A 59,621-nucleotide genomic window follows, 5' to 3' on the forward strand; every position below is an offset into this window, starting at 1 on the left:
GAGGATTTTTTTTTTTTCACTTGAAAGTTCAGGTGATAACTAATTCTCTGTTAGACATCACTGAGCATGAATAGCCTTTCTGAAGTTTACTAGGTGTGGGAGAGTAGATGAGATGTCTCTAACCCCAGACTGACAGCATATTCATCAACTCTGATTTAGTTCCTCTGTCTGAAAAATGGGGAAGTGCTATTAATGTTGAATTATTATTATATTGTAATGTTGAATGTTGATCTTCCAGGTCAGTTTCCTATTTGTGGTAAAGAAATCTGATGTGCTGGAGGCCAGTGTGTTGTTTGTGGAAATCATTCAGTTCCTCAAGCAGGAGCAGTATCACATCGTAACAGAGGCTACTCTCTTGCAGAAATCTCAGAGAACTGAACCTCTGGTCTGTCAAAGCCACAATTTTAGATATCTCCGTACAGATTACTCTACTTTCCTCCTTTAGGCCTGCATTTCTCAATGGGGGATCTACTAGTGCAGAGCTGTTCATGGAAAAAAATAAGCTATTGACAGGAAAACCTTGTGCCTGTATTGTCCTTTCTGAATACTAAAAAGATGTAAAGGGAACAGCAGAGCATTCTTGATCCATTTACAACAGTACAGGATTTTAGAAACAAGATTGTCTCACAAGTAAGGGAGCTCTTTGTGTTCACGTACACAGTGCATACATTTGCGCAGCAAGTGAGACCAGAAGCACGGTGCACATAGACTGTGGTCTCCGTGTGAGCAGACCAGTTGCTCTGCACATGCAGTAACGCTGAATTCAGATTTCCTGCACAGTGCCCCTCGGACCCTGCTGAAACTGAGAGCCTGAGCACCCATGTGCTGAAGCAGCATTTCTGCAGGAAAAATATAAAACGTAGAGCAAAAATAGAGTAATCCTTCCTGTTTATAGTCTTCCAGCTGTTGGTACCAGCAATCTAAAGATCACCCACACTGGAGGGTACATCTGAATCACTGTCCTCAGTAGCACTAGATGAACCTAATCTATGTACACTTTGTGAACAAGCGCTTCTTTCAGAAGGTATGTTTATAGTTCCACTGAGCACCACACGTGTCCTGGATTATGGGATAGGGGGAATAATTGTTTCTGATTCACTTACTCTGTTACAAAGGATAGGCTTTTGTATCCTTTCTCAGATGTGTCTTTTATAATGGAAGTCTTCCAATATAGTTAGTATTTCTTTGTAAATATTCCTTTCATAGGATTCCTTTTGTAAGAAATCTCTTCCAAAGGTGCTGGCAACCATTTCACTAAATCACAGAATCACAGTATGGTTGAGGTTGGAAGGGACCTCTGGAGATCCTCTAATTCAATCTCCCTGCTCAAGCAGGGGCACCTAGAGCATGTTAGACAGGGTTGCATCCAGATGGTCTTCCTTTTACTACTGATGTATTTGAAGAAGCTCTTCTTGTTGTCCTTGACATCCCTTGCCAGCTTTAATTCCAAATGGGCCTTAGCCTTCCTTATTGCATCCCTGAATACTCTGACAATGTTCTTATAATTCTCCCAAGTGGCCTGTCCCCTCTTCCACATTCTGTACTTTCTTCTGTCTGCATTTTGCTAGGAGCTCCTTGCTCATACATGCAAGTTTTCTGTTCCCTTTGCTTGATTTCTTACTCATAGAGATGCACCACTCTTGAGCTTGGAGGAAGTGATGCTTGAATATTCACCTGCTCTCCTGGGCCCCCCTTCTTTGTAGGGCCTTAACCCAAGGAATTCCATTTTCCATCTTCCATCATCTTTGACAACCTTTTCTCTTTCCTGTTATTTTTAAGATGAAGCAACCATGTGAACTGTATGCACTGCTCAGGAGGTACTTACTCAGTAGATTTTTTTCTTTTCTTCTCAGTTCTTCCTAAAATAATCTCCAATATTCTATCTGCTGCGTACTGCACTGTTTTTAGAAACATATCTACAGTGATTTCCAGATTTCTCTGACTAACTGTAGCAGCTTATTAGAATTCATCACTGATTATGTGTAATTGCAACCACAGAGAAACCACTGTGGTCTGCTTGCCTACATGTTTTCTTGTCCAGTATCATTCATGTATATTCCTCCTAACTGTGGTCTTGTTTAATATTTAAAACAATCTTCTTTAGATGGCTTAATGTACAGATTGCAATATCAGCCATACTTAATGCAATGGAATGGTCTTTGGACTGAATACATTTATTTTGTGCTAATAATATAGATAGGATCATCAGAGCATCTATACTCCTCCAGTATCCTTAGATAATTCCTCAGAAAAAGGAAGATAATTTTTCCAGCTATTGAAAAAATATCCACTTCATCTTGTCCACAAAACTAATATCTAGTGCCTCTGATACTCATTTGCAAATGAAGAAAAAAGTGGAACACAGTTATCAGGCTGGACTTTATAGCGAGAGTCCGCGTAGGCTGAATGCCTAGCTTTACATGACAGCTACGTATTCAACAACTCAGGCCATTAAAGGATATTTTAAACTGCTTCAATAGCCTTCTAGATGTAGTGCAGTTAATGTTTGGCATCTTTTTCTTTCTTTTTTTTAGAGAGTTTCAGTCTGGATGCTCATACCTCAGTGATCCTTAATTTTTACGTCATTAACATCTTCAAATGATATGGGCTTGTTTTTGGAGGAGGAGTTGTTTTGTTCATAGGACTAAGCTGGCACTTACTTTGGCTTTACCCTGAGCTCTCCTGTTTGCCTAGAGATAACAACTTTTTAGACTGAGAACTGAACATCGCTTTGAATACAGGCTGGCCTCTTGTCTTCAAATTTATGATAAAGTCTGAAACTTTAAACATAGTTTCTAAGGAATATACCTTGCAGGGAATTTTGGGCTGTGTAATCAAATGAAGAGCTCTCTGGTACATGCACAGGATTCACATAGGAAATTAAAGCTCTATTTTCAGGTTTTCTAATCTCAAATGTATCTTTCCTGAGTGACTGGAAGTTTTGGGGTATTGCATTCAACTTCTCACTGCATGTGAATCCCTCAGTTCTGTACAATTCAGTCCAGTGCATGAGCAAATACTGAACTGCAGCACTTGTGGCCCAAAAAGTTGACAAAAGAAATGTTGTCAGAAAGGGTTTGATATTGCCAGAGCTATAGTAGCAGGTACACATCTTAAGAGCTTATTTCACAGATTGCAGGTGAACAAATAAGCATCATGAACAAACATATCCCAAAATTTGTTGAACATAAATTCAAATAAGCCAAGGTTTCCTAACCTTTGGAAATAAAATACTCAGTCAATCACTCAGAAAAATAAAACCAGAGGACCATTTAATATTTGAACCCCCCTGTTCCTCCAAATCTATGACCATGATGTACAGTATTAGTGATCTCAACCTTATTTCCCTTCTTGTGTGTTTTTCTTTTTTCTTTTCTTTTTTCTTTTTTTTTTTTTTTTTATTTTTTTTTGTCTGGGAATATGAATATACATATTTATTTATTTGTTACATGTTTATAGTTATTCTTGGTCATCCTGTGCTAAAAACAGTAGGTTAAATAGCCAAAATAAATAAATGCTATCAAAGGGAAAAATCTACTACTAAGTTCCACTGTGGCTAGTAGCCAGCCAAATCTTTGTTTGCTGGTGTTTTATGAGTTGCAAACAAGGAGGCAGGCTGTTGCAAAGAATTTTTCTATTTTGAAAAATATGTATCCATAGTACACTATCTCACAGCAATAATTCAGGTGCCTGGATCTCGAAACTGCAACTGAAAAAAATTTCAACTGATTTTTTTTAAGTTAAGGGAAAACGGGTCATTCAGATGCCCAAGATGACTTCGCCCTTGTGCAAAAAGGAGTCAGAAATTTTTACAGTGGTCTCATGATATGTGCTCTTGATGCAAGCCTTGGAGGGAATACTAAACCGTCATTATTGCAAGTGTATCCACGCAATAAACACCAATGCTGCAGGTCTGTGACCCTCTGGATAAAAAGAGCAACAGGCACATCTGAAAAGCCTAGCTGCCTGTCCCCACACCTTTGGAAATCTTCAGCCCTTAACATCCAGCACTTGATCTGTGCATTTCAGTTCCCTATGTGTGTGACAAGGCTAACAACACATCCCTACCTCAGAAGAGGACCCATATAACGGCCTTTTCAGGCTTTAGACTAAATGAACAATTATGATGTTCATGATTGATCATGATCATGATGTTGCAATACAATATCATCTGTGATGTGCCTGAGTGCTGCAGGATTTACTCAAGGCCTGTTTCCTTTGCTGAGATCTGTGAACAATCACTGACATTTAATCGGAACTGAGATCATGAAGTTCTTCACAATATAAAATAAATAAAAAAACCCCAACATTTTATTTATTTTACATAAATATATCCACATCTGTGGACATAGCTAAGTACAATTACACTTATGAAAATGTTTTTTAACATAGAAACAAGAACTGTGCAGATTTTATGCTCCAGAAGCATGCACTATTCTTCTCACTAGATGGAGGTCCAGTGCCATGAAAACAGTAGTGTTCTTGATTCTTCATATTAGTGATGAAGCTGAAATCATTGCTACAGCAGTTTATTTAAAGCTCCATATTGTATCCATGTTCTCAATAGAGAACAAAGATAAATGCATATTTATAGAGCTGATAAATCCTATAATACCCACTAGTAATAAACATTTAGAAAAGAGAATGTAAAAAATGCCATAAAGATGTAGATATTTAGATGCAGATGAAGATGAAGATTTTAGAGAATTGTGCTGTCTCATCCACTTCAAAATCCTTCATTATTATACACAAAATTTCCAAAAGATTGATTAATGAGCATTTCTTTTCCTCTCTCCTCCTTTTCCCCCTGTAACATAGTTGGAGCACTCAATGGGAGAGATGGCCTTGAACTCCCTTGTTGGTCTTGGGGTATCTGAACACAAGGCTTTAAGGTTCTAGTCGAGTGTACAAACCTCTCAGTTGTTAAATAAAAGAAAAGAGCACGGACATGTCTTTCTTTAGAAAAGAGTTACTCTTTTCTCTCCACACAGGTGAAGGAAAGGGCTCTGGCTTTTTGAATCCAAGGCAGATATAAGCTCCACCAACATCACATCTGTAGGTCTTGATGAAAGGTGAAATCTAAGCCATAGGTGGATAGAAAAATCCCAATTCGTCTAACCTGACTTTCATTGTCTAGTCTGCAATTTTTTGTCTGAGCTATTGTTCAAGATTCTGCTAACAGTCAATAGAGAAAAGGTGGTTTTAGGGCAAAATTCTTCTATGACCTTTTTTTTTAGATGGTAAGGATAAATAATGTCTTCAAAGTACCTATCTCTCTCCATTACCTGAGATGCAGTTATCTGCATTTGGTAAATAAATTTCACCCATGCAGTCCTGAGAGATCCAGTTAACATGAATCCCCTTCTAAGTCATCAGCAGTGGGATTTAGATACCTAAACACAGGTATCTAGTGCCACTGGAGTTGTCCTTGGTTACCAAGTCATCAGCATGGAGCAGGTAGGCAGGTATGACTCAGTATCTTTGGAGACTTGAGTCTTCCTGGAGCAGCAGCAGGAGGCAAGACGGGGTACCTTGATGCATCTAAAATGGCACAGGGTGCCTGTGTTTGGGCACCTAAATTGCTCTTCTACTCATAATAAAGGAAATCCAGGACCAAAAGAAGTATTCTGCTTTCAGAAGTATTCATCTGAAGATTTATTGCCACCGTTCTCAATGTTTTTTTAGTTGCTTCCCTTGGTGGAGGCAGCTTTAGGAGTTACCTCATGTGTAAACTAGGAGCCTCCATACTTCACAGTGAGATGAAAATAAATAACTTGCCATTTATGAGGCGTTAAGCTACCACGGTAATATTGGCTAAGGAAATGGCATTAAAATAGCCTAGGTAGGCAGCTCCACATCCCTATTTCAGCCCACTGAATCCCACAGGGCTCGCAGCAGACTCAGAGCTCCTTGCAAGAGCAGGGCTCAAGTTATGAGCTGTGAAATGTTTGTTCATTTTGGAAATTACTGAACATTTCATGTTGCTAAATTTGGGATGGAATTAAAAAACATTTAATAATGAAAAGGAATATGGATGCTTCAATGTATAATTCATTTAGGTCTGGATTCCTTTTTTTTTTTTTAAAAAAAAAGATGATTATATAATTTTCCCATTGATCCCCCTGCCAAGTTCCTTCCCCCAGTTATTTTTGATGCTGCCTAATTTTAACCAGATTTGTAAAAGGGGTAGAGTATTCAAGGATATTTATGTTCCTACTGGTTTCACAGAAATAAGCAGCAGAATAAAGGAGAAATTTATGAGCCCTCTGAGGTAGGCATAGCTCAGTCATTATACGTTCTCTTTCATAGCAACCTCCTGGTTAATAAGCCAGCCACATAATAAGTTGGCCTATCCACACAGACTCAGCTTCAGATGAGTCATAGTCACTAATTTCTTTTTCCCAGTGGGTGTATTATAGGTGCATATGGACGAGCTGGGGTTACTGCTAGTGAAAAGCTGGACAAGGATTAGAGACATAATATAAATTCATATTTCCAGATCTCTTCTCTTTCTCTGCTCATTGAGCATTTTATTTTGTTAGTGCTTCAGCCAATTGCTCTTGTTTCCCTATAAATTTTCTGTTTTGCTGATTATTCGGAATTTACTTATAGACAGTGGATATTTCCCATGATTTAAAATATAAGCCTACTCTCAGAAATGCAGATCACTTAGGAGCTGTTTGACTACAAAGAGAGGTTTAGCCTTGTTCTAGGTAATAGCAAAGTTATTCTTAGTATTGTGTGATTATGTTTGGCAAAATGTACACCACATGTATATAAAAGAGAAAAGTTCTCAAATTTTTCAGAGATAGACAGGGTATCTCAGCTTTTACGATCTGTTTCTAGTTGCCAGCATTATACTTTTAAAAACTATCCCAAACCTATGATACCTTTTTCCAGATTTGTACTTTCTCCAATGAATATTATTAATTATAAAAAATTATCACCAATTATTAATTATAAAAGATTCACAATCTATGAAAAACAGAGTCTTTATTATTTTAGGCTCTGCTTAATAAATAACTTGTTTAAATATGAGAAATATGAAGTTGGGTTAGACCTTATTAGGATTAATATTAAAAGGATGACACTCAACAAAAGAGAAAAATACTTTGTTTTGCACAATGGAGCTGGTGACTCCAAACATCTAAGTTTTTCTTTTTAAATACGTATTTTCAAAATTCTTCTAAAATATACGTGTAGCCTGAGCTGCTAAAAAATGTTAGAAATGTTCCAAAACTATGACAAAATGCATGATAAAAATGGGGAATTATTTGCCACCTGAGACAAATACACCTACCTCCACAATATGTTCTCTATAAAAAGTGCTAATAACCTTAGAGGACTTTCTTGCACGTGAGAGAATCATTGCGAGTTATCCACATGGAGTGTACATCTGCAGCTTCTCCTTCTGAGAGCTGCAGTCCAGTACAAAAATGCAAAAACCCGCCTAGCTCCTATTACTGAAAAATTATCGGGGATTTCATTCTGGTTTACAGCACAGTTAGCACAGATGATGAGAGTATTATGAAGCTAGTGAGAATTTCCAGAAAACTGTGTGGGATTCGCTGCTGAAACCTATATGGCAATAACGGAGGCAGATTGTGATGTTTTTCTCGATTCAGTGCAATTTCTTGCCAGACTCTCTTTCGTATAACGAGAAAAGCTTGGGATCTGATCCCTAGTCCAAGGCAGTGTTGGAGTCACAAGTACTGGACTGTCCCTCAGCATCCTCTTTGCTAGTCTAGAAGATCCTGACCTCCTCAACATCATCTCATTGACCATATGCTCCAAGCCCCTGTCCATCTTAGCAAGCTCTCTGCTAAGCAGTCTTCAGTTTCTCAACATCCTCCTTGAACAGAGCAGGGAATAAACCTAGACTCTGCTCCAGGTATAACCTCATCAGTTTTGAGCAGGAAGAGAATCTTGAGTAACTTCTTCAACCTGAGGCTGTGGCACCTAAGACAGAAAACATGACATCTGCTTTCTGTAGATGAAAGAGGCCAAGACATACAAGACATTCTGTACTCTGTGCACTCAGAGCGGGACAATCAAGCAGTTGCTCATGTGGACAGGTCAGCCAACATGGTGGCTCTTTGGGACATGTATATGTAGCAGGAACACTTTAGGTCCCCAGGAAAGTATTGTCATGGGAACTCAAGCCCCTAGTGCCTACGAGATTCAACGTAGTATCTCAGAAATTGTAAGACAGCACTTCCTGACTTTTGTTCCCACTCTCATCATTAAATGCTGTACTTCTGAGTGTAGGAAAGAAAGAAAGGAGGAGAAATTATTAGGAAGTTAACATATAAAAATTGTTGTGTAATTGAAGTAGTACTCCATATCCTGTGCTCCTTCAGTCACCTTCTAGGGAAATGTTAGCGCCTCAAATGCTGGAAAACTAGAAAACACTGTCATACCCTTAAAATACTGTGAGAGTCACAGTAAATAACAACGGAACACCTAATTAAAAAAATAAGAAATTCTATGATTTAAATTCAAAGAATATTTTCATATTTCCTACTTTTCTTCAGTTCACTTTAGGCCAGAAAGTTTTAATTTTCTGTGTTGATATAGAAAGGGAGCTAGCCTGTCAATGAATGTGCAATGGGAATCTCCAGGGAAGGAAATGCATTACTTTGAGAAATACTGTTTTACTGTATTTTTAATAAATCTAAAGGTCTGTGATGGCACAGGACTGCAGTTTAGTTGCATAAAGATTGAGTATGAATGATAAAAGAAATAAAAAATACAGCTTTGGATGTGGATTGAGCCTCTATTTTTTGCCCAGTTGCTATAGTAATGTTTGACACCTTTGTTAGTTATTCCAGCAAGCTCTCTCATGCTGTGTTCCTGGGAGATATGTCAGTTCAGGAGGACTGAGAACAATGAACGTGCCTCAGATCTACAGACAGATCTCATTAGCTTGGAGAATTAGACACGATGCCTAGCACACACATGGGTGACCATCATACAGGCAAACAGTCTTTTGTGCAGAGGAATCCCAGGCTGCTTTTAATCAGACCACTCAGCCTGGGTATGGGATTGCTCCGCAGTGCTCCAACTGTAAAAGTAGGGGGTGACTGTAAAAGTAGGGGGTGACCCTACTGAAAGTGCAATCCTAATAAGAGCTGCTCATGCTTAAGCACAGACTAAACCAGTTCAAAGGTTTCTGCAGTTCTGGGGTGTTGCATAGTTACTCAGAGGACCACAAAAATATGTAACTCAAAGGTTACTTTTTGCCACCAAATCCAGTCTTTGGGCAATTTTGCTCTCAGAGTTGCACTTTTTATTGGAGTCAAACACATTTTCAGAAGCAGGTCTTTGCAGGTGTTGGTTTTTGCCTTTGTCTTTTCACTGTCAACCAGATCTGCAGTGGTTCTCTGGTAAGGTGACAAGAAGATCAGAGAGGAAAAACGGATTCTGAATGCTCTCCTGTCAGTGCTAACTGCAGTTCACCCCTTCTCCGCAAATCGTCCTGGTGTGAGAGAGAAAAATGTTCACTCTTGCTTAGCATCTTATGTGTGTATACATAGAACTGCCTGGAGTCCTAGTAAATCTCTTGAGAGTGCTGTATTTATGATAATTGCACCATAACTCTGAATTAATTAACACTGCACATGTGAAAAGATGAGAATTTGTGGATTCACAAATTACAATTGCTAATAGACCTTTTTGTTCTTGAGAAGCATGTGCTCAATCAGTGAGCAGGAAAGTTACAAGTCTGGTAAAACTTTGATTACTTTGGTTTTCTCCATGAAGGGCCTAATCAAGGATTTAGAGAACAGTATACTTGAGATCAGATATTTCAGGTAGGCTTATGTTCCTCCCCAAGTGCAGTTAAGGATGGCTCTGAGCTCAGGAAACTGTCTTTAAGTTCAATAACGATGAGATGATTATAAGTTTTGTCAGGAGCCTGACAATTCCTGAGATTACAGGAGTACAGAAGTGGTTTTAACTTGGATCTGTCCGCTTGGATCTCTCTCTTGAACTGTTTTATATTGTGCTGGCCTTTTTCTCATGCACATTTTCCTGAGGAGGGGTAGTCAAGGGATTAATGAAAGTATGAGCTTAAAAAGAAATTCTATTTTTTTCTCTTACCTTAATTTTCAGGTGGATAAGCTCTGTGATACAGCAGTGTGAAGATCAAGGAGTGTTGGTTCTGGTAAAAGGGAAAAACCCAGGAATGTGGGGTCATGCTGCTCGTGGAGCAGCTTAGACTTTAAAATGACTATGGGTGACTGCAACTGCAGACTCACACACATTTAAATAGATCTAGGTATATAGGAGACCACAAGGAAAATAACAAAGGAAGAAGGACTTTGAGGAAAGAATTATGTGGAAGAGGCCTTCTTCATTTGATGAGGATGATAAAGACATCACCTGAAAAATCAGTTATAAAATAGGCTATAAAATAAGGGTCTCTTACTAGCTCTGCTTGGAAGGAGGGTATATTGTCTGTGGGAGTTAGAGAAATGTTTTCTGAGGTAAAGTACTTGGGAGTGGAGTGGAACCGTTGCCACTCCAGATCAGCATTTCTTAACCTGGGAGTTGCTAGAAAAGGTTAGTGAGGTACCTCTTGTCATCCTAGGCAACATCTACAAATTAAGGTGGGAAAGGACTCTTAACCGACAGAAAGGAGACAACGGCCTGGAACATGTGGATCAAGTCCCAGGAAATGCTCAAAAAGACAGAGAAAAAGGTCAGTTGGTGTGACTCATTGCAGAGCTTCCAACAGCACAGAGATAGTGAGAACAAGTGGGACGCGGAGATGGCAACATAAGCCACTCATAAAACCGTGTCCTTCATGTCTTCTGTTATCTGTATGCAGCAATGAAATTTCTAACAGAAACTATTCATTATAATATTCTTCACCTCTTTCTATTCACAAATGGTGTAAAACAGTGTGGTGTAAACAAATATATACTCTACCTAGCTCTGTTAACTGTAGCTGGATCCACTAATATGAAGCAAAGAAAAAAAGAAGAGGGTTTGATACACATTCAGAAACAGAAAGACCTCCTACTGAAGAGCACTGTGGTTAAACAGATCTAAAAATCCGTGTTAAATCTTGACTAAACAATACTAATGTGTCTTGTAATTCAGGACATGGTACAGATTCAGTCCCTCTGACTCCATCCAAGCTGAGCGCAGAGTGTGTGCTATCTGACTCCAGTGCAAAGGTTGCTTTACCCTGAAAATCAAAGTGCGGGAGGGCAGGAAGAAGGATGATGCCCATGTCTGAATATCATCCTGACATGAGGCTGGGTGCGGATGTGACGAAGGTGCTCACCCATACTGAGAGGCTTAGGGTGCTGCCTGAATCTACTAATTTAAGTAGAACTGCTCAGGTCCAGTTTGGGGGAATCTGCTGGCAGAAGGTATTGCAAAAGGGGAGGGAGGTACCATCTGCCTAAATTTGGTACCTCACTTGTGCATACATTTTAGATGCCTCGCAGAGCAGTCCTCCTAGTGCATATGCAAAAGATCTCCATGGTATTGAGGGAGAGAGGGAAGGAGACCTCTTGGAAGTTCTCCAGAGCCCATCCCGGGACCTAAAAATAATATCTTTGACTGTAACCTTATACTACCAACAGGAATTTGCTGTGAATTAATGCAGTCTCAGATCCATTCTAGTTTATGCCAGTTTATGCTGTGAACCAATTTCAAATCCTACAATCACAAACATATTTATTCAGCTTGGGCTGAATAGTCTGCATGGCTGTTAGCTAGAGGTTACAATCTGAAATGCTGATAAGACTCTTCATAATATATGGCCAAATATCTAAGGAAAACAAAAACAAAACACAGTCCCATAAAAACACAGAAGCAAGCAGTTCTTACACTATTCTTTAGAAATACATGGATCTTCAAGAAAATTTCAGTACTCATATATGGGTATGTCCTTATATTACTCAGTCTGAAAGAACAAAAGTGTTAGTAATAAAAACTCCTTTGAGTGCCACTTAAACCCTTTTTTGAGGGTCTAAATGAGGCTTACACAATACCTAGATATTATGGACTTTCCTCAGAAGGGGGAACGTCAGCTAAAAAGACATTATGATCATTTAATAATTGTGACCTCTTTTTCACTCTTGCCCCCCTCCCCCATTTTGTTGAACTCATTTCTTTGGTTATAGTTTCCCTCTCTAAAAGTCCTTTTGCCCAGGACATGTCATTTTCTTTCTTGTAAAGGCCCACGCATGCTTTGGTGCAGATGTTGTTTTGCTTCTATCTGTAATTTACCATGTCCTCTGCATGTTGGGTCATGACCAGAAGTTATTTTTTCTGATGATATGGCCCCGGAGAAAATTAATATAACAGAAAAGAGTTCTCATTTCTTCTAGAATTTGTCTGTCAGGTTGGGTTTGCTATGATATATCTATATACCTGCTGAAAGTGAACTTGAAATTAGGAAAGGATAGACATGTTAAAATCACAGCTCCCATGGCGTGGTGACTTCTAAATAATATGCCTACAGGAAAACACACACGCCTGGCAGATGTCATGCACTGATTATTTATCTTCACTCAAAACAGGCTGGAATAATCACGTTTTTCAAAGGGAAAACAGAAATAGACGTTAATTTTACATTGTTATTCTCCACTTCAAGGTCTTCCTAAGGACAAAAACAAAGCTGAACTCGGGGGAGGTAGAAGAGCTCCATAATCGGACAAAGCTGCTAAGCGTCCAGTCATGCACAACACGGCTCTAAAGCCTGTGCACCAGCAAACACAGGGCTTTTACAAACTCTTTTGAAATGCAGTTTCTACTCATTGCACACCCAGTTTCAGAAAGGAATCCATTTTAGACAAGGTCTGAATGCTTCACATGCATTGAAATCAGTTAGTGCTGAAGTTTGTCAGCTCTGTCTGGAAGCTGGGTTGTATATGGCTCTGAGAGCGTTGCAAGAAGCTGCAGGAGAAATGGGGCATGGCAAGTTATGGAGAATTGCAGTGAAGCTTAATAACAACTGGGAGCAATTAGGCTGAGGCTGAAGGAAGATGTAGGAGGAAGGACAGAGGCATTGTGGATAATCAGAGCTGTCAAGGTTTTAGTCTGGATCTATTCAGCTGAATGTATTTAGTATAGCCTGCTGCATTTGGTATAACAGAACTGAATTCTCCTCTGGTTTCGTTGAACTTTTTAGCAGAACTGCATGATCTGGAAGAGTGTATATTTGTTCAGTAGAGGTGAATACAGTGCAGGATGGGTCATCTGACTGAAGTGACTGACTTCATATTCTGCTTAGATCTTTCTTGAGAGAGTTAGTGACAGCAAAAGCCTCTTTGAGTTGCCTGGACTAACAATGCAAGGGCGGAAATAAATGTGCAGGAATGATATTTATCTCATTCTCTAAAATTAGAATCCAATTAAAAAGCTGTGAAAACATTTACTGGCAGGAACCTATATTCAAAAAGACATGAAGAACTATTTCTTATACTATTTAAGTTCAGATATATTTAAAATTCAACATTTTTATTATTGCATTTTGTTTCACCTTTTATTAGGAGCCTTGTTACAGAACTTAAAGTAGTAAAGTAGTGCTAAAAGTAGTAGGAATGTCATTGTAGGTTAAAAGGTACTTTTCTTTGAATAAATGACTTGAGTTTGTTTTTCATTAGTTTTAATGTGAATGGAGCATCAATTGGCTCTTTAATACTTGCCTGAAGCTGGGTCATCTTTTCTTGCACTTTGTACATTAAACTTTTTTATTTTCACGCAACAGTCACCATTTTTCAATTTTGGTTATTTTCCTATTGTCACAATAACATACTTTTTTGTTTTGTTTTGCTGCATTCCAGAAGAGTCTTAATTATATCAGCCTTTGAAGGGGAAAAACATAGACCTTAGATTTTATGATAAATATACCACTGCATTTACAGCAGACATTTTTCATTTAATCTTTTTTATTTTCTTCCTAATTAGCCTGCCAGATCTTTAGAAGCCTCTGCTGCTACATACCAAACTGTGAGTCGGTCCCACTGGCTCTATAGAAAGCCTTTCCCACTATCTTAATAATAGACTGGCTGGCAGATTCTTGTTAGAGCAGGCTCTACTGGCCATTTTAGAGCCTTTTGCCTCTTCTTCCTAGACATCTGAGCTATTGGTTTAATGAGACACACACTGGACTTACTGTCCTAGTAATCATGAGATTGTAAGAGATTTTAAAAATTATTTTGGTGATGATGCAGTCCAGCCTCCTCTTTAGCAAGAGCTCATTGGCACTGAGAATTCATGTTTCCCATTCACTTTTTAAATATGCTATTTTATCTTAGGCTGTTAATGTACTTGTTAATGTTAGTTCCATCATCCTCCAAGCCTCAAATGTTTTTTTCTCTGCAGTTTTCCATGGGATATAGTGATGGCTCCAAGCTGTGATTTGAACAGTATGATCCAACCAGACAAAGGGATTTTTCTTTCAGTTTAGTAAATACATGGGGTTGTTTATCCAATACCACATGAAGTGCATCCAAGCAAAACCTAATTAGGTGCTTTGCCAGGAAAAAACTATGAGAAGAGAGGAATGGAGAACAGCTGGTTCTGTCAGCTGTTGTAATCTTCAGACCTACAAAGGTAAGAGAAGTGTGAGTGGCTCATTTCCACCAAAAGAGCAAATATGTGAACAGGCATGGATCTTTCACCCAGGGTATCTTATCTAATAAGACAGGAGGTATGACAAGCTTATTTAGTAGTAAGTCAACTTTAAGCTCACATGCTGTGTCTAAATCCTTTGCAATTTCCTTATGTCAACAGACTTCTGACTACAGAATTTCTCCTATGTCAAGGACTTTTTTTTTAATCCTCTTTAATATTCTTATTAAATAGGATTTTATGGTTTGGATTTTATTTTTTCTCGTTAAAGGCAACGAAGTTCTAAAAGTGTATTTTATTCTGGGAGTCCAAGCCTTGATTGCTTTATTTTACTGCATTTAGATCTCCATGGCTTTGTTCAAAAGAGCTGTTACTGCATGTTGCAAACCTCCCCTTCTCCTCCCTCAACAGTCTCACAGTGGCAGCTGCCACTTTGACTTGCTTTTTGCATGGATACATGTTGTTCCTGCCATCCACTGCCTGGAAAGCTGTCATTTGTTTCTTGGTATATGACACTTGATCAGGTTTGTGATTTTTGTGGAACTTGGCATACACTGGAGTATTACTGGGTGAGAGCCAGCTGCTCTTTGTCACGAAGAAAGCAGCCTGCAAAATACTCCAGCTTTCTGTCACATCCCAATTTACTATTATTTTGCACATCAATATTGTTTATTGGCCAGCTGAAAAGAAGGCATTGTATGCTGAGCCTAGTTTAGCCAGCTCTTCTAGCACAACAGAAGCAAAAGAACTTCACTGCTTTCTAGTTGTATTTTTTTTATTGCTTCAGAATTAACATTAAATTCAAGAGATCAGTAAGTGCTGTTCAATATACTATTGACATGCTGGGCTGGTGTAGCGGATCAGCCTTTGAGGCTGGCACAGCTGCAAAGCAAACACCTGTATTGACAGACTGCCTATCACTGAAATTACCCTGAGGATGATATCCAGGAATATTCAATGCAAATATACTACAGTGGTCTAAAATGAGTTTACTGTGTAGCTTTTCTATTCTTCAGTCAGCCGTCTTGTCCACTCATCCCAAGCTGGTTGTCACAGGTGGCCTGTTCTCTGAAGATTAAGCCTTTTGTCTCCCACATGTTTGTACAACTGAAACTCCCTGCGGTGAGGTTTTACGCAGTTCTGCAGCACAGCAGATATGTTAATGTATGTAGACAGGGCTGGCAGACATTTGCTGTGTCCATAATATCAGCAAGTACAGACTTCTTGCATGCTATGAAGGACTCTGATACAATATAGAGCCACAGCGCACTGGGTTTGCTCTGAGCAGACTGCCTGCCTACTGATCAAACTAGCAAGACCCAAAGAAGTGGTCGCTTTGCCTTCCTGTAGCAGAGATTTAAGAAGGTGTAATGCCATTAACTTCAATGTCACGTGATTAAAATTTCAAACGTGTGGAAGTGGAAAGTCCCTAAAAATGTGAGCCTTCACCTAACTATTATTTTGTACAGGCATTTAGGTAGTTTCAGAAAAGGATTATTAAGGAGGTAGAAATCAGATTTCTTTCAGCTTTTGTGGAAATATCTTCAGATAATATCCATTTTGGAGGCCAAATACTGTACTGGTACATATTGGAAGCATAACAGTTGATGAGAATTCCCATTTATAGCATTGTATTTTAAAATGCCAACTATAACTTATATCCTTGCATTTTGCACATTTAAGATAAAATTAAGTTGACACAGCTTTTGGGAAAGCCTCAGTCAAATTGTGTTCCTATGTTGGGGGAATAGCTCTTGAGGAGACAGAATGTTCCCAGAAGATGCAAATACAAACATGCAAACAGAACTCTAAATTAGGACCAAGGCAAGAGTTCAAGTAGTTTATTTTCTTTCTGAGACAGGCAGTTTAACTATTTGCTTCGAAGATACAGATCAAATAAATCTGGAAAGTTGTACTGCCTTGCTGAATCACTGTCTAAAAGCTTGTACTAAATATGCTGGAATACAAACCAAACAAGCCTGAGGTCCCATTAAGGGTAAACATTTAACTGCAGATAAAAGAGAAGGCTAAACCTTGTATATACCAGTAGGAATAAATCAGAAAAGTTTAAATAGGGAAGAAAAAAGTGGCATAGCTTAAGTCAGTGATATTGAGCAATTTTTTATTGTTCAACAATGCAAAGTATGGTTTTAGATGACATTGGCTGAGTTAACTTTGCAGCAGTAGTTCTTGAAATGCAATAACTCTACATCATACCTCCATAGGTATACAAGTATTTTGGGGAGGATGGACTGTAGGTTAAACTCAACACAGAATTAGTTTTAATGGTATAATCTAGAAGTTAAAGAAATATTCACAGGGTTAAACTTGCTGATATAAGTGTATGCCTGAAATGAAAGGCACCCAGCAAGCTTCACATGTATGTAGAAGCAAAAGGTTTAAAAAGTAGGGGAAGGTAATGCATCAGACTGTGAGGTCTAATGCCTCCTGTAAGAGAGGATCACATGACAGCTGATAGCATGTTCACACTTGCTGCACACAACCAAAAGCATATGCACAAGTGATTAGTTAGATCAGAGCCTGGCCGTCTGGCAGGAGCGGGAGTGCGGCTGGGCTGACCGCGCAGGAGCCACTGCTCGAGACCTGTGCTTTGCTCACAGCTTGGCGATGGTCGCGTCCTCCTTTCTTTCCCAATGCGACTCAGGAAAGCATCAATCCCAAACTGATTTAATTAAACATCTACCGTGAGAGGCTGCTACAGCTGAGACGTATTTGGAATGAGGAAATGATTGATCCTGTCTATAGGCAGAAAATTGTGTAGGATATTTGTCAAAGCTTTCCTGTGGTGACATGAGCTCAGGGGACACAGAAGATTTAACAGAAGAGGTTTGGAGAATATTGCTGTCTGAGTGAAAGACGACTATGACTGATGCTAGTGTCTCCTCCAGCAGAAACATCAGTGCTGCCAGATCATAGCACAGTCTCTTAAAACAAGTCTTCCTGTGCTGTGCAAGATGCGTTCACCTTAGCCAAGCGAGTGCAAGCAGAGAGAAGGACGCTCAAATGGAGGGCTAATAATGTCTTCAAACCTTGTCTGTTATAGCTCTAACACAGAATGTCTTTGTAGCGGATGAGACGCAGGCTGTATCTGAATCCCTTTGTTTGTTTGTTTGTTTACTTTGGAGTTGTTAAGCACATTCAATGCAGTAACTCAGACACCAATATTGTCCTAAAACTTGCTTAAAAATGCAAGAAAAAAAGAAAGATAAAAGCTTCCTCCCTTTCTCCACCTTCTCAACCCCCATCAGCTTTCAGGCTACACTAGTTTTGGTTCTCAAACATTTTACCTAATGAGGAGGGTTAGCTTACCTTTTTCTTTTCTTTTTTTTTTTTTTTAAATTGAGTTTCTGAAATTCTCAAAAAAGAATAGCATAAATCGAAGACCTGGAGCCTTAAGAAAAAGGAAGCTTTTGACACAGATTAGAAAGTATTAGCAGTATTATCATTTCAAAGGAAAATAAATCTTATTTATAAAGTGGGTTGATTCTGCCATGGGCATGATTTATGGTTACATATGAACAAATATATCCTTGCAAACTGCTATATATATCTGCTAGCACATCGGAAGTATCTGCTAAAGAGTTATGCTGCACAGTAGTGTAGGACCTAACGCCGAGCAAGGCAAGGAGAGCTCGTAAAAAGTAACTCATGCTCTAGATACGTGCTGAAGGAAGAAGGCTTGCTGTGGAGTTCTGTTTGTCCCAGTGTATAGCTTGGTGAATGCACCTTAGAGGATTGTTATGAAGTTTGTGCTTAGAAAATACTGTGGCATAACAGTGTCCAGTTTCGAAAGTTTCATGATTGACTGTAACTGAAAACTGTTGAATTGACTAGAGTCAGGAGGTTAAAAATAAGAACTATTTACATTAGTGTCATCAATATTATCTAGGAGAATATGACAGTTTTACCACTGGTAGAAGAAATTCAAACCTTCTGAGTCCTTTGGGTTGAGGTGTATCTCCTCTTACCCCTTTTTCCTGGAGACATAAAGTCCACATGAAGCCGTTAGTAGACTTGAACTCCTTTGCAGTTGCTATTGCTATAATGCTGTATTCTTTTCTGCACTTAGAGATGAATTAACTACTTGCACGTTTTAGGTTACTTCAGAATAGCCATGAAGCAATGTTGATACTGAATATATCACCATTATGTTTCATGTGGTTTTCCCTCAGCATCTGTGGTATGACATACACGAACACTTCTCTCAAACTGATCAGTCGCAGACTCAGACTCATGCAGGCTGGAAGGCACCTCCTCAGCTTGCCTAGTCAATGCCCTGCTCGCAGCAGAGCCTGTTAGATCAGGTTGCTTAGGGCCATGTCCAGCTGACGTCTGAACATCTCTAGGGATGGAGACTCCACAACCTCTCTGGGCAGCCTGTGCCAGTGTTTGACCATGGTGGAAAAAGGATCTCTTGCATCAAATTGGAATTTCCCTTTTGCTGCCACTGCTCTGTCACTGTGCTCTCTGAGAAGTCTGGCTCAGCCTTCTCTACACCCTCCATTTGGGTGGTTGTATACAGCCATAAGATCTCTTAGTTGCCTCAGTTCCCCCATGCTTTTCTCACAAGACAAGTGCTCCAGCTCATGACTTCTTTGGTGGACCTCTGCTGAACTCAGTCCAGGTTATTGATGTCTGTTTTGTATTGGGAAGCCCCAAACTGGACACATTGCTCTAGCTGTAGCCTCACAAGTGCTAATTAGAGAGCAAGCATTACATTCCTTGACCTGCTGGTAACACTCTTGCTAATGCAGTCCAGCTAAGGCAGCTGGCCTTCTTCACAGCAAGGGCTCATTCCTGATTTGTGTTCAGCTTTGGTACACCAGGACCTTTTGTGCAAAGCTGCTTTCCAGCTGGCTGTCCCCCAGCATGTCCTGGTGTGCGGTGTTATTCTGGCCCAGGGACAGGACCTTGCGTTTCCCTTCGAGTTTCATGCCGTTTCCCTCTCTCCAGCCTGTCTAGGACCCTCTGAATGGCAACTGAGCCCTGCAGCGTATTGACTGCTCACCCCAGCTCTGCGTTGTCTGCAGCTTGCTGGGGATACATTCTCTCTCGTTGCCCAGATAAAGTTAAGCAAGATGAGTTCTAATATATCTCCCAAAACATGTCCATGTGGTTAAGTGAACTGTATCCTTATGTTTTGTGTCAGTCCCTCTGTGCTCTAAAGGTTTTGTTTTTGTTGAGCTTTTTATACCTGTTGAGATTATGTGGAGGTTATGCCTACTGTTGAGGTTTTTACAAAGGTGAGACTCCTGTTTTGTTACAAGGTGAAGGACTGCAGCTATGTGCCCATTTCCCCTTCTCTCTGACTGCCTGTGACTCTATAAATACTTCAGCTATAATTTCTTTAGGTGCTATTCTCTGCCTTAAGAATGTGCTTTACGTTTCCAAAGCACTGTGAAAAAGTAAACGCTTTGCTGAAAAATTGCCAAACATCATTAAATATAGATTTATGCTTCTGGAGTTTAAAAGTCTAATGTCTCAGATATGGCGGGGGGGGGGGGGGAAGGAAAATCCCAGTTAAAGAATTAGGAACATAATTCAAATTCTGAATGCACCAATGTCAGAAAAGTCTCCATCTTCTCTCTGATGGTCGTCCTAATAAAGTATTTTCTTTCCCATCCTAGAACTATTTTTATTACAGATTCATCAGCACTTACTCCTGATGATCTTTAAAACCAAATCAACAAACCCAGGTGAGCTAGCCAATACTTACAGACCTAACACAGAAGTTCTCTTGGGCTTCAGTAATCCACATGACCTAGCCGTTAAGTCGGCAGCTTTTGAGGATGATACTAAACTGTATTTTTCTTTCACAGGAAGAACACACTAACAGAGCTGTTAGTGTGACTGTTAGTGTGCTGACAGAATATCAATAAGAGTTTGATCCTGAAGAAATGTACTTCCAGTCACTTTATTAGCAGCACCTTACTGCCCTATGGAGCAGAGGATCCTGACTCTCACCACCACTTCGTTCACTTCCCTGGGCCAGAACTGAATGGGAGGCAGAGGCCAGATCTGCTCCTCTCCCGGGAGGCCCAGGTCCTGCCTTGCAGCATGCCATTCAGTGCCTGAAGGCATTCCCAATCTGGTGTCTCTGCTGTGGGGGTCCCTTCTGATCCCTAAATCACTTAGAGAACCAGGGCAGACACAAGGAGACAGAAATAGCCCTGTTTCCCACCAACCGTTAGTGGAATGATAGAGAGCTAGTGGCACTGATCTCAGAGTTTTATGGACCAGCACCTAAGTCTCTGCTGTAGGTGGTATTTTCCTATTTTGATAGTTGACTTTTAGAATCCAAAAAGAGTCTCTCAGTGCTCACTAACCTAATCCCCTGTCATGTAACTAGCCCTGTCGTGAGATCTGAGACTCTTACTCCAAGTGCAAATACCTCACAGAGTTTAGAGGAATTTTGTTTTACTGACTGCTCAGGTTTCTTGTAGGAGATTACTGCTCAGACCCCAGTGATCATCTACAAGGAGATCACAGAAGTATCACCAGACTAACAAATGAAAATGCACCTGCTGATTTACTGCATGCAGTGACTTGATAAAGCAGAATTATGAATGACATAAACCACTCAAACTCAGAGCTGCGCACTAGTATGTTTCCCCTGATACTTATGTCCTTGTGCCTTTTTTTTTTTCCCCCATAAAGTAAGTGACTGTTTATTATCACACATTAAGGTGAACTTCTTAAAGAATGAATACTTTGAGAGAAAGGAAGAATTACAGAAAAAAAGATCAAAATAAAAAGGAAAAGAGGGCAAATATAGGAGTGCTGTGGCCGAATGCTTCTATGGGAACTTCCCATGGGCCCAGTTATATTAGCAGTCAACAATTCCTCGAGAGAGGGAAAGAGATTTTTGCTTTGTTTAAAAAGCTTCTTTGAAAATATAGGTAGTAGGTAAAAAATGACAGAGTGCTGATAGGAAGTTTTTTTTGATTATTTGTGTACCTCAAGCATTAACATACTCATCCCACACCTGATGTACCAGGACAAGCTGGGAATCAACTAAAAAGAAAACAGCTTTGCAGAAAAAGTCCTGGGAGTCTTGGTTGACAAGTTGAACATGAATCAGCAATGCGCCCTTGCTGTGAAGAAGGCCAGCCACATGCTGGGCTGCATTAGCAAGAGTGTTACCAGCAGGTCAAGGGATGTAATGCTTGTTCTGTTCAGCACTCATGAGACCGCGGCTAGAGTACTGTATTTCACAATTAGGTCAAAGCCTAATTGTGCAAACTGCTGAAGACGAATTACAGCTGTTGATCCCAAAGTTTTGATTCTTGCAGAGAACAAACAGGCTGGATGGGAAGAAGAAGCATGGTTGTCTCCATTTTCAGCTTGGCGAGTGAGGTAGAAAGAGGTTACTTATCTGTCCAAATTCCTGCAGAGCTAGGAACTGACTTCAGATCTCTTGTCCTAATCCACAACTATAATGATAGAGCTCATCCTCCTTCTCTTCCAATGCTCGTACCTCAAAATGTAGTGTGTTGATAACAAGTAATTAGAAAGGTGTATGCACACACAGTACAGTAGAACCGCAGGTTGTCTGGAGCTTAGCAATGTCTAGATCTGTACATATTAATATCTTTGTGCATCAGGAGGGTTTTCTTATTTGATTCTGGCATTAGAAATACCAATATTTTACCTGATAAGTAATGTTCAGTATCCCTGATGAACTATTAGCTTGCATGAAAACTAGTAGGGAAATAAGAAAAATACTGTAATGTTTCTACTTCATGCATGTGATGTGGGGAAACCTTCAGGTAATTGGCAACCTCTTGTGATTGTACCTGGTGTTTGGGTGATGGACTTTTTCTGGCAGGCTGTCTGTCAAGTAAAATCTAGCAACGCTAAACTACCCTGTTTCGGAAGAAAGCTGACTTTCAACACCAGAATTGTAGAAATTGCAAATGTGCATCATGTTGAATGTTTATTTTTCCAAGTTAGTAACATGTGTTTTGTGATGAACTTGATGAACTTAATATGAGTGAGCTGCAGTCAGTTGAATGTGAATATTGACTCCTATGGAGAGCCGTATAGGAGGGGGTGACTATTGCTGATCTGACTGGCACATGAACTACAGACTCTTGTGGTGTGAGAGAAAACTACTATGCTGCAGATGACATTTAACCTAGTCCAATAGACCATTCTTGCAATACTTTCTTTTGTGAGCTTTGAATTTGCAAAGGATAATAGCAAGTAGCTTCCATTTCTGTTTCTTCATGCTGAAAGGTGAGTCTGTGGTCATTCCTGAGGGCTGATGTGAACAGTGTAAAAGCAGCTTGTTCTAGTTTTCCATTACACCTGACAGAGTAGCCATCTCTCTTTCTGATCTGACAAAACCGTTTTTTAAGTTCAACAGAGAATGCACTTTGGAAAGATTGTTCAGCACTAGCTTGACGGGTATAAGACAGCTAGAGCCTGTGCTGTGAGCTTTATAGGGCTGGTCGAGGTGAGTGTGCTCATGTCTGCTATATGGCTGGGGCGTGCTGGAGGCTACACCTCCAACTTCAGTAGCAGTTAATTTGTTATAGGGCCATTTGACCATAGTTGAATACTAATTGTGACCTGGTGGATTAGAAGTAGCCTTGTTTAGCCATCCTGCTAACCTTCCCTGTGCTATGCAATTGCAGAGAAACTACACAAACTATTTGCAACCTTACTAGCCATAGTTACATGCAGTGGGATAAGCTAATCTAACTGCTGTCTGATTCAGCTCTTCTGTATGTGAATGAAGAGTCCAGTTCTCCTAAGCTGTGTGGGTGCAAAATCAACTCTCCTGATTTTTTCATGACTCCAGTGGCACCGAGGACTGAGTATGCAATTGTGCGTGCTCTTAAGAGGTGGTAATCCACACCTGTTTAACCTTTTGTCCTATTGCTGTTGGGCACTGGACTAAAAAAAGGACTTTTCATAGATCTACTGGAACAAGGAGGACATTCTTTCTTTTTTGTTTATGAAGGCTGACAACTAGGAAATAAATGCGCACACACATATCTATTCTCTTCAGTTAACAGGATAAGGAAATCTGTGTGGCAACACAAAATGCTTTCATTAAGTGAAAACAATCTTAGCTAGCCTAGATTATAAAGATCAGCATCTGCACAGACTCTACTATATGTTGCCTAAGTAATGCAAGTACTAAGTGTGCTGAAAACATATCAAAGATTTATAGGGGAAAAATGCACTGAAATTTGTTCTTTTCCTCCATTTTATTGTATAAACTTTCCACCCACTGACTGTTGTGACAATACAACAGACAATAAAATATTACTGGTAGTTATATAGGCTAAAGAGCAATCCTTTTTTAATATCTAATTGATTCACGTAACAAATCTTTAGATTTAACATTTTCTTTCTATGACTAAAATGCTGCATCATTTTAATATATGGAACTTGTGCCATTAATATTGATTGCATTACTTTTTTATTGTATTTTATTTGCTCCCCCTCACTTTTCTGTTACTATGCTTATCACTCTCAGAATACTGTGTACATATTTAATATTAGCTATTCAAAGAAATTACATATATGCTTTTGATTTAGCACTTATAAAGATTGTTCTGATCAATACAGCTGGAGCCAGCTACAGTAGACCTACTTGTTCTGCATCTCATGTTCATTCTTAATTTTTTCCATTACTACTCCTATAGTTGCTTACACCATGTCTTTGTATTTCAGAAATTTTCATACAACTGTTAGTACTTACCCACCTTAGGTACCCGCTGGGAATACAGTCTGTTCCTCTTTTATCCAATTTTACAATAGAGTAAAAGTAATCATTCTTGCCCCAGCAATACCGCATGGAATAGACTGACTGTTGTTCTCAACTATTTCTGTTCTACATCATTTTAAAATTCCCATCTGGCCACACAGAATGAGAAGAAAGAGCAAGTATTGTTTGAAAGGTTTCCCAGTTACCTGATAAAATGTATGAATCACCACTTCCGAAGTGACTATGGAAACATGCTGTAAAAGCAGCTTTTAGTTTGTTTCATCAGAAATAGATTGCGACAAACTCCCATTCCTATCAAGAGATGCACCGCCCCTTGTCCCTGGAGGTCCAGCAGTATCTCTGCAGAACCCACTTTTCTACTACTCCTCTGGTGAGGGACAATTCTCATCAATGTCAGGCTTTGAAATTGTAACCTTACTGGTAAAAACCAATTAATGAACTAGATTCCTTGCTTCCTATGTTTCCTATTCTGTGAAAACAAATAAGTTCCTGCATATACTGCAATTAACATATTGATTCATAATCCAGACTGTGTACCACTGTGCTTAAAGTTGTCATAATGGTATTTTTGGAGGAAGATCTCACAGCTGAATCTGTCTCATAAAGTACATGGCTTCTCCCCACTCAAAACTGCACTCACTATGACCCTGTTTCGTTGTACAAACACCCGCAGGCTGCAGAAGCAGCCTTTCCTCCAGAGAAGTTGCATCTTAAGAAATCATTGTCTCTGTTTTAAGGCTGGTTGACAGTCAAATAGTGTCAGTGCTCACCTGCCGCAGCTGGAGATGGTCACTCTGCATTTTCCAGCTGAGTAATTTAATTGTGAATGTTAAAGCTCTTTTCATATGTTTGAGTCAATGAATATTTATTACATGTAATATGAAAATTTACTCAGTAAGAAATACAGTGCTTTTTTGATTTCGGAATGTACCAATAACTGGCTCCTTGTTATAGAGTTCAGATCCCTGCTCACTGAATGCTCCTGCTTTAAGATGATAATTTGTTGCTGGGAAGGATAAAACAGGGATGCGGCTTTGCTTCCATCCCACAAGGAAACGGCGATCGTTTCCCTGCCAAGGAATACGGCAGACTACTAAAGCTTCTGGGTAAAAGAGAAGCAAGGCAGAAATCGTGTTATGCTAAGCCTAAACTCTTTTTTAAAATGTAATAGTTCCAGCATTTCCAAATTACTTTTGTTTAACTATCAGCCTATAACTGCAGCTGAGTTTCTGCCATTGGCTGCTATTGTCGTGACACAGAGTGGCTTTAACTTCAGTAAGGAAAGCCAGTTAGATGCATATAAAGAACAGAATTGCACCTTTATATTCAGACTGAATCTTTTACGTGCAGTGAACAGCCCGACGGTTTGCTTTCTGAGGAAAAACTCTTTGTTCCAGAAACGGTTCTGCGGGGACGGTTTTGGGGTGGGGGGAGAGGCAGCGTGTCTCCCACACCTGCATCTGGCCGCGGCGCAGGAGCCGGAGGATCGCTAGCAAAGCTGAAAGCGAAGCACCGCTGAATTTCCAAAGCAGCCCGTTCTGAACGCGTAGCAAATCTAAGGCAGTGCATCACCTCTGTAGCTCATAAGTGACACGTCCTTTGAACTCACGTAACTCTAAGGGGTTATGAAGTTTTGTGTTTAATATCAGTTTTGCAACAGAGTGGCTTTGGGCAGGAAAAAGACATTTATTTGCTGTGTGTTACTGCTCGCAGCGGTACCGTGCCATCTAGTGGGCAACTGGCAGAAGACGCCAGCTGGACAGTCAAACCCTGGCTGCTTGGCCTCTGCCTCTGCTTTCTCTTCTGCCACGGCCAGAGGATGTAAATCTTGACAAATTCCTCTTTTGAAAACCTTGTGCTCTTTGGCAGTTTTGCAAAAGTATTAAATATAGATAAAAATGACTAATCCTAGCTGAGGGTTCTCATTTGGGGCAGAATTTTCAGGGCTTATTCTAATTCTGGTATTTCTTCACTGAGCTCAAAGTTGCCTGTGCAACTTATTTACTTCTCCTGCATGTCAAGGCAGACTCTCAGGCTTTAAGTAAAATGCACTGTGAGATTTTTCTTTCTAGGCAGTCTATTCCTCATCGTCTGTGCAGAGTGGCTCATGCAGTGAGTACTGTCCTGTGTTTGGGCTTCTCATCGCCATTTAGTGTAGGGCTCTATACTGAAAGCTATTCTGAAGACAGAATTACTAATTTTATTCTGAGATTGGCCTGTGGTAGTCATCAGTCCATTATCACAGTGTTTTAGATGTGTTAATTCAGCTTCACAATTATTTAACTTGATCCATCCGAGATGGAAAGTTATTTTCATCTTACAGCTGAGGAACTGAAGTTTGTACCCAACCTAAAATGTGTTTTTATGTTTCTTTTTCATGGAGTACTTAGTATTACACAGTGCTTTTGTGCATTCAGAGAGTAGCTCTGGCATGGCATCTCCTAGATATGGGGGGCATGCAGCAGTTCTGCAAACTGGTCAACTTGCTCTCCAGAGCATCATGCAATGACATGGGTACAACAGTGACTGTGCAAATTATATAGCATTGCAGAAACAGAGCCAGATGCCAATTCTCCATAGGTAGTTCATTAACAAAGCTAAGACCCTTTGTTCTCCTCTTGTGGTCACTACCTGAACCATGGATTTGTTCTGTAGGAAAAGCATGTGCAGCTCTTTTATGAAGAAGAGAGGTAACTGGGCCAAAAGGACTTTTGTGGGAATGGCAGGAGACATTTCCGTGAGAGAAAAGTTTGCTTTATGTTGTACATTAGGTTGCCGAGCTAAAATCTAGTGAAGCACTTAAACTCCTCAAACAAAATGTTCCAGGATTCTTTAACGTAAGCCAAATGTTATATTGTTCGCTTGCTTTGTTTTTTGAAATGACATGATGGTTTTAATCAAAATGTTCTGGAGGTAAACAAGGAAAAGGAGAAGAGGAGAACAGGAACTGGCCTAAGAAAGCTTGGCATATAGATCAACCAAAACCATTTAACTTTGAAGGTGTTTTACAGGCAAGATAAAACATGCTATAAATGGAAGATCTGAGTGAATGAAAGCAAGCATTGTCAAAAAAAAAAAAAAAATCGTTAAGGGTGTGTTTACCTTCCAGTGAGTTAAGAGTTAACATTACAATAAAGAATTTGTAGCAATAAATAAATAAGAAAAGCTAACAAGGAATAAATGGATATCATAAAAAAGCCAGGAAATTCAAAAGTTAAAGAAATCCAAATTCTTAAAAGGGTTAAGATCTCCCAACTTGTCACCTCTTTGAGACTATATGAGAACAGAGTGACCGTCAACTGGAGACTGGTGACCTGAGATTGGCTCTCTGTCACAAGCTCACAAAATACAAACTGGGCTATCATTCGTATTACAGATTTGTTACCAGTTTTTGTATGATTTGAACTAAGTGCTATTCCTCATATTAGCAACCTTTTATGGCCATGTGCTTTCATAGCCAGAAATTTCTGTTCGGATTGTTATTCTTCCAGGGAAAAATGTTTGACTAAAGTGCCTGCTTTGCTTTTTTTATAAATAAAGAGCAGTTTCTAAAGAAATAGTCCAAAAATTTTGTTTTCCTTTGGGAAATAAGAACAACAGAAAACAAAATTCATCAGAAGCTTGTTTACATTTATCTTGCACTATTTGTCAGCACTTTTACCCAGGAAAGCTTTACTCAGGTGGAAGAGTTGCTTTTTATTTGGTAAATAGTCTAACAAAATCGAATCTTAAGTATCTGTGTGAAGACACAGTGACAGTCAAATGAGGATCTTCATCCAGGAACAAATACTCCAGCTGAGCACTTGAGCTCAAATATGAGCAACTATCTAAGGCTATTTGGCTTTTGTTACATTTTGCTGGAGTAAGGTACTATTTGGTAAGTCACCCAGGAGACCTTGCAAAATGTTACTGTTCAGATCCTAATGCTCCTGTGGTAGCACTGAGCCACTCTTCCTATCAGGAAAGCGTGGGAGAATATTCAGTGCTAGAGTGCAGCACCTGTTGAAGTCACATGTGCTGAGATAATCAGAAAAAAATACACTGTAATGTGAATGTGCAGGAAAAACCCCACACTTCACTGATGTCGCCAGACTATGCTATAGGTCTCCTCCTGTCTAGAGTCTCAGATTTTCTTTCCAGAAAACCAGAGGACAAGGGCAGGAGAGAATGGAGGTTGTCATCCTGTGTGTAAATCATGGATCAAGACCAAGTGTCTAGGCTGTGAAAGGCTGGGAAGTGCTCCTGAGTCCCAGAGTTAAACTATACCTTATCTGTTGCCTGATAGTTCTACTGAAATCATTCCTGGCTTTTAAAAGAAAAAGTCCAGGAAAAGGTTGATATCTTCCTTTTGCTGTATGAACTTCTCATAATGAAAAATGCGACTTTCAAAAATATGTGCAGAGAAAGGTCACTTGGTAATAATACCGAAGGGCTTGTCTCCATGTTTTAAGAATGTTCTGTTTGGAAGTTCTCCCAGGATTAGGCAGTGATCCAAGAAAACTTTAGCCTTAAGCACTGAAAGCGGTAATAAGGCGCCTACTTCACTTGTCTGCAGTCAGTGCCAGATGGCAGCCCTTTCCCCAGTCCACTGGGGTAATTATAAGTACAGTGGAGGGGTGAGCAGGGCATTAGAGGGATCACTGTATTTAGCCTCATCATAGCAAAAACAATGCGATGATCTTAGAGTTGGCCAGTTCATAGAAGGGAAAGAACCGGAAAAAATTGAAAATTAAACAATACAGTATTAAAGGAAAGCACATGACATTAAAAAAAATTGACTTACCAAAAAAAAAAAAAAAATTTGTCAAACTTCCATCTTCTGAGACTTATTAGATGAAATTGAATTGCACTGGAGTCTGTACCCTAATTATCCTACCGCAAATTTAATGTTAGCAACCAGGACTGAAACTAACAATCTGGTTCATTTTGTCCAGTGCTTTGCTATCACAGACAATCATGTTGGATTAAATGGAAATATATTCCATTTAATAAACCGATCGAGCATCACTTTGAGGTTGACCACAGAGTTGTAGGCTGCCCTATAACCTCATTACTCGGTAAAAGCAGCCTTCTAATTTCCAATTTCTATTCATGAGAAATTCGCTTTCCTTTGGTCCTAAACCAAACATAGTCTCTTGGCCTATAGCAGTCGCCTTACCCTCTCCATGATCTACACGCCTCCATATCATTCTTTGTAGCCCTTCTCTGCACCTATTAAAGCTGAATTTCATCTGTCATAAGCAAAGGTGACCCAAATGGTACAGAGCATTACTGTGTTTATGTCTAGACATCAGTAGCTGGTGACAGAGACAAGAAAATCACAAGCTGATGTCTGATACAACCTTTTATTCAAACTATTTATAGCAGTCACATTTATTTCATACTATTACTCTGAGGTGAAAATGCTCAGTTTCAGAGTTGATTGTAGCATATTTAATGCCAAAGTAAATAATTCAGTTGGTATTTCTAAAACTATAATTAGTTAATGAGTCAGAGCAGAATTTCATTTTCCTGAATGTTAAGGCTGGAAGGATGGGATTATCGTGATCGGAGAGTCTGATCTGTGGCTATGTTGTGTCTTAGGATTCTGCCCTCCAGTTCTTGCATCAGTTTGTAATTAAGCTAGAACATTGTTTGGACAAGATTGATAAAAGGGCCCAAACCACATTCTTGTATCTTGCTGAACGTTATTTCATGCAACAAAAATGAAAGGTGCACCCCACAGCCACAGCTGCTTCTTGTGATTCATCATTTTTCATTTAAAAATCGAAGTCATTTGACACTTACTAATGGGCTGATTTCATTTTTTAGTACACATTTTTAGAGCAACATGCATAACTGTGGACTTTTTTTTTTTTTTTTTTTTTTTTCAGGTGGTGCAACTTGATGCTATCTATGGGAATCTAAGTCTTACTAAGAGCCTGTATCAGCCATGTGAGATGTGAGAATAGAAAAGGAAACAGCTGGGATAAAATGAAAAGGCATAAACTAATCAAAATCCAAACTCCAATAAAAGCTGCCATGACAGAAGAGACTGAAAAACAAAAATGAACACCACACAGAGCAAAAGATCAATATTTTATTGACTAAAAACAGTGCTATGTACTTGCTGGTCAGTCATTATCTATATTGATTTTATGCTACTGCAGTTCAGCTCTGGCTTGGCTATGCTCACATGTTCTTTCTTTTTTTTTCTCCTCACTTTTCTACTTCATGCAATGGCTGTCTTTATTACAAAAAAAGCCCACTCAGGTTTGCAGAGTAGCTCCATGCACTTACGATCAGAATCTAAAAGAGAATGTATGATTTGAAGACATACAAGATTAGGACTAAAATAGTGCTGAGTGGCACAGAATCTGCACTGTCCACAGTGGCTTGATTCAAGTGTAACAAGCATGGAGCAAGAAAGAGAAAAAATGCTGGTGACTCTGCTCTAGATGATCTTCTTTAGTAATAGCTCTTGAGCTCCGAAGCTCAGCAAGCAGATATAATCCTCTCAAAGCCAACTGCCTGGAAACTAACACCTTGTACTACTATCACAAGCGAGGACTGCCTAGCTTGCAGTGACAATATTACAAATTTGTGGCATAATACTGGCAAATGCATATGGCACGTGGCAAAATGAATTAGATATTGGTTCTAAAGAGCTTATAACCTGCTATAGATAAGCACATATCTATGAGAAAGGCAATACAGTGTGAGTCAAAGACATAACCATGTGGAAATAGGTCACTAACTGGCTGGATTGCTGACAAGTGAGTTTTGAGGGGAGGAAAAGTACAAGTTTAAAGGGACAAGGGTGAGTCAGCTCTTGCTGTAAATTCTGGTAGATATTAAAGGTCTAATGAAGACAATGGAGATGGAGTCTTAAGGCATATTAGCTAAGAGGGAAACTGTATTTTAGCACTATCCAATCTTGGGAGATCCTCACCTCACAGTAGATCAAAGTACGGGTTTATGTATTTACGTTCTAAAGCAGTTATGCCTCAAAGAGAAAAGGACCTGTCAGTCTTTTGGATGACTAGAACATAGGAAATTTTTTTTTTTTTTTTTTTTTTTTTGAGGTGTAATCTTAGTAATGAGAAGAAAATGACCTTTTATCCCTTCATCTAGTCCTGGAATGGAAGAAATTCTGTGATGGCCCATTGTGTACCAGTGTCCCCTTCTGCTCATACTGGGGGAACTGTTTTGCCAGCAGCTTCTTTGCTTGAAGTTTGGAGGGCATTGCTCTGATAAACACTATGGTCCAACAGAAAAATGCTTATGTCTGGCTTTCCACACCAAAATCTGCATCAGTGGAGTAGTGCTAGAGCCTCATCACCAGTCATATGCCATATAGACTTTTCATATTCCTCCTTGGTTCATGGGAGATGAAATGTAAATTTTTAAGCTTCTAACAGCAGAGTGCAGTGTGTTACAAGGAGAAGCGTGTTGCAGTTAGATTTAAAATATCTACTAATCTTTTTTGAATTGTTTTCTTGGTCAATATGGAGCTATCTAGTTTTTTTATATAAGCAGCTGAAAACTATGATATAATTAAACTGCTGTTAGAAAGTAACTTGAATGACTAAATAACTATTATGCATTTTAGCTGATTTCCTTACTGCACAGTAATAAAGTACATGGTTGTAGAGTGAGAATAAAGTAGCCGTATAGCTCTCTCTAGAACTATGTAGCAGAGCCGCATTTGTGACAAAGGACATCATCCTGCTGAGTGAGGAATCCTAAGCCCACCAACGAGACAGAGCATTTCGCACAGTTAAAGCACTCTCCATGCCACTGGCGCTCCTCAAATGAGATAAATTTGGCACCTCCGAGAGCTGAAAGAGAAATGAGAAAGAAGATGTGAATTCATTACTACTTGGTGTGATTCAGAAAAGAAAGATTGTTTTCTAATGCATGGTCATATTGCTATTCATATAGCAAACAAACAAACAAAATCTACAGGTTAAAATACTCTTTTTGTTTATCAGCAGAGTAGGAAAAAAAAGTTAAAATTTAAGATAGTGAGAAATACTTTAAGTAAAATCACAAGTCACTTGCCTGTTTTCATATCTCATTATGAACTCTGAACAGGGGCAAGTTTATTCGAATGCCTATTAAGGTTTGCAGATCTTCCCAAAAAACTTTCATTAAAGTCATTTGCAATGTGTAGATATATATAGTTTCTATACAGCACTGAGTGAAATTTAATTATTTCAATTAAGTTTCTTCAGTGTGGGAGATTTGGAAAATTCGCAGATTATGGAGTTCCTAGCATAAATATCTGAAATAAAGCATTACTTTTTAATGTATTTTGGTAAAATTATGCCAATTTGATTGAGTATTCATTATCTTGTCAAATTCTCTAATTTGATATAGGTATCATACCAACAGGCAGTTAATCAAATTCACCTCCAATCTTATCACTTCTGTATTGAAAAACAAAGTCACACCAACTACCACACTGTCTGGGGAGAAGCCAAGAAATTCCCTCTCTTTTATATTATTAAGGATGATTTTTAATGTCATCTGAAGGTCTTCCACTTTAAGACTGTACAAGACACTAAAACAAATCATAGTGAAACTCCTTTCAGTACATAAAAAATTCCTCATTAGCAAGGAGACTGGTGTGATCAGTATGTCCTAGCAAGACATGTTACATATAACAAGGGATCTCTCTAATAGTTAACTCCTTCACTCTTTCATCATGAGGGGACTATTTTTCAGGCTGTTTTTTTTTAAAGTAAAGATCTGATTTGATAGAAGACTGATGATGGCTCAGTGTCTGGTCCATTCTAAAATGTTAGACTCACCTGTAATGGGTTTCTTGCAAGCAGCACACTTCTTTGCGTATAATTTGGCGAAACAATCTTCACAGTATGGATACTCATCTTTGGAAATAAACCTTTGTCCAGACAGCTGAATTTTACACCCAGCACACAAAAAACATTCATTATGCCAAGGCTGATCGTGGTAGGTCACTCCCCCAGAAGTTATCGCCTAATGCATTAACAGAAAGCAAACCACAATGAAACAAAGGTATGGATCATGAGCCGTTGAACCTATCATTATTTCAGCAGCTCAGGTAGCTATTAAGTTCTAAATGAAGTCTAAATGAAGGATTATTTATGCTCTCATAAATCCTTTTTTTTTTATTTATTTATTTCTATTTTTTTCCTGATTTCTGATAGGCACAAGCAAAGAGAGAGAGTGTGGTCCTCTCAATTTTATTCATCTGGAATATCAACTTCAGCTAACTCTGGTTGAGCTATACATGTCATTGTTTTGTTATTCTTGATTTTCATCACAAAATCATAGAGTCGGTAAGGTTGGAAGGGACCTCTAGAGATCATCTAGTCCAACCCTCTGCTCAGCAGGGTCACCTAGAGCATGGTAGACAGGGTTGCATCCAGGCGGGCCTTGAAGATCTCCAGAGAAGGAGACTCCACAACCTTTCTGGGCAACCTGTGCCAGTGCTCTGTCACTCTCACAGGGAAGAAATTCCCCCTCACGGTCAGGCGGAACTTCCTGTGCTTCAATTTCTGCCCATTGCCTCTTGTCCTGTCACATGGGACAACTGAAAAGAGTTTGTCCCTGTCCCCTTGACACCCTCCCTTCAGGTACTTTGTACACATTGATAGGATCCCCCCTCACTCTTCTCTTCCCCAGGCTAAACAAGCCCAGCTAAAATAACCTCAGTATTTGTAGCAAAAAGGTAAGCTTGTTATAAAATTCTTCTATTACACATATGCAGAAAGGCTCAGTATCAGGCAGCTGCTCAGAAGAGCAATTCTTAGTGACAATGGATGATAGAACTGATTTGAGATTATGGGTTGATCTCATATTGGAATTGGCAATTTGCTGTCTCAAAACTGCCACTGAGTCCTATTTTAAGGATGAGGAAAGAGCCAGCAGAGAAGCTGAAATGAGATAGGAAAGAGATCTATGCTGTCAGAAGAAGAAAGATTTATCAATGTCATCAAAGTTCTCATTCCCTGCAACTCACTCAGATCTCGCCTCTGGTTGTGGCTGAAGAATGAAATTTCCAAATGCTCTGTTGTATCTGTATATGTGGTGAAAAGCAGGTTTCACAGAAATTGTGAGAGACTGTATAAAGCAGTTTATTTGGAAATAAGGATGAGCTATAACACGGTCTCTCCACTGTCAAGTCGTGTATGACAACATATAAATGCATGCATAGCTGGACTAGGAGGAGATAAAGTTGGAGAAACTTGTATAAGTAAAAACAGAAGAACCATAGAGTTTCCCTGGGAAATACAGTTTCAGAAAAATAAAGAATGAATAATACTGGATGATGCTAGCCAATAAAAAACTTAAATCATTCCAAAACTCTTTGGTATTCCAGTATTGGGCTACTTCTAACTCTCATTTGCGTTCACAATAGCACCTCAAAATCTGAAATGTTCTTTATCTGGCATCAAATTCAAGACTGCAGTTTAGCAATTTAATCTCTTCAGGCTCAGTTCTTATTTATGCGAGTTGATGAAAGTTTACATAGCAAAATTGTTTCTATCTGTTAAGTATGATGAGGCCTATTTGCAGCCTTAGAATTTTTAAGAAGCCAATCCTGATTATTTCACATAAAAAAGTTGCTGACCTCAAGTCTTCTGATAAATATAGAGCAGAATGACTATATTTTTCAGGTGATCATTTAGTGCAAGTTGAAGACTAAATGTAGAGATACAGGAATATTTAGAAGTACTTTTATGAAGTGAAGAAAAATTACCTTTGCTTCCAAAATAATAGTGGCATTAAAGAATAAATGAAATTATGTCACAGACAGCAGCTTAAAACATCTTCCTAAACTAGAATAGTGCATTGCTCTGAGAGTTTTCATCAATTAGAGGCAGTTTTAAATCAGGAGAAATCAAAGGAGGTCTGAATTGATTTGTTTATATAAGGGAGAATAAAAAGATAATACATATGAAATCAATTTTTCTGGTACCCTCAGGGAAAGCATCATATAGTGAAATGGTGGGACACTATTTGACTTTTATTATCACAACTGAATATTACTTAATCTGAATATGTCTGATACATGTCAGGAGCAAAACAAATAAGAATGTTGTTAATGCTTTCCTCCACTTAGGTAGTTTGAGTCTATATGCAAATATATCTGATAAATGTTTGCAAGGGAGATGCTTCTCTGTGCAGATAAGCTGTTACCAATAGAGGCAGCTTTTTCACAACTTATATGTGTAAAATACAATCTTCTTTAAAAGTTATAATCAATAACAAAAGAACCCTAAAGTATTTGTTTTAATCAATAAATTTATTTCAAATATAATCAAACTTATATCATTATTAATTAGAGGAGGACAGTAACATTGCTACTCTTAGCTTTTGGTGTCCAACTTAGATGCCAAAGGAAAGTTGCCCTTCCTGCTCTTACTGTTAGTTCACCAGGCAATTTAGATGGTCCAATCCCACTTCATGAACAATATTGCACAGTTATGGAGAAGAGGCATCTAGGTCAGCTATCTAAAGTTAGATAGTGTGTCTTTCCCTCAGTGTATCCTGTCCTCAGTATCGGCCCCCCTACCATTTTGATCTAGCTTTGCTCTCAGAAAAAGGGTTGCTGGCTTCCACAAAGGTGGGTATTAATTACAAATATAGCACTCTTCACAACAGACTTGGACTCTGGATTTTACAGATATTCCAGTGAACAGGTCACTTTTAGTGTCTCCACATCTCCAGTTTTAGCCATATGACTTAGTGATTAGACGGGGAGCTTTAAGTTCCCTATATCCTCCCAGGTGCTATCTCAAACATCTTGGGAGCTCCACTGACAAAAAAAACAGACTACAAGCTTCTAACATATGCATCTATGCTAAATACTTTAAAACAGGTAGTATGAATACCTGTTAGAGAGATTAAGCAACATCCAGGCACTCCTGTAAAGCATCTATCAGCAATTACGAATATATACTTTAGATTTAGACAACGGGTAAGTTCTGTTGATTTCAAGATCATTTTCTCCTGCTCCTTACCTGCTTTTAGAAAAACATTCTAAGCCACTAAAAATATTGTATATTGACAGAAAAAGTTAACAGCAAAATAAGTCACAAACAACAAACAAAAAAATAAGTTAATTATGCTCTTACTTTGTTAAAGCTTGTTAAGCATACAGTCTGAACTTTTGTTTAGCTTTGTGACCTGTCCTCATAAGCCCTAGTACGTAACTGCATAGTTTATCCATGGTCTTTTTACAGACTATCCAAAAAGAACAAATAGAAGAAATCATGTGCTCTGTTGATAATCTCTTTGTTCCCTGTTCCCTGATGGAGACCTATATTTTAAACCTGTAGTTGAGAATGAAAGTATGGATGTGCAGAGGTAATTTCAAACATACATACACTCTAAAGATTACAGAAACAGTCCTCACTGGCACTGTTTCTGCTGTCGGACAACCTGGCTTTGACCTGACTAAAAATAACACGGTAGTACTTTGAAATTATTTTTTCGTTGTACATTTAATTACCTTTTTACAAGAGTAGCAATAGTGAGCAAATTGCTTCTCAAAGCAAGGAACGCAGTAATTCTCATTGTCCTTGGTGATCAGCGGTTTTGTTCCCAATGGTTGCCGGCAATACTGGCAAACAAAACAGGATTCATGCCAGGAGCTTCCTTTAAATTCCATTTTACGGGAACCTGCAGAAGCCAAGCAAACAACACCCCAAAACATAGCCTTGTAATGTGTTTTATAAGGTGAGAAGACTCTTTTTTAAAATCTTCTATCTCAATATTAGTTGTATTAACCAAGAAAGCACTTAACCCCAATTTAATACAGTTTCTAAGTATATGCTTAACTGCAAGAGTACATGTGCTGTATGCTTTCCTGGAAAAAAAACATGTTAATTTGCCTAAACTGTGATTTTAGAATACTTAATTATATAAATGTTTTAGGATAACTTTTCTGTGATATGCTTTGGTGGCTCAGAGTTTCTCTCAGGCTAGTCAAATCAGTGATAATGTTCAGGTACACAGCACTTCTATAAATTAAGGATGAATTTGCTTAGATATTTAGCACATCTATTAATCTCCTGTCTCTTGCCTTCCTTAAACTAAGTCTCCTTCATCCATACATGCATTATTTATCTTGATCATAGTAAGCTGGCAATGTTCTTTTTCTTAAAGTAAGTATCTTCTGTGAAAAAGCAGACTATACAGCGTCTTCTTACAGTTCATCATTTTCATTCTAGATGAACAGTTCTTTTTTCTCCTACTCAACTGGATGTTTTGTTCCACTGTAAAGTCAGATGCAATCTCAAAAGAATGTCACTTAGTTAAACGTCTGCCAGAGGAGGTTCAGAGCACTTTACTTTGAAAACAGGTGCACTACACACTTTAATGGAGATATATTCTTCTAAGATATATGCATATACATCTGAGAATGATTTTTTCAGTGATTCTCATTACAGCTTGCTCCCCCTCTGGTAATGCTGGACTGCGGAGAGAGGAGGACACGGGTGCCGTACAATCCTTTCCACAGGAAAAAGAGAATTTTGGTACAACTGGTTAACCCAGGAACGCTTGCTTCCCGGACTGCGGGGTTAAAAGATGTTAGTGGACAATAATGCAAAACCCACTCTCTTCTGGTGCTGTTCTGGTCACACCTGGTAAGGTTTATCTATTAGATAACATTGCTTTAATTATATCAAATCTAAGCAGTGTATCACCCCTGAACTGAACACAACAATATTGCAACATTTGTCTACACTGACAATGAAAAGGAAATAAATTGTGAAAGCTGATAACTGCATCAGTACTCCGGGTTGAACAATACACCGATAACCTTTATACTGAGCCAACAAATCCGTGCGGACTAGACCTTATTGTTTGGCATGAAGATCTACTGAAAAACGAACTTGCTACATTTACTGATGTCCTTGGCTAGTGGTTCCCAGATTAATGGTTATGAGGCCATAGCAGATAGTTTGCAGCTGGTGTTTGGAACTATACTGAAGCATTTAGTTTATGAATTGGTTAGCTCCTTAAGGATATGCTGATGATCTGTAAAAAAGTTTAAGGACTGAGAGTAGTTCACTGTTCCAAACGTCTGGGACTCACTTGCCTAGACCAGCTATTTCATGTTGTGTGTTTGGCTGCTGTTGCTGCCCTTACATGGCTCTGAAGAGGCAGCTTTTAGGCAGTCTCTCTGCTGCATTAGCTTTACTGTTGTGGAAACAGTGAAAGCACTAGAGGATGTCCTGAACAGACATGATCGAAAGCTGAGAAGTAGTTTATTTAAAAGTGTGGAATTTTCTAAGTTGCTTATGGCAAGAAGTAATCCTATCATAAACACATCTGTATATGTGCTCTTTTCGGCAACAGTGTTGATAATGATTTGAACATAGAATGTCATGTTTTGACAATTTAAACAAAAAATATTTCTGAGCAAAACAAATGGTTTATAAAGAACGTGAGCCAGGTCTGATACTCAAAATCCTGACAACGTGACAAATGAAACGCAGATGTCTTTTCTAGTCTGGCACTCGTGCTAGCAGTAGCCCCGTTTGTCTACCTACACTGGCAGTGGGGTATGCTTCCTGAAAACTGCAAGCAGAGTCAAGAACTCAACATGAGCACATTTTATTGTTTTTTAAACTCTATTTTTTTGTAAGGATTCATAAATCCCAGTTCTGGACAGAGATGTCTGTCATCCCTCCATTTACTGCTAGGAGGGTACTACCTGAAGGAGAAGTAGTCACCTGAAAGCTGCTCTGAATGTCAGGGACTTTGTAGCTTGCTTATTCAAGGATGAGCTTTTAATTAAAATTATGGTTTCATTTTTCACTAAAGGGTCCCTGGTGTCTTACCTGGCATAATAGTCTTCTGGCAGTGGAAACACTTAGATGAGTACTCATCCGAGTAGCATTCAGTACACAGCAAGAGCTCATCCTTGGCAGCGAACGGCTTCTCCACCAGAGAGCGATTGCATTTGGCACACTTGAAGCACGCCTCATGCCAGTGACGGCCTTTGTAGGCCAAGTCCTTGGAAAAAGTAAGTCCATGTTAGTGAAGGTATTTCCTTACAGTGTTCTTTCCCCCCAGCTTCTCCTAGAAAAAAAAAAGTGCAAAATGAAGAGCACTTGAGTAGCAACTGAAACATTTACATGTGTATCTGGCAGAAAGCCTGGTCGAAGATAAGTACTCAAAGCTGCTGTGTCCGGATGTTTTGTAGCTCTCTTGTACAGGCCATTAAGACCTGCTTTAGCACAACCAACTGTCTTTTCGCATTTAGCATCAGAGACAAGCTTTTACTGGAAGAACCATTTCATATTTCAAAGTTGGCCTTCAAGTGGAAGCAAATAGTTAATCTTTTCTAGTATGCACAGACTGCCTGACAAGGAGCGCATACTCCACAGACTTCTAACTAGAACTTCATCTATTTTTTAACATCACCACTTTTTTTTCCAGTTGACACTATAGAGGACTAAAGGAAGGTCATGTTATTGTAGAGAATAAGCATTTAAAACCTCATTATTTGAGGAAGAAATGATTCTTATGAAGATTATTTAAAAAAACATTGCTTTTGTTTACACCTAATATAACTCCCCATAAAAAGTTGGCAGAAAGCTGTTTGTTTAAGACTCAGCAGGCTTAAGGGCCAAGAAAGCTAACAGCATATGTATGAGACCTCCACTAAGAATTCAAATAAAGAGCAAATAGCAGATTTTATTTTTCCAAGGTTAAAAAAAACAGGGGGAAAATGCACATTACCACTGTTACCACCAAGAAAAAAGAAAAACCCCTTCAAAATAAACCAGATTCTTCCAGGTCTTCTTTATAAATAATGAACGAAGCACAAAAAGGCACAAATCCAGTCTAATTTTTCTCCTTTGTCAGTACCCCTCTCTTTAAAGTATTGAAACAGGAAGTGAAATACACTCCAGGCTGCATTTTAGGAGGTGCTGAGCACTTGCTTCTTTTGGTTGCTCAAGTTTCTAAAAAACAGGCTATCACCACAGAGCAGCTGGAGGCAAAAGAACGGGGAAGAAGGGGAGGAAGAGAGCAAAGCCCTAGCACCCTGGTACTGCAAGGGACAAACACCGACAGATCTCTGGGTTGTTTTCCAAGCTGACCCTGGCCTGTTGCACCCCTTTCATGTTACTCCTGCAGTATTTTTGTCCCAGTTTTCCCTTCCATTCAGTCCAAAGACTTGTTTTTTTTATTAATGATTGCTGCTCCTACCACTTAATTTTAAATTTTAAAGGTGGAATTTGTCAACCCAGTCATGTGTTCTCCGGATGACCCTGTCTGGGGCTACAGATGCAAGTTTACTGTTGAAATGGCCGGTTAGAGTTTGAGGACAATTTTCATCCAAATCAGCATTTTCCTTTGATGCTTCCTTTACAACCCTGAGCTGTGCTCATAGCATGTGCTTTGAGCACCATGAGGTGCATTGGCTGGAGAGGCTTCCTGAGAGGCTTGTTTTAATAACTTTATGACCTTTTATTCCAAATGAACATAGGCAAAGCAAGCATGGGGAGAAGGTACATACTGAGCTCAGAAAGACAAAAGGTGTTTGTACAGTATTCATCTGGCCCTAAAATTCAAAGTCAAATACACAGGCTGTAAATTGAAATAAAGGGTGGGGGAAACCCTGACAAAGAGCATAGAGGAACTCATATTAATATTTAATGTTCTTAAAAAAGGGGAGAAGGGAAAGGAAAGCAAAGTCCTGGAAGACAGTCACTAACGTCACCTATGAGACAAGCAAGGTAAGCAAGGAATTAAGTTAAAATTAAAAGGTACTTTGTTTCCAAGGATGGAAGGTATAACATAAAAGTGTAAATATGGTTTCTTTTCAGCTTGATTTCTGTATGTGAGTAGCTGCAGTAAAAGTAAATTATACTATATAGTTAAAATAATTTTCTGTGGGCAGCTCTCAAATTCTAAAGTTTCATTCAACCCAATCCACTGAATTACCCACAGATAAGGTAAAAGAAAGTTACAGCTATGCAGGACAGTAAAGAGAAAATTAAATCAAAATTTTATATAACTTCTTTTCTGCTGTTGCAAGAACCACCCTCCAAAGTAAAAAAAAAACCAAACCCAAACCAGAATGGCAGTGTAAAGAAGGAGTCAGAATCCCTTCTGCTCAGTGAAACACATCACCCCTCACCTACAGACTGGAGAACAGCCAGAAACTGCAACTATAACATTTGCTTAGGACCTAATCACCGCACATCAGTTTTCAAGGGTGGGTGTCCAGCGTGACCCACAGGATGTGCTTGGCCTTCAGGGGAGCTGCGCGAGTGAGAGTGGACACGGGAACGGTACCCCAGCTCTTCAGAAACACCTAATACCTCACTCTGGGCCACAGGCAGGTGCTTTTTTCCACTCATGATTTTCACCAGTCAATCCTTTCCTGTGATCCAGCGCTAAGACAACAGGACAGCGCACAGAGAGACAGGAGGAGAGTGAATTCAGAGCCCCCTCTGGCCCAGCAGTTAGGGGACTGAACACGCAAACAAGTAGGAATACTTGCTTGAAGTTAGGTAAACCTTCAAGTGTGGGTTTTCTGTAGGCCAAAAAATTCCTCTAACCAATACCTTTGTTAATAGAATGGGGGACATAACAAGCAGGCATCAAAAACACATCCGTGTGTGTCACTGAATGAAATTCAAAGAATGTAACGAGCTCAATGAACACTTTCTGATCTAGCAATTGGAGATGGGATGTGTGTTGAAGTAGGCATTAAAATACACTGAGAGAATCCAGGGGCCCCTGAGGCAAAGAATCCTAGGAAATATGTTGTGTGGGAATCGTGCCAGGGTATGAACGTAAGCTACTGATCTCTGACAATTGCAGTCTTTAGGAAAGTCCTAATTTCTCTATCTTCTCAAGCAGATGAGTATGTAATGAATGCCAAATCCTGGAAGCATGTGCTTGAAGTCCTCTGCCTCACACCTGACCAGATATATAAACCTTGATAGTGCCATTTTCCACCAGAAATACTTAGAAGTACTATGGATATGGATTAAATAATTCTATTTTTTTCATGGTACGTCAGCAGCCCTGCTACCCCTCAAGCATTGTGTGGTCTTTGCAGCTAGGAAGTAAGTGCAGAGGAAGGACAGAATCCAGCATGTCAACCAAAAACCGCTATATGAGTCTCACCCTATATTTGTGTTTATCAAGTGCACGTAAGTGTAGATTCCTTAGTGTTTGTCCCTGAGCTTTCCTATCCCAAGTCGGCACTGAGTGGTCCTCCCTGCTGTGCATGGATGCACAATGGCGCAATGGCTGTGCTTGGGTCTCTTCACCAGCACAGGGATACGCAAAAGACCTGATACCTTAAAGAAATGGGATTTATCTGTAATTTAACAAGCAGCAGCAAGACAAAGCTGAGTCCTTACCTTGGAATCACACTCAATAGGTTGCTTGCACTCTTCGCAGGAGTTGGCAAATAAGCTGTCGTAACATGGAACACAATAAGCGTTTTCTTCCCTCAATGCATATTTCCTCCCACAAAGAGACTGCAGGCAGTAATGGCAGCCTGTGTGATTGCTAGTCATTCTGGCGCGTTTTTACCTGTGATCTGGAAAAATGGAAGGATCATGTAATTCAGTGGGTGAGAGTTTCCTTGCCCATATAATAAAAATAATTGTTGCTTTATCAGTGCAAGTTAGAACAGGTGCTTCTCGATATTTGCAGAACACTTGAGTTTCTAATGCAGAACTGTTCCACAGTAAAATGATAGTCTTGACATACAGTGGTAGTCTTTAACATCTGATATATATGTGTGTGTGTTTGTGTGTGTGTATGTATAAAATAGTAGTCCTTAACAATGGTAGCATGATTTATGGTAGCATAGCATTTAATGGGTAATCTTAAACAGCATATACTATGTGTTGTGTTAACTTACATAACGGAGAGCAGGAAGGTTGCTTCAGCTTAGTCCAGTGGTACTTACACTGATAGTCTGGTACCTGAGAATGAAGTTGTCTTCCCATTCTCCGTGCACAACTTACTGAACTATATCAGTGTGAGCATTAGGTGCTGCACTGTGAGGAATAGCTTATCCCAAAGTCAGGGGTGGAGATTATAGTGGGCATATAATGTCCATATGGGTACATAATGTCCATATAATGGACATGAGTTTAAAAATCAAAGTAGAGTTAAAAGGTCAAAGAGAAGCGTTAGGCACTCCTAAGTGTGTTCCTGGCTTTCCCTTGCCATTCCTATCCTTCTGCTCATTTCTTCCTTTTCAAAAAAACCCCACCTCTACCTAAGTAAACAAGGAGAAGACAAGGAACTCCAAGCTACACAGTCAGCTTTCACGTTATAATCTCAGTTGTAGGGTTAACATTTGATGGCAATGTAAGGTGATGCAAGCAGCCCTGGATAGTGAAAGAGCAAAATATATAGAGAACTAAACTAATAAAACCTAGACAAAATCCTGACTCAAAGCAAGTTTCCCTTTTATTGTCACTGCAAAAGATTGCCTTTTTCCCAGGTTCCAACTTGGCAGTGCCCAAATCCTGAGAGAGAGATGATATTTCTGTGCCAGCCAAGTGCAGGAAATACCACAAGTCTGTTGAGAACCGATTGTATGTTTCCCATCCTTCTTTTGGGAACTTCAGCTGTTATATGTCTGCAATGCTGAACATTTTAAGGACTGTGGAAATGGGGACTTATTTCAGCCTTGTTGTTGCTGATTCACTCATCAGCACTTTGCTAAAATTGGGTTTTAGTTCCTGGGAATGAATGAAGAAGAATCCAGAAAGTTCCCAGTGAAGCAAACCCAGAAATATCTGCTGGGCTCGTTGGATTGCAGTCTTCATTAAAGTCATCAAATTAATCACTGCAATCAGTGCCAAAAATCATAAATTTGTGAGGATTTAAGAAAACTGCTGAAGGTCTCTTAAAATATTTACAGTTCATTGACTCTTTACCTGAAATCTTTGCACTTTGAAAAATGGTGAAAGTCAGTTTATCTTAACTAGATGCAAAGAATGAAAATAAGGAAGAGACGCATATGAGGAATAAGGTTTGAGAGAGCACTTACCATCCCAGAACTTACATTTGGCCCATTTAGAAGCCCATTAAAATTAAAAGCTCACTCAAATACTTATTTTTATACATTAACTGCCTATCACATAATCATAGTTCAGCTTCAAAGAGGCGTTTTATCTTTTTCTGGGTTTCTACTCTGTGAACTGCAAGATGTAATCCAAAATGATAGTTTAAACTATGGGAAAGACAATTACTGCAAATTTCCACCAGCACAACTGCTTAAGGCCAAGAATTTTTAATCTATTCCTGGAGAGGTTGTAGTAACACCGTGAAAAAGGGGCAGGGAGGAAGGCTAAAATGCTTATCTTAGACCAAAAGTAGTGATGATTAGGCACAAGCTATGTAAAACTTTTTGTTTCTGCAAACTGAAAATCTTTTGGGTTGAACTGATTTACTGTTTTTCTGATTGCCCTAAATCTTTGTGCTAGCCAAGATAAGGTGCAGTAAAGAAGTCAAATAATCTGCTTTGTGCTAGCCAAGACAAGGTGCAGTAAAGAAGTCAAATAATCTGCAACTCAGATCAGTGGGAAACATGTTAAAAGTTGAAAAAAATTGCTTAAAAATTGCTTGCTTAAAAATATTACAGATGCATTTTATTTCCTATCCTTGGGATAACAGTGCTTGAAGCTAGCCTTCCATCTCCTTAGTATCAGGAATTGGAACTTGCAAAGAATGAACCCATGTATACGAGAAAATGACATCCATCAGGTTGCATATTTACATGACGTGACATATAAAAAAAAAGACATGCATAGCACAGGAACTCAGTGCAGGAGTACTACATGGTCATCACTAATATCAGGGCTAACTTTCGTTCTTTTCCTTCTACAATGAGGCAGCAGTATAGTTTGGTGGTTAGGGAGATAGTCAAGAAGGAATATTTGTGGTTGACTGGGCTCTATATTCAAGGCCAAAGGACAGGCTTGGAACTGGATTTCAGAGGAATTTTCATTCCTCTTTTTATGGGAATTATAGTTTTAAACAGCCTCTGAGGATAACCCTGACTAGACTACCTTTCTGATTTTCTCCTTGCTGAACCTCAGCTTTCCAAAAAAGTTTCATCACAGCATAACAGTAGCAACAGAAAGATACTAACAGAACATACACGAAGAACTTATGTGTGTATACTAACAGTGCTTTTTGTAGTGCACGAAGCTCACCAGCAAATAGCTTCAGATGTCTGCAGATACATCTCTGTGTGTGTTCATTCTAGTGAATGGCAATAAGCTATTAAGCTACTGAAAAGAAAACTCTGCATTCCTCACATTTTTTTTCTCCAAAAAGTAGTACACTTTTTTTTTTTTTTTTTTTTTTTTTTTTTTTTTTTAATTCCCTCCCTGGCCAATCTGTTTGAGAAAGTCTGGGTTGTGTGCTCATAGGAGACATGCTATTGCAATATCCAAGAACTTCGGAATCTTTAATACAGATCTCCTAAAAACCTATATGGGAGCTGTTACTCTTGTTTTACAGCTGAGAAGAGTTGCTGGAGAACATTAAAAGCTACACTAGAATCAAAAGTCAGGCCCTTGAAGCTGTTTTTTCTAATAAAGAACTTGGGTTCTACAAGGCTCTTTTTCAGAAAAACTGTTCAGAATTGACCATGATGAAGTGAGACCATGTTTGGGTATGGAGCAGAGATGGCATGAAAAAGAATGATTTTTTTCAAATTTCTTGACAAAGATCTGGGTAATCTTTGTGAACTGCTTTTACTGTTAGATACCACAGCAAAATAAGTGAATCACATCTCCCCCAGTACCACTTACCCTTGTCCCAGTAAATAAATAATGTTACAAGCATCATGCAGTTAAGTAGACCATATTTCTTGTGCTTTGATCCTAATCTCTGAAATATGTTTACTTTAAGCTTTCTGGAAGCTGGACTTTGTGTTTTGGAGGTCATTTAGGAAATCTCTGGGGGTCTGATGCTGTTCACTCTCATGGAATGAAACTCTGACTCCAGGATCCCAGCAGCTAGCTTGCGTCCTAGGCAAAGGGAAATGCTCAGACTTCTGCACTCCTTGAGAAAAGATTATTTTGTAATCTAAATTGGAGCAAGGGTAAAGTAAGTTAATTTGAATGTGTATAGTAGGCACAGATATGTGATTCATAGTTGTTAGAATACCCCAAAGGGTGCAGAGGAATGCTGCCGAGGATGTGAGGATATTGCACTGATGTCCCTTGGGTCAGAGTCAAGAATGCAGCAGTCTCATGGTAGAAAATATGAAGCAGATGAAAAAAAAGCAACACAGAGCTGTTTTTTCTGCCTGCTGTTCCAGCAGAGCAAGATCGAATACAGCTATCACAAATTAGGAGAGGGACTTGCTTTAGAAGCAAATTCTTTCCTGTAAGATGTAGAGTGCTAAAAACCTTCCAGAGAGGAAAGCCATAGGAAAGTGGTTGTGAAGTCTATCCAAACCTGACAAATGTGGAACCAACAGGAAAGCAGTGCTTGTTTTCTCACTGTAGTTAAAAAGAACAGCTGGAATCTCAATATTTCTCTAAATAAATGTACGTTGACTTTCTTTAGATTATATAAATATACAAAGCCCAGAAATATTAATTGTGCTTAGATGGAATGAATAGACATATACATTTACACACATTATATATTTTTACACGTATATATAAATATGTATCTTTTGGTTTATGACATTCTCATGGGCTATTTCCTGATCTAAATAAGCCTGCCATGAACTACCTCATCTTTTTCCTTAAGAACATGTGATAAATGGAACAAGGCTCTCCATTAGTCTCTGAAACAGGCATAACGAAAGAAAAATGATAGCAAAATAAATCATTGCAATAACTTAACTGAAGGAGAAGAAAAACAAATCGATCTATTATGAGGGACACACCCCTGTAAGCCACCCCAGGCAGTTGTTTATTTTCAGTTAAGCATGTTTTCTTCTCTGAACATAGTTTTGCTCATTTACATGAATTTGCTGATTTGATTTGCTCTATTTTTTTTGAAAGCTGCTGAACTATTCATCACAAATACATTTGCAAAATACATTAGCGACGCAAGGTTAGAACTCCATACTAGAGCTAACGATATCATTATTTTATAAATTAAAGTTTCTAAGAATGTTCTGCAAGGAAATTTTTCTCATTTCAAAGATCACAGTTTCTTTTTTTTTCCTCTGGAGGCCTGCTACTCCCTAGAAATCTGTTGTTTTATTGTGACTAGACCTAATGGAAGGGAAAAAAATAAATTCCCCACTGGACATTTAAGTGTGTGCTGCATTTTCAAAACACTGGCAATATCCTTGCAAACATTTGGTGGGTATAGAGCTCTCACTAATAAAGTTCTGCTTTTAAGGAGCCAAGACAGCCATGATAACTGAGATTAGGCTATAAAAATGTGATTCTAATGCTTCAAGGTCCAGAAGTGACACCATTTTAGTGGACTGTCTAGGTAAAGCAGCTCATATAGTGGTTGATCTGGTAACTGCGCCATACTGCATTGTACTGTGTTTACATACCCTACAACCATGAGTAGAAAGGAAAAAAAACTCTCTGACTTAAATAGGGGGTTTAGCATCACAGGAATTCTGTAACTTTCTCCTTAGTTGGTATTGCAGTGAGCTTTGTTTATTCCACATAAACTCAAACATTGCTGTCATCAGCTAAATTCACTCCCTTTATCCCAGTGCAACATAATTTGCTACTTGCTTAGACTTCAAAGTGATGAAAATACACCTGCTTAGGATTTGCAGTGGTGCGGATGCGCAGAAATCCTGCAGCAGACAAACCCCGTCCCTCAAAATTTCCTCCGTACTCACCAGAGTGAACTGGAATCTCTGGGCCCCATTTCTTCCATGGCCATCTAGGTTTTTCCTTTAAATTAATCAATACAACTTTAACTAGCAGCATCTAGCTTGTCCAGTACAACCTGCACTTGCTGCCGAGGTCATACTAAGGGATTTAGTTGGCAATGTTTAAGTTGATGTATGCCTCTCTCCTAATGAATATCATGAGGTTTGCTGTTGAAGCTCAAGAATTACCATTGCAGTAAACCCACTATACAGAGAAATTAGAGGTCAGAAATAAGCACATCACAAGTAACAGCTGAAAGCTGTTTTTCAGAAGAAGGAACCAGAAAAGTTGCTGACTGACTACAGAATTAAATCCAGATGACTTGCTGGATTTTTTTTAAACTAATCAACATGTGAGAGTCGAGGACTGCAATTGATTATTTAATAAAAATATTATACTGGTGCCCAGAGTTTCCAATCAGAATCGATACTGTTATTCTGCACACAAAAAGCTTGGCTGGTCCTCAGTGTTGCTGTTCAGTATTTAAGCATAGCTGAACAGTCCGTGGAGTGTTCTGCATCGATTCGGGTCTCTCCCAAGCTATTTATTACCCACGAACACAAATCCTTTTCATCTGTTCAGATTCCTGGGTGCTGTCAATATCTTCAACAGCAGCAGTACAAGGGGTGGGGCGGGGCGGGGGGGGGGGAGGAAGGTTAATGCTAAGATCATTGCTTGTATTTTTCTCAAGTCATTCTTACCTGCATTTTTTACAGTTTTTTTAAACATATTCTGGAACAACCAGAATGTTCTCCTAATTTGTTCATTACAGAGCTCATTACTTCAGTTTTATAAATCTGACAATAATCCTGCATGAACCTATGAAATATATCACTCCTGAACGGGTGTACCTTTTCATGTGAAAACCTATCAGTATTCTCTGGGCTGTTATATGCATTTAGCCGTCTCACAAGTTTGAAGATTATGTTTGGCACAAAAGTCCTGTGTGGAAAACTACATCAAAATTAGCTGGTGAGTTAAACACTTAACAGATACTTAGATTGTTTTAAATTGATGAGCTTCAGGTGCCCAAGTTCAAAATGCACTGAGTCCTGAAAGCAAAGCAGTCACAGGCCTAAGGCATGGCTGAGAAATGGTTAACGAATGCGAGGTACAATCCTAAAGGAAGTTTAGGTAATGTCACCAGCGATGATGTCCCCCAGGGGCCGATACTGGGGCCAGGACTGCTTGACTTCTTCGTTGATGACTGGGAAGAAGGGACAGAGTGCCTCCTCAGCAAGTTTGCAGATGACACCAAGCTGGGAGGAGCGGCTGATACCCCCAGAGGGCTGTGCTGCCTTTCAGAGGGGCCTGGGCAGGCTGGAGAGTTGGGCAGAGAGGAACCTTGTGAAGTTCAGTAAAGGGAAGTGCAGAGTCCTGCACCTGGGCGGGAATAACCCCATGCACCAGGCTTGGAAGACGATCAGCTAGCTGCAAAGCAGCTTGGCAGAAAAAGCCCTGGAGGTCCCACTAGGCACTGAGTTGACTGTAAGTCAATAACATGCCCTTGCAGCAAAGAAAACCAACAGCCTCCTGGGCTGTGTTAGGAAGAGCATTGCCAGCAGGTCAAGGGAGGCGATCCTTACCCTCTGCTCAGCCCAGGTGAGGCCACAGCTGGAGTGCTGGGTACAGTTTTAGGTTGCCCAGTACAAGAGAGACATGGAGCTACCAGAGCAAGTCCAACAAAGCCCAGATTTTGAAAGATATTTTCAAAGAAAACGAAGAAGTGGGATTTTCAAAATACATAAGCAGCTACGAGATTCGTTACCATTCATTTCAATGTCTCCCAATATGTCATGTCTCCTTCTCAGTGAAAGTACATTCAGTGAAAGTGCACAAATCTGGTTACAGGAGGAAAGGCAAAGGAAACTAGTGATTTTAGCCAATTTCTGTCAAAGAAAAGAGCAGGTTCAGTATAGTCAGCATTTCCACAGGGAAAAATCATTTCCAACAATCTCAAGTGTCAGCCATGTGTGAAATTAAGAGCGAATGCCAGTTCCACTGTTTTCTGCGTTGTCACGGAGCATGAAGTATCATCCATATGTTTTTTGTCAACTAGCCTGATCTAGATACAACCACTGTCCAGGAGCTGAGGCCTTCTGGTGGAAAGGAGTTTCTGACCTATCTGTGCTATCTGGTTTTCTACAATAAAAAAATGTTTTGATATTGATATTGTTGCACTTTGGTGCAAGTTAAAACTCTTTCTCTTCATTGATAATACTGAATGTTAAGCTGGTGTTAATTGTCACAGATCAAGTTACGGAAGAGATATGCAGGTTCGGATGCCTTCAGCAATCTCGATTATTCCGGTGGCTTGGCTCGGGAGGAAGTGCTGGCAGCGCTCTGCTCCATCGCTCAGCATTGCTGTGTATGGAATAACGAGGAATAAAGATGTGTTTTGGGCACTGACAGCCCACACTAAATATACTCCTGACCAGAACTCAGGAGGGAAGGCAGACCTAAAAATGATTTAGCCATGATTTAAAGACTGTGTGAAGGAACAGGACTATAGTTATACATATTGTTTTTTAGTTCAGCAGGCAAAACCATCTTAAGGAAGCCAAAAGAAACCCTACACGAGATGCCTAGGCAACCACCTGCTCTTGAGAAAAGCTTCCTAATCCCATTTAGGGGATTAGATTCATGCTCTGGAACATGAGGATTTATAAGCTTCCAAAACCGATATAAATTAAAAGAAGTTACTGCATCAGGGTATTCTTGGAAGAAAAGGAGTTTTGCACTAAGCCTGGTTCAAACTGCTTTAATACTTTAATAATTTTAAAATTTTGATGTATTCCAATTAAATTTTTTTTGAATGAATAAAAATCCAAGGAAAATTTTCATTTTGCTTTATAAAAGTAAGATTCACAAAAGTGAAACCCAAGAAAAATGTTGGTCTAAAAATAGATCTTAAATTTTTGATAGAAAAATGTTTTAGTAAAAACTTAAATTTTGATTTTTGAGATAAAGTGAAAATGTTCATTGCAGGAAGCAATGAACTTCTAACTAGCTGTACATATTAGCCTACAAAAATGGGAAAATTTGTAGAAAAGTGGGAATCTGTAAATCTCTAAATCTCTAAATCTCTAAATCTCATCTCTAAATGTAGAAAAATGGGAATCTGAGTTAAAGAATCATCTCATTTTGAGGTAAGAAACTCATTAGCAAAAGGATGTTTATGCTGGGATGTGGTTGTCTCCTAATTAAAATGGTGGGAAGGCCAGGAATGACATGTCGTACCTGCATGGAAATACTAATGTATTTTTTACTATTATCAAGCTAAGCTCTAGCGAGTACTAAATGTTTTCAGAAGAGGAAAAGAAACATTAATAATTCTGGGCTGAACTGTTCACAGCGAGAATTGACTTCTGAGGCCACAGCTGAACTTTGGCAATGAACAGAAATTCTGCCCCCAACCACTTCTTCCCTTTCTGCCTGGCTTCCTCCTGCCCCCTTTCCTGCCTCCACCCTCACTTATGATCTAATTATGGAAAATAGTTTAAAGTGCTTAAATAAAAAGAAAACAAAAGTAACAAATGAAGACATGGGGTGAAGTCCTTATCTGAGAGATTGGCCAGTGAGTGCATCCACAGCATGAAGATCTCTGCTACAACGTCAAAAACATCCACGTCAAAAATCCTTCTCCTGGATCTCCTTTGTAGAAGGCACTGATGACCCCAGGAGAGGCCAACATGCCTGCGCAGCTGTGCAAAACTCCACCAAGAAAAACAGCAGCATCTCAGCAAGACACTAATGCTATGGGCAGGAACACATCTCCCTGCAGAGAAACAAGCTTGCCTTTGGGACTGAAAGCTTTCCCCAGGAAACAAAAGCAGCGGAAAATGATGTCTCAGATAAGGTAAGGTGCTTAGAGGCGATGAAACAAAACAGCCTTAAAACCACCAAGAGGTAACAGAGCTTCAAAACGCACTGTTGATGCTGACTGCAGCCTTTAAGATCTTAGCAAGAAATATGCTATACCTTTATTATATGCTTTCAGCTGCAGGGACTGGATTTCTCCCACCCTTACATTTTATTTCAGGGAGAGGAAAGTTGATAAATAGTAGTATGTTTCTTGAAAATGGGTACAGTACATGAATTAAAATGCTATTAAAAATAACAACAACCCACTGTGTAATACATTTTTTTTCCAGACAGGTTTTTTAAAAACGTATGACCTACTTCAGAACGGCTTTAAGAAATGAAATGAGCAGTAAGAAAAAGATGAGCAGCAGCAGCATATGTGCTTTAGAGCAAGCTAAAATTGGAAAGGACTTTCATTACCCAGTTAAAAACACCTCCCACAACACCAAACCAAACATAATGTCCCCAAGTGGTAATACAGCATCTGCTGCAGCAGCACAGCCTCTTACTTTTCTCTCCCGGCTGTACTATGCCAACCTGACGTAGTTTTCTGAGGAAAAAAATAAACCCAGATGCAGCACTTTCTAATAAAAATATGAAATCTTATAAAAATGAACCAAATCTAAAGGTTTCTGATCTCAGTCGTGTTGCAAGCTTGTCACTAGCTAGATGCCATTACAGCTTAGGAAAAACAAAAACTGGTGTAAGGAGTACTAATATGTATGATCCCTATCTCAGTTCTCCCTGTTCCCAGGTATTTACATTTTTAGGCCAGTCAGCTCTGTTGCTTGTAGGGCTCCACCCATCAGATGCCTCCTTTTTACCAAGTTTTACACGGAAAACACAGACAACAGTGCTGCAGACAATTTGTGACCACAGGAATCACAGGCTGGGAAGTCACTGCTATGTACAGACTAAGAAATGCTGCGCAGAGCGCTGAGTGGAGCCCATAGTAGCGTGATGCCAAAGCAAGGACTGCCTGTGTATTCTGGATTTCTGCTGATGATCAGCTCGGTAGGCATTGCTAGCAGAACTAGTCATAACTATCCTCTACAACTGCTACCTCCCTGGAGCACAGAGGTTCAACAGCAACATAGTGGTATTAAAAAATACATATACACATGCATGTGTATCTGCTAGGCAGATAAACCAGTGAAGGTCTAATCCATTGGTGAAATCCCCAAAGATGCCATGCTCTTTGTATTCTCCTACTTTTAAAATAGTGAAGCACTCATAGAATATAACAGAGACTGAGGGCAAAAAAGGTTTTTGGGAGAATGTCCAACAGCCAGCTGTCATGAAAATACCCTGTGGATAGTCTTAAGTAGTCTTATATAACTTGTTTTGTTTCCTCCCAGGTGTTACATGAACATATGCTTCCTCTTCTCTTGGACCATGATGCCAGAAACACTTGCGTATGTATGTAAATTAATGCAGCTGACTAATATCACTCAATGCTTCGAAGTCATAACAGGCAGTTTAGTAATTCATAGAATCGCAGAATCAGTAAGGTTGGAAGGGACCTCTGGAGATCATCTAGTCCAACCTCCCCACTCAGCAGGGTCAATTGTTGGATTAGAAATGAAGATTTGAACTCTGCATGTTGGGTGAATTCATACTTACTGGGAAAGCACTAGGCACGATTCAGTTATCAAGTCTCAACGTTTGCACCAAAGTCGCAGAAACAAACTGGTACAATTTGGCCATATGTGCGTTTCACTAAATAGATGGAATTACGGCAGGGTGACATTTTGCCTTCATTCTCTGCCCTGCATTTGTTTTAAATGTGCTGCAAGGGTGGAACATTTTACTAGTTTAACTATGCAGGTGCATCAAGGGCAGGCTGCTGCTCTTTGGGCCAGGAAAAAAAGGTAAAATACTCAGATATACACACTTCTTTATGACAGATGACCTATTTTCACTGTTGGTAGTAATCTAACACATTTAATCCCAACATAGCAAATTATGTCTCAGTGAGAAAACTCAGTTCTACAAGAGAGCTCACTAGATGACTTTTGAAGGCCATGAACCCACTTAGGAGAGGTTGGTGGAAAGAAATATGCAGCAGTGGAAATCCTTTGCTTTTGTTTTTTCTTTAGCATAGTGAGAAAATAAAGGAATGTTGCTAGGATTTGGTGTAGAAAAAATTGATTTTTTTAACATATGTTTTTGCGCATCAGCATTTTCACTGAATAAAAATCTTAATTGAAGATTTTTCCTGTCTCAAGCAGATGGGTAAATAACATCCTGTTTCCTCATGAGACCAAATATGTCATTGCATAGACTCTGTTTTATCTTCACTGCTCATATCATGGGAGTAGCAACATTGACTGGTCCTTAGACTTGGTTCTGGGTTCTGCTCATGTCCTCCCAGAGACTTGCTCTGCGACTTTTGCCACGTCGGGAGTCACATCTCTGGGCCTCTTTCACTCCTCCTCTTCTTCTACTGGGCCTGCTGGGGTGGTAAGGTCTTCAGAATAATTATGTGACTGGGTATCTTAGCTTTTCCCTTAAGTCTTAAAATCTCAATACTAAATCTTAAACATATTTCTTACTATTTTAACATGGTCTGTCTTCCTCGGAGTGGCTATGAATTAAAATTAGACACTGAAATGAATAGATATCAGTATTCTGTCTTACTTTATTATGATGTGAGGTTACTGACCCTTCAATTACTGCTCTGCTGGGATTTTTGTAATATCCTGGCATGTGAAAATGTCTTTTTTGGGTTTTGACACTATATTACTTTCAAAGTGGAGTCCTTTCTACAATTATAAATACATACTATCCAAAAGCTGGGTCCAGTGTGGGATTGCCCTATTCCAGTGAACAGGAAATTAAGACTAAAGATTATATGAACACCCAAAACAGGCAATATTTAATTTTGACAAATTATAAGTGTTAAAAATCTTCAGTATCACTTAAGTGATAATGAAAAAAAAATCCTTTCCTACATTTAGGATTGTTTTAAAAACAGGTAATATAACTCAAGAATATTGGGTAACAATGAAATCTAGCCAAGTGATAATGTGAACCCTGACACTTAGTGATAGAAAAGCAATTTCTTTTGCAAACCTAGAATGGAATTAATCACTTTCAGCATAGGATGACCCTCAGAGTCCATAACTCTAATTAGCTGTGGGACAAGACTGGCCTGAGGGGGAGGCAAGTGATAAACAGCAGCAGAAACTATGTTAAAATAAAAAAAAGAAAAACAGTTCAAGTCCTTTTGCTAACTTATGTTAAATTTGGTAAATGTTTTCAGGAAAAAGCAAAAGCAAGCAATTAAACACAAATCTAAGAATTCTGCTCCTGCATTTAAAATAAGAAAATGTTATGCATTTTTAATTTGAAATGTTTCTCAATCCTCTTCCATTTTCAAGCACCAGATTAAAACTTTTACAATTAGAATATCTGTTCAACATGAAAGATTTTCTCTAATTTTCTTTCTTCCTTCATGCAAATAGAGAACAAACCCAGCTATACAAAGAACTCGAATGATGGCACAATTTTTCATGTTATAATACATAAATGAATATTGATGTTGCTTAATTAGTAGCTTAGGCTGCTCACTTGAGGAAGACTGGTCTCCTGATAAACAGACTCGTAGCTTAATGCTTGAAGGTGTTTATACAGCCTTCCTTTCAAAGATCTCAGGCAACTATTCTAACAATAATAAAGTGATCCTGAAATACGGCCGAGAGATACTTGTCTATAGGAAAGGTTAATGCCTGTCAAAATAAAATAACTGATTAGCCCAAGACCAGAGAGCAAACCTGGAAGAATGGGAAGAGAAGCTCGCTGTTGTTCTGCCTTTGCCTTTAGAGGACTTTGCTCATCAGACTGCAGTCATGGACCTGGCAACAGGGAGTTACAAGTACTGTAGGTTGTGAAGGTTGCCCAGTGCACAACTTCCAGCTGAAGCACTGCTGGACAGAAAGCGCTACTAAAATTAGCTGAAGCAATAAAGTGCTCCAGTTGTGAACTTTACAATCACCCTTAATGACTCTGGGGTTATGACTAATACTTACCCAAGACACTCTGAGGGAAATTTGTCCAGTTTTTTGTTAAACCTCTTAAGACCACAGCAGCTGAGACAGTTCCTGATCATTAAGGATTTTCCAGTGAACCTGGGCTGTCTCCAGTTAGTCTTGGCTAATGTTATTTTGAACTCATTTTTTTTCTCCTCAGTGTAACAAACCTGGTTTTACAGATGGGGAACTGAGGCGCAGAACAACTGGCCTTCGAACTTTGAAAGTCACTTTGAACTAAATCCAGGTCTCCTCTGTGTGTGCTCTGTCACTAACTTATGCTGTGCTCTGTCTCTAATTCTTTTTATGCTCTGATTCTTTCTATCAATTCAGTTATCTATGCACAAAGACAGGTTATAGAAAAATGAATGTTCTTCTGGTTTATAAAAGTAGTCAAGTGTGAGGCCAGCAGTGAACAAGGGAAGCCCATTCAGATCCACTATTCATAATATCTTGAATTTAATAGTCTTTATATATGGACCTAGAACAAGTTCAAACTCAAGACAGCTCTGATTGAAAAGAAACACACCTACTAGTGTGAAAGTAATGAAGCAGAATCAAAGAAAACTCTTAGTCTAAGAAAAGGAAGACGGGAGAAGGGACGGTAGTTGATGTATATTGTGCAATATCACAGACGAACCGGGGCTATTCACAAAAGCTAACTTAAGTCTACCGAGGCTATTTCACTAATGTGCTCTTTATAGTTGAAGGAGAAAGATAAATTCCTCTTGAGGGTGATTCATATCAGAATCATAGCAGAAATATAATTTAGCCATTATAAAAGAGAGAATAAAAGAAGATTAGCTAGCTGTGGTAAAGCCCTGCCCCTCACAGTATCCCTGCTGCAAAATTTCATGTTGTAGGTTTTTAATAATATTAACTTAATGTATCAGTTTAGTGTTCCTGGAGAAATGTCTATATAATTTTGTGAAACTTCACCCATTTCATCCGTATTACTTTTTATAGGAAAATATAAGCATATGAAATGAATTCACATCTTCCCAAAGAGAACCACATGCCCTGCTCCCAGCAAAGCGAATTCTGCTGTAAGAGCACGCCTGGAATCCAAGCAGCAACTCATCATTCCCATTTCCAAACTCTGGGGTGCTAGAAAGTTTAATGGAAAAGCTGAACTGGAAATCATTTATTTTAAGAACATCCTGGAATTAGACATAAGACATCATCCTACAGTTAACTGGCAGGGAATATACAGAAAAATATTAAGGCTTTAGATAATCTAAAGGCTTGATCAGAATCCAGGTCTTGTTTAGTGAACTGGAGGAGTTTTCACTTGAACAGGGTCAGAATTTCACCCTCTAATTTTAAGCTTGACATTTAGAAGCCTGACGGTTGAGATTTTAGATTTCTTCCTGTCTATCCATGGTTAGGCAATACTAATAGATTTCAACTATTTACTATTTTTTTTTGGTAAGTAAAACTCAGAAATGGAAAAAAATAACAAAAAGAAAACTAAGCTTTTTTGTTTATGGCCCACAGAACTTCTGTCTTACCATGTCAACCAAAAATATACACTTCCTAAAATATGACTGCCTACAAATAACCTTGAGATATCCTAGTTCAGTTGATCAGGATCTCTTTCAAACAACTTTTGATTTAATTTCGCTCTTGGATTACAAGAAGGTTAATATGTCATCTTAAGAACCTACCAACTACGCAACTTTAAATCAAAGTGACTTTTGTGACACTGCAATAAAATTACAAGGCAAGACCATCAGCAATCCGTTATAACATTAGTATATTAAATCTGTTACAGCCTGTTTTGTTAAAATACTTTAGAAATGTCAACTCATGACACAAACAGAAGAAAAATGTGGGTGAAAATAGTAGACACAAATACGAAAGACATCTGAAACTTGTTTTTGTGATTTTGTGTCAAGAGATTTTGTGTCAAGTTCCAGTACACAAAAAGATCTTTTGAAACTAGAAAAGTTAAGCAAAAATGGTATTTAAAAATATATTATTGAAATATAAATTGTATTTGATACTTTAATCCAAGTTTAATTTAACTTTAAGAAATCAGGTATCAGTGCAATTAACATATATAGACTTTAAATTATGGAATATTTCCACCCTGTTACCAGTACTTTTAAAATTCTGCAGTATAGGTACACATTTCTAGAACAATTTTAGTGAACAGACATTTATTCTTTCAGTTCTACTCTTACCCTTTCAAATCCCAAATCAAGATCATGATCCTAAAAATGTGCTAGATAAAAGATACAACAAAATATCTTATGAAGGGAGTATCTTGAAATGATACTTGATTTGATAACAAGGCAAAATTTTGCTATAAATACCAGCTTGGAAACTGCTTTTAATTCAAAGAAAAAGCGAGAACAAACCATGATAGGCAATGAAGTTAACTGTACTAGACACCAGTGACTTACCATATCGGAAAAGACACTGTTTAGAGAGTTTTCTTTCAATATCAAATAACTATGAAAGCTTGCCATGAGAAAAAATGATGATTCAAATATCACAGGAAATAGCATATACATTTTTGATGGCTTGTGCTCTCAAGTAAACAATATTAATCCTCATATCATTACCAAGGGAAAAAGAAACCCTAGATCCAAACAATCTTCCCCTAGATTAATTAGTAAGCCAGTGCATAAAAAGAAAACTGCATCTGAAAATGTGGCATCTCTTTTTGACACACAAAACTAAAAAATTTAACATAAATGTGGAATTCTGCAAATAATTTAAAGAAACTGTAGCCATGGGAATTAGCAGTTTTGTGTCTGAAGAAAAAAAGCTCCTGCTTAAGTGCTTAAAATACTCAATTACTCACTTGCTGCACTACCACACTGAAACATTATTACATAAAGGAGAAATGGAAATACTCAATACTCACGCTTGGTTTCAAGCTGCTTCTCCTTGTAACTTTTGTAGCAAAATAAAGGAAGAAATAATTGGATGTCTTTGCAGAAACAGCATTCAGTAAGTCCAAAAGAAACAGAACACTTTGCCAGAGCTATTTGAGGGTCCCATCAGAATCTGGCTGCCTGGAAGAAGGCTGAGGGTCAGTTTGTTTCCCTTAGACCTCATGACATGCAAATAGCTGGCTGCCTCACCACTGAGTCAAACCATCCTTTGACATCTTTTGTTTACAAATTACAAATACATACCACGTAGGAGGTTCTTAAAGGAGCATATTTCAGCCAGTTGTCAAGAGAAAAAAGGCACTTCTGTTAAAAAAAGACCTCCCTCCAAACAACCCCCCTTCCAAACCCAATCCACCCCCACACACAACACCAAAAACCTGAAGAATCAACCCCCCTCCTCCCCAAATCCCAAACAGTTCAGTTGAAGGTGGGGGGTGGAGATGGATCATCATTCATCCTCAGATTGTGCACAGACCAGAGCGTATCCAAAAGACCTGATTTGGAGTTGTAATTTAGGAAAGAAACAGAAAAATCCTGATGACTAATGTCTGAGTGTCACATACTGGAGAAGGGTGGAGAAGGGTATTGAGAGAAACTTTTCTCCAATTTAAGGAAAGAT

The 59,621-nt window shown here is 39.0% G+C and overlaps 1 protein-coding gene across 1 annotated transcript; it reads right to left on the bottom strand.

Moving 5' to 3' along the window:
- Positions 1-30,423: 30,423 nt before the first annotated feature.
- Positions 30,424-59,326, bottom strand: FHL5 (four and a half LIM domains 5). The gene is made up of 7 exons (XM_062572727.1): positions 59,246-59,326; positions 58,972-59,122; positions 42,727-42,908; positions 39,181-39,355; positions 36,843-37,012; positions 33,154-33,340; positions 30,424-32,178 (listed from the first exon to the last, which is right to left on the bottom strand). The coding sequence occupies exons 3-7, from the start codon at positions 42,883-42,885 to the stop codon at positions 32,027-32,029; spliced, it is 843 nt and encodes a 280-aa protein (XP_062428711.1). The 5' UTR covers positions 42,886-42,908; positions 58,972-59,122; positions 59,246-59,326; the 3' UTR covers positions 30,424-32,026.
- Positions 59,327-59,621: the final 295 nt, after the last annotated feature.

Source organism: Rhea pennata, chromosome 3 (assembly GCF_028389875.1).
Source record: "Rhea pennata isolate bPtePen1 chromosome 3, bPtePen1.pri, whole genome shotgun sequence".
Lineage (NCBI taxonomy): Eukaryota > Metazoa > Chordata > Aves > Rheiformes > Rheidae > Rhea > Rhea pennata.

Bases quoted from the DNA above. Each gene is read 5' to 3' on its own strand.
- FHL5 (XM_062572727.1), bottom strand. From the start codon at position 42,885: ATGACTAGCAATCACACAGGCTGCCATTACTGCCTGCAGTCTCTTTGT. The intron at 39,356-42,726 runs GTAAGGACTCAG...ACTTTTTCCAAG, and splicing joins CTATTGAGTGTGATTCCAAG to GACTTGGCCTACAAAGGCCG. The intron at 32,179-33,153 runs GTGAGTCTAACA...TTTCTCTTTCAG, and splicing joins TTGCAAGAAACCCATTACAG to CTCTCGGAGGTGCCAAATTT.